Consider the following 72,089-nt stretch of genomic DNA (forward strand, 5'->3'; position numbering starts at 1 on the left):
ATTCACACATCCTCCAACCAAAAACATCAAAAGAAAAAAACAGTTCGACAACCTCCTAGCCATTCGAGCTGCAACACTCGACCCCCAACTATTGACCTCGACCACAAACTACAAAACCTTCAAAAAAGAAATAAAAACCCTTCTATTCAAAAAACATATAAAACCGAACTAACACAATCAGAACTGTCCCAAGCATCACCTGCAACTACTCCATATGTACTTCTGATGTCATGACAATTCAGACATAATTTATGTTATGTTATGGTATGTTTGGAATAATGGTTACATATATGAGGTTCAATAAAAGAAAAATTTCACTGCCTGTTTCTATTATGACCATTTATTCAGTTTCATGGTTATTACAAAAAATATTTTTTTACATGGGGGGGGGTGTCAAAAAATTATGGGCCCCGGGTGCCACATACCCTAGGTATGCCACTGTATACAGGTCCTGGACCTGATGGGCCGCTGTGTGAGCGGACTGCTGGGCATGATGAACCTCTGGTCTGACCCAGCAGAGGTACTGCTTATGTTCTTATACCAGGGCTAATCTAAGATGTTTAAAAACTTTGTATTTTATATTTTGCTTTGTTTTGTAATATGTTAAAAATCTCAATAAAATATTTGATTGAGAACAAATCCACATCCAAAAGAAAAACACATAAAACAGGCTATTGGGATGTAGGAGGGGCCAGCATTTGTAGTAGACTGGCCACACAGACATCTCAGCAGAGCAGTGGGACACCTCAGGGGGCACTGCAATGAAGTTCACATAATAGGTTTTGGGTACACATCTCACCATAACCTCCCTATATTGTGTGGTGAACACTCCAAAACCCACCCAAAACCTACTGGACCACCTGCAGGCATAAGGGTTATTGTTGTGGTGTACAGTTGGGTCCAGTAGGTTTTGGGTGGATTTTGGTGGGCTCACATGTTCCACCACAAGTGTAGTAAAGTGGACTATGGGCCTGGGACCCCTTCTCTGCAGTCCACTGCACTGACCAGCAGGCTATTCCAGAGACCTGCTTGCTGCTCTAATAGGACTGCCCAGAACATCTGAAGCTGTCATACAGGCAGGTATGTACTATTTCATTTACATCTTTGGGATAGGGAAGGGGTCAGTGACCACTGGAGGAGTGTGGTGGTGGTGGTGGGGGGAACCATCTGGTCAGTTTGGCCACCTTTTCGGCACATATCCGTTGTTAAAACATGTCTATCTTCAAACACCGCATTATGCCCTGGATGTTTTCTAAACCATCAGGTCAGAAGCCCGCCCTATTCCCACCCACATCATGCCTCTAACACCCCACCCCCCCTGATGAACTGCAGCTGAACAGCATATAAAATAAGTTTCAGAAATATCAAATTGGAAGGGTTTAGTGAGAAAAATATCCATCTGCCCCTTTATGCCACTTTTTGGACATTTTCTTTTTGAAAATGAACTCTATAGGCATTTATCACTATTAAGGATGTGCATTTGGTTAATTTTAGGTAGGGTTACCAGATTTCCTCTTTTAAAAAAAGAGGACACCAGGCCCCATCCTATTCCACCCCCAGTCCCGCCCCATTCCACCCTCAGGCCTGCCCTCACACAAACCTCATGTCTCCTTCCCTGAGCTTGGGGCTGTGTCTGGAGGGCCTCTGCACATGCAATGATGTCATGCACATGCGTACATGCGTGTGATGTCATCGCTTCGCCATCCACACATACATAGAGACCCTCCAGACGCAGCCCCGAGCTTTGGGCCATTCAAAACCCAGACAAACAGCCGAGTTTTGGAAATCTCTCCATGCACCCAGACAATCCTCTAAAAAGAGGGCATATCTGGGTTTTCCCAGACATCTGGTAACCCTATGTTTTGGGAATAGCAGAAAATAAATTTGCTAAAGGTTGGCTGACTCAACTTCATACCTGGTAAGATTGCATGCTCAGGCATGTTTGAAATCAGGGGTGTAGCAATCGTTGAGTGAGCCCAGCAAAATGCTCAGGGCTGCCCAACGTTAGGGGTGCCTAAAATTGGAGCTTCCTTATACCCACTACATGCTTGGATCCAGTGTCTCCCCCCCCTCCACCTCCCCCGTGTGGGTCCAGCATCTGCCTACCTCCATTCCACCCCCTCCCAGTCCTCCAAATGCTGGTGGGTTGCAGCAGAAGCAGGGCTGAAGGTGCTCTCTGTCTGGTGGGGCCTTTCATCTGCCATGTCCTGCCCAAAGGAATTTGCCTCAGCTTTAGGAAATATGCATCCTCCCCTCCTCCCTCAGACCCCACTACCTTGGAAACAATAGTGTTATAGAGGGTCCCCATATCAATTTTTCTATCCAGGGTCCATTCAAGCCTAGCTACACCACTGTTTAAAACCATATGTGGTCCATAAATATTAGAGCTCTACCTGCACTGCACTATTGATAGTTCTCTAGAACACTTCTACCTTCTCACAAAACAATGAAAGCATGACACAGTCTTCTGTTTTATTATTCATTTTTACAGGTTTTTTAAAAAGCAGCCCTGTGTTCTGTGGACACAAAGGCCAGCAGCAGGAAAAGGGCATAAATTGCTTTCTTCAACACTGTTCAGCATGTAAGAATGAGAATACTGTTCTTCCATCTCATACTAAGCTATATGATTGTTTTAAAGGGGGAAAACATTAAGCTACCCCATGGTACATTTCTTACCATACATTGAAAAAGATTCACCAACTCATGCAGTAAGCACTACTTTCCTGCCTAAAAGAACTGTCAAAGAGATGACAAGGAACCCTGGAAGCACTGGAGTGGACCACTAGAGCCAAAGCCTGACATTTGTCCCACATGATATTGGAACTAAGAAGACGACCAGAGATTGAAAAAATCAAGGGCAGAGATTAGTTTTTTTGCATGATCCCCAACCAAAAAGGTGTTCTATTGCCCTTGAATGGAAGACTCACAAAAAGAGAAAGGTCCTACTGCTGCATCCATCGTTTTCCTTCCAAAAGGAGGAAGGACAGTTCATATGCCCTGTGTACAGTAGCTAACCTCGAACATAACATATTTCATTAACTTGTTGATGTAATACACTGCGCTGCACAAACGACTCCTGATAAGATCACAAAAAGACACCTCTTATTGCTCTGTAGAGAGCTCTGTAGAGACCTATAAGGTTCTGCCTAGTTGGAAGTCAGACCTCTATAGTGGCACTGTGAGAGTTTATATCCCTGTAGCTTCTAGAACAAGGGAAAGGTTCTCCTGACCAGTGAGCTAATGGTAGTAGGAGACTTCTTTTGGAGGAAAACTGAGACTGATACAAAACCCCAGCTTCACGCCAATCTTTGCTTTTGGCTTCTCCAGGGGATGAAAAAGCAGAAGAAGGAAGCAGTGTTTGGCTGGCAAAGCCATTAAACTACAAAGGAGCTCTTAAAAGGCAGCTGACGCAGTACTCCTGAGGAAGGAGGAGTTTGGCTGGATAAGCCAGTGCATCTCTGCTAAAAAAGCAGTGGAGGAGAAATAAAGTAGGCATCTCTAGAACAGTAAAGAGCATCAGGGAGCCACTAATCCTGGAAAAGGAGAGAGAATATAGTGGATATGCCCTGGACTTGGTTAAGGAGGATCAGGCAGTAACAAGGCATCACATCTGTGATCAAGTCTGAATTCACACTATTCTACAAGGAATAGCAAGAAAAGGAGATAGAGGAAGGGAGAGTATAAAAGTGATATTTGAAACTGAGTGATATTTGAAACTTATCCACAACCCTTTAAGACTTTCACTAAATCCTTGAATCAGAACAAAAACTGATTTGAACTGATTTACTGAGAGGGGATGTAGTATGGAGAGAGTACATTTTGGTGCCAAAGGCCTCCCAATATTTCTTAGTCACAACCTGGAACCATAAATTAAACCTATAAAAACCAATGTACCCCCAGTTTGTCACACAGCAGAATGCAGATTGTAACTCAGAATAAGGTAGAGTTCTTATTATCCATAGACATGAAGACCAGATAAATGAATGTTCTGGACTGGGTGTCTTACTTCCTTTCATAGATCTCCTTTACTCACAGTCATGATTAATGCCATATTATTTTCTGTTTTCCAGTGGTAGACAGGCTCATGTTTAGATTGTCCTATAATTTCCGGATTCTGTCCTTCTCTGCATTCATGCTGTATTATAGCTGCAAACAGGAGTATCATGGGACCTGAAACAAATCTATTGAAATGGGTCTCCTCTAAAGGCTGAGAAGCAAGAGGGTTCCCCAGAAGGTAGAAGACTTGGTGAAAGAGATAACCTCTTAGGACTGTCTCCCACTTCCTGAGATTTCTGTTTTACTCTCTGCTGCAATTCTTGGCCCACATCAATTCTTGATGTAAGTGTTGCAGCTACAGTGACAGCACTGGGCCCTCCAACACTTGAGGCCAGGGTAACTTCCTTCTTACCTCCTTCCCAAGGATGGCCCTGACTGTGCAGATTCCTACAGGATGTAGCCAAACACAGCTGCTCCAGGAATTCAGAGTGAGTACTCAGACATGTCTGTACATAGAAACCAATTTGCAACAATCTATATGTGGATTACTTAGACCATGGCTGGAAAACATAAATCCTGCAGAAAGCTAATCACCTTCTTCTCACATTTGATAACCAGAACTAGCTACAAACACCCAGATGGGAATATTCAGACTCTGCACCTCCTTCCCTCTACTATTTTCAATACTAAATACTACTGCACACAGAGGCATCCCTATAGATACTACTGTGCCCAAAATCTCAGATATCTGTGTCTACCAATCATAAATTCAAGTGTGCATGCACATGCCAAATCCTGTAAAATCAAAAAAGATCCAGTATAACTAACATAAATGAGTCAAAATGTCTTACTCAAATTGTTATTATTAGACCTTTATCCAAATACTAAACTTCTTATTGAAGTTGCATGTTAGCTATCATTACTGGACCATCATATATAACACACATATCATATTAAGTGTTCTATGTGATAATTATAGCTAACAATAAGATTAGTATATGGGGAAGGTCCATAACAAGTCTTGGAATTTTCTAATCATTTTCGTATCACTCCAATTCTAAAACATTCTCAAGCATTTTTCCTCTTTTTACATAAAACATTTGACTCCATGAAACAAAATGTTTGTTTTCAGTGTGCAGGTGTGTTTCTAGCACTAGGTAACTCAGTCTTCAAATCCCAATTATTTTTTCTTGCAGTGCCTAGGAAATAGGAACCTTCTCCCCTCTCCCTTCCACAAAGTCACTTAAGTAGGTTAAAGTCGGTATTAAATCACATTCCCCACATAAGGGCATGAAAGAATTATTATATAATCATAATCAAATAGCTTCACAGGAATACTCAGTCACCACCTCAGATCATAATAATATTTTGCTGGCTAAACTCTTTGGTTTTCCACTCTTATTGGTCAGGAAGTAGGTGGGTATTAGTAAGATGTTTTCTTAAAATAACCCAATCTTTTCATAAAATTAGTTAATAAATAAAACCTTCATCGCTAATGGTTTTGGGCATGTCATCCATTACATACCAGTGAAGATTACAAATCAGAAGCTGAAGTGACCAACTCCTCTGGTTTCACTCTGATGTATCTGTCCAAATAATCTAACAAAACATTTAAATTCCGCACCACAGAAAAGGTCTTAAGTTTGAGGTAAACTGTCTGGTGGCAAAGGCTGGGAAACATGTGATACAGATGACAAGGAGAGTCACAGTCAATCTGGGAGTAGGTAGATCAGCTCCTCATCACTCAGCTGGTTTGTGGCAATGATGTGGTCTAATTGCTTCTGATAACGATCTTGATCCTGCATGAAATGGGGTATTCGTGATTTCTCCAAAACTGCACTCTGTTTCAACCGTTCAATATCTTCATATGAAACCTGCCAAGGAAACAAACATGGAACTGAGGGATCACCAATACAGACTTGGAAAAGAAGACCTATAATATTTACATACCTTTGCAAGAATTTAAGAGGTTTCATAACAACCACTATCTTTACTTAGCACGGCTATCACTAGGTTGCTGTACTGTATTTTCTAATCTAGACCAGTGTTTCTCAACATACAGTACACGTACCATTGGGGGTACATGGGCCGCCTGTTGGGGGTACACGGCCTGGCTGCCACCAGGGATCCCACCCTGCCTGTCTGCCCGTCCACTGCACCACCCCCTGCCCCCGAAGCCAACCCTGCCACCTTGCTGGAGCCGACACGCTCCATCAGCAGCATCCAACAGCAACTTCGCGTAGGGACAAGCCAGAGCATGTGCAGCGACACACACTGCACGCAGCTGACTCACAAGCCTTCCACCTTACATCAATTCTGACGTCGGGAAGAAGGCTTGTGAGCTAGTCACGTGCAATGTGTGAGTTGCTGCAAGTGCCCTGGCCCGTCCCTGCACGGAGTTGTTGCTGATGGAGCATGTCGGCTCCAGCGAGGTGGCAGGGTCAGCTTCGGGGGTGGGAGGTGGTGCAGTGAGCGGGTAGACAAGGAGGTAGGGAGGGATCCCAGTGGTGGCAGCTTCAGCGGGGGGTAGCCAGGGATCTCCAGCGGCGCTTGCAGCTTCTGTAGACAAGTTGGCTTCGGGAAGGGGCACAAACTCGACACGGAAGGAAGGGAAGGGGCATGAACATGGGGGCTTGGCTTGAAGAAATTGAGAACACTGATCTAGACAAGCTACATTTCCCTTTATGCAGATTGAATAAGAAACCCTGCTACCACATTGAAGCTGGGTCAGCGGGAACGGTTACTCATTTTCATAGAGGCTGGCTGGTACATCAGTGGAGGCTGGGTTAAAGTTGCAATTTCAAATACAGTGGTACCTCGGTTTACGAGTGCACCGGTTTGCGAGTGATTTGCAAGACGAGCAAAACATTCACAAAATCGGCGCCTCAGAAACCGAGCGTGCCTCGATTTGCAAGCGGCGTCCCCCGCGATCCGGCACCCTCCCCCCCACGATCCGGCACCCCCCCCCCGCGATCCAGCCCCCCCATGATCCAGCACCCCCCACCACGATTCGGCACCCCCCTGCCGCAATCTGAAGTCCCCCAGACCCACCCGAACCCGCTTCTTACTGTCATCTGGGCCTCGGCACCGGCATGTCCTGTGCGTTGGTGCCGGTGCCCGAAGATCGGCCTCCTCTTCTTGCTGAGCCTTGAGCATCTGCGCATGCTCAAGGCCCGCGAGTTCACGCTCTCTCCGAGATTCTCGGAGAGAGCGTGAACTCGCAGGCCTTGAGCATGCGCAGATGGAAGCAGCGGCCCAGCGTGGAAGCAGCGGCAAAGAGAGAAGGAGGAGTGAGAGGAAAGAAGCCAGGGGAGCTGGAGAGCCGGAGAGAGAAGCCAGGGGAGCCGGAGACCAACTAGCAGTGGCAAGGAGCAGGTAGCGGCGAGAGGAGGCTCCGCCCACCCCCACATCAGCACAGCGTCATCGCCCGGACTCCCCCTTAAAAGGGAGGGAGCCAACAGCACGCAGCTGTTCGGCGCGCGGTGAAGGCGAGCGGCAAAGGCGCTCGCCTTAGCGAGAGCGCCTTTGCGAAGGGCCTTTGCGAAGAGCCGGGTTGCTACATCCAAGGACCCCAAGAAAGGAAGACAGCAAGGTAAGGAAGTATACACATACACGCACACATACAAGCAAAAAAAAAAAAAAAGGCAAAGGGGCAGCAAACACAGAAGAAAAAGAAGGAGTAGGCCCATGGGGGACCACACACAAAGGGAAGCGTCAGGCAAGGAAGGCACTGAAGAACAGAAGTAGGGGCAGAAGACAAAGTACAGGTAGGCCAAGGAGGTAGCACCCACACACACATACACAAAGACAGCAACAAGCACAGCAGGACTAGGAAAGGCGGACTCAAGAGAGAACACAATACACGAGCAAAAGGAGAAGGCAGGTACAGAAGGCATACAAGAGGCAAACAATACACACGCACAAGCAAAGGGAAACAGAGGACGAAAAAGGTAAGGAAGAGCCAGGCACAGGAGTGAACATACTAGCAAAGAGCACAAGGGCTCCTAGAGGGCAGACAAGAATGGAAGCTGAAGGAACCCGGAAGATGAGCTTCCCAGTGTACTGCACGGACTGCCACCTCCCCTCTGGTTGGTAGTCAAATGTGTGTGGACGATGTCAGGAACTGAAGAGCCTGAAGAGCGAAGGTAGTCGTCTGAAGCTTAGGATCCAGGAGCTGGAGGGACTCTACATCTCATAAGACCCCTTCCAGACAGCCGAAGACCCCATGCGAGAGAGGTGCATCAAGGAATAAGTCAGGGAGCTCGAGAAGTTCATCGAAGATGCCTACAGGAGAGTGGAAGAACAGGAACATGAGAAGTGCAGAAATGAGGAAGACACACAGAGCGGAGGTCAGGAAACATCTGACACCAAGGTAGAGGATATCCAAGGAGGAACTTTGCTGAAGGAAGAGGCGAGACACTATCAGTGCCTGGAGCGAGAAGAAACGAAGAACACCAAGGACACAGACCTGCGACCGCAACGGAGGCTGAAAAAAGGAAAATCTGCAATCCTGGTGGGAGACTCAATCCTAAGTCAAGAAGACAGTCATATAGCAGGAGGGAGAGAGGATCGGCTAGTGACCTGTCTCCCAGGGGCAAGAACGAAGGACATCGTCGACAAGATTGAAAGAATCCTGGAGGGAGCAGAGACGGAAGAGACAGCAGTGATAGTCCACGTCGGGATGAACGATGTCACCAGGAGAGACTACAGCAAGAATGCACTGACTGAACAGTTCAAGATCTTAGGAAGGAAACTGAAGATAAGGACCCAGAGGATAGCCTTCTCAGAGATCCTGCTAGTGCCGAGGGCAGAAGCGAAGAGGCAGACGGAACTGCAATCAATAAACGCGTGGATGAGGAGATGGTGTGAGGAAGAGGGATTTCTCTTCGTGAGGAACTGGACAATGTTCTGGGGCAAGAACAAGCTCTTCAAGAAGGATGGTCTACACCTGAGCACGGCGGGAACTAGACAACTAGCAAATAACGTCAGAAGAGCGATAGAGCAAGCTTTAAACTAAGCAGAAGGGGAAAGCCGACAGTCAACCTACTATCGACAGTTCGGGAGACAGTATCCAGTGAGGGTACTGAGGGGGAAGAATGCTGGGAAGATGTATGTGGCAAGCAACAGGCTATGGAAAAACAAGGGAGACAGAAGAAGCGAGAGGAGGACAGGATGAACATACTGCAAGGGGAAGTCCAAATGAAAGTGGACAATGGGAAGGAACAAGAGGAGGACAATAGGAACACACCACAAGGGGAAGGCAATATGAACATACCACAAAGAGACAACATTCAGGAGTTGGCAGGTCAGGAAGGGGACAGAAAGAAGAATGAAACGCAAGGGAAAATAGCAAGGAAGGGAAAATGCCAGGACTTGAACTGCATGTACACTAATGCAAGGAGCCTAAAGAGCAAAATAGGGGAATTAGAAGTCATGGCCAATAATGAGAGCCTAGACATCATAGGGATCATGGAAACATGGTGGAAAACAAATGGGACATAGTACTGCCGGGGTACAAACTCTACCGAAAAGACAGGACTTACCAGAAAGGAGGAGGAATAGCACTATACATAAGGGACACCATTCACTCGACCAGTGTGGACACAGCAGCGACAAATGACCTACTGGAGTCAATGTGGGTTAAAATACCAGGAAGAAACGGATTCGAGATAAAGATGGGACTGTTCTACCGTCCACCTGGGCACACTGAAGCAGAGGATACAGAAATGGTAGCCGAGCTGAGGAGGGAATGCAAGAACGCTAACACCATAGTTATGGGAGATTTCAACTATCCCAGGATAGACTGGTGTCTTGGAAATTCCAAATGTACTAAGGAAACGGAGTTCCTGGAAGCTGTTCAGGGCTTGGAGCAACTTGTCAAGGCACCAACGAGAGGGTCAGCGATTCTGGACCTGATCCTAAACGGGCTGAAAGGACCCGCAAAGGGAGTGGAAGTAATGGGACCGTTAGGAAACAGTGACCACAACATGATTCAGTTCAAAGTGGAAGTAGGATTACCAAAGGGAAAGAGAACCAAGGCAACAATGTTTAACTTCAAGAAAGGGAACTATGATGCCATGAGACAAATGGTGAGGAAGAAGCTCAGAGACAGCTCCAAGAAAGCTCGGACTGTGGAGCAAGCCTGGTCCCTATTCAAGGACATGGTAAACGAGGCGCAAACCTGTATATACCTAGATTTAGGAAAGGATGCAAAAAGAATCGGACAAAAGACCCGGCATGGATAACCAATGAAGTAAAGAAAGTGATAGGAGACAAGAAAAAATCATTTCGGAAGTGGAAAAAAGACAAAACTGAGGAAAATTGGAAAGAGCACAGGAATCATCAAAAAGAATGTCACCGAGTGGTCAGAAAAGCCAAGAAAGAATATGAGGAGAGACTAGCTAAGGAAGCAAGAAATTTTAAACCATTTTTCCGATATGTGAAAGGGAAACAGCCAGCAAGGTTGGAGGTGGGACCTCTGGATGAGGGAGACAGGAAGGGAGTAGTGAAAGAGGAAAAAGAGGTGGCTGATAAACAAGTTCTCGTCAGTCTTTACAAAAGAAGACCCATCCAACGTGCCGGAACCGGAAAAAATCTTCAAGGGGGATAAAGAGGAAAAATTATCATGCATTGAGGTTAGCCTCGAAGACGTTCTCAGGCAGATAGATAGATTAAAAACTGACAAATCTCCGGGCCCAGACGGGATCCACCCGAGAATACTGAAAGAGCTCAGAAACAAAATAGCGGAGTTACTACGGCATATTTGCAACCTATCTTTGAGAAATGGGGTAATCCCAGAGGACTGGAGGATAGCGAATGTTACACCGATCTTCAAAAAAGGATCGAGAGGCGACCCGGGGAACTATAGACCGGTGAGCTTAACCTCAGTTCCAGGGAAGATGGCCGAATCACTGATCAGGGAAGGTATCAATGAGCATATAGAAATAAATAATCTGATGGGAACAAGCCAGCATGGTTTCTGTAAAGGACGATTATGCCAAACGAATCTACTGCATTTCTTTGAGGGGATAAGCAAACAATTGGACCAAGGTGACCCCATAGACATCATATATCTGGATTTCCAAAAAGCCTTCGACAAGGTTCCCCATCAGCGCCTACTGAAGAAACTGTGAAGCCATGGGTGGAAAGGGACGTGCACAGATGGATCAAAAATTGGCTGGCGGACAGGAAGCAGAGGGTAGGAGTAAAGGGACACTATTCTGACTGGAAAGGGGTCATGAGTGGTGTCCCGCAGGGGTCAGTGCTAGGACCGCTGCTGTTCAATATATTTATTAATGATCTGGAAACGGGGACAAAGTGCGAAATTATCAAGTTCGCGGACGACACAAAACTCTCCAGCAGGGTCAGAACTGTTGAGGAATGCAAAGAACTGCAGAGCGACCTGAACAAACTGAATGGGCAAAAAGATGGCAGATGAGCTTCAATGTGGAGAAATGTAAGGTCTTGCACATAGGGAAGGGGAACCCCATGTACAGCTATATGATGTGAGGGAGGGTACTGGGGGAAGGCAACCTAGAAAAAGACCTGGGGGTATTGGTGGATAAAACAATGAAGCCAGCGGCACAATGTGCAGTGGCCTCAAAGAAAGTGAACAGAATGTTGGGCATTATCAAAAAAGGTTTCAGAACGAAGGAAGTTATCCTGCCACTGTATCGAGCAATGGTGCGCCCACATCTGGAGTACTGTGTCCAATACTGGTCGCCGTACCTTAAGAAGGACATGGCGATACTCGAGAGGGTCCAGAGGAGAGCAACAAGGATGATAAAGGGCATGGAGAACCTTTCATATGCTGAAAGGTTGGACTAGCTGGGGCTCTTTACCCTGGAAAAGCGGAGACTGAGAGGGAACATGATAGAGACTTATAAAATCATGAAAGGCATAGAGAAGGTGGAGAGGGACAGATTCATTAGACTAGCGGGGACAACAAAAACAAGAGGTCATTCAGAAAAACTGAGAGGAGACAGATTCAAAACGAATGCAAGGAAGTTTTTCTTCACTCAGCGGGTGATGGACACCTGGAACGCGCTTCCAGGAGAGGTGATAGGACAGAGTACAATACTGGGGTTCAAAAAGGGACTGGATGACTTCCTGGATGCGAAGGGGATTGCAGGGTACAGATAGAGGGTTACTTACAAGACATTAGGGGAATAGGGTATGAACATTTTAGGTTAGAATCACTTACAGGCCATGGACCTGGGGGGGCCGCCGCGGGAGCAGACTGACGGGCACGATAGACCCCTGGTCTGACCCGGCAGGGGCAATGCTTATGTTCTTAAGAAGAGGAGGCCGATCTTCGGGCACCGGCACCAATGCACAGGACATGCCGTTGCTGGTGCCGAAGTCCAGATGACAGTAAGAAGCGGGTTCAGGTGGGTCTGGGGGACTTCAGATTGCGGTGGGGGAGGGGTGCCGAATTGCGGTGGGGGGTGCCGAATCACGGTGGGGGGTGCCGGATCGCGGGGGGGGTGCCGGATCGCAGGGGGGGCCTTCAGGGTGAGCAATGCCGGTTCTCATGGGGGGGGATAGAGCAGCGCCGCTGGCCTCGGGGGGTATGAACATATCAAAGCGAGTTTCCATTATTTCCTTTGGGGAAACTCGCTTTGATATATGAGTATTTTGGTTTACGAGCATGCTTCTTGAACTAATTATGCTCATAAACCAAGGTACCATTGTATTTGCTTTTTATACACCAATTGTTTGCCATGGAAAGCCATTACCTTTCCTAAAGCTGTCAGTAGCTTGAAATCAATGTTGTGCCGGTGCCGCAGAATCCTGAGAATTCCATCCAGGTACACCTGATCTTTACTAAAGCACCCTAAAAGGAAATGGAAGAAAAACTCTCAAACTCATTTGATATCTCTTCCATGCATCTACTATATAGCTCAAGCACATTCTTATCCTTACCCTCACCCAAACAGTCATGCTTATTCACCTTTCTCTGTTGTGTCTCTAAGACCCCTTTTTGCCCGTACACAATACTCCCATCGCACCACAGGGTCCAGGACAAACTGCTCCAGGTCCTTGAAGAGCTGGCAAAAAGTCATCTGACTAGCGCAGCAGACTGTGTAGTAGAGGAGTGCTGCCCGCCATAAATATGGATTCTTCCGGAAGAGAACACTATGCAGGCTTGCAAGACCTTCTTCTGTTGGATTGGCAGGTTTCAGCCCAAACTGTTTCCGCCCATCTGAGTTGTGCCATGGCTGCCGAGAGTTATTCACCCCACGAATGTAATGAGTTCCTGAAAAACACCACAACAGAAGGTAAAACAATAGTTGCAAGGCCTCTGCAATACTGATTGATATTGTAAGGTTTAGCCCCCAAAAAGTAAGGTTTTGGAGGGGTAATGTTGAAGCAAAGGTGGCCTTACAATCCGCCAGGTCCCAGGTTCGATACCCTAGTTGAAGATTCAGTAGGAAGTAAAATCAAATGACAAGCACAGCCAGAAGTGATAACATAAAGAATATAATGTAGAAATAAGCTTAATATTAGAGAAAGGCAATCTTTAGAAAGATACATAAGCTTCACTGGGTTACAAATGGACAGACAGAAATAGACATAAGCTTTACAAATACAGAGTGGATTCAGAGACTGCTTCTGTGCTCTTGTGAATGAGAGAGAAAAGACAGCTTCCTGAATAGGTGCTGTGAGGACAAAGAAAGAGAGAGGGGGGGAGGGGTGATGTTCCAGAGAGAGAGAGTGGGGTGTTGCAGAGAGGAGGCTTTTATAGGTTGGAATCTTATTCTAAAATAGAAACCATTGTATGTCACAGTATCTTTCTGTTTACAATTTGTAAACTGAAACAAATGGTTAGTTTAATTGATAAGGAAGATGTGATACTTGCAGACATGGTAGATGAGATTAGTCTCTGGCTTCTTTGTCCCATTCAAGTAGCATATCTTCTTGATAAACAATCCAGTCTGGCTGGATGCTTAATGTATGTGAATTCTGTGTAGGAGCATTTAAAGTCTATCTGCATCAACATTCCAGAGTCAGATTGATATAATGTCCCATAGGCCTCTGCTGACATTGGTTAGGCCAACCGAAAATGCTGAGGCTGACAGATATATGTTATCCTTTTGCCCTGTACTAATATATGTAGGATGATTGATTATAGTATAAATTTTTCTATACTGAAAATCACCTCAGAAAATTATAACTCTGTATTGTAACACCTTTACAGAAGCTCATGTATTGTAACACCACTATAGAAGCTCATGTAAACCACTCTGAATTTACTCCCCAGTCATTATTGAAAGCTTCTATACCGCTGCTAAACAACAATAAACAATTTGTTCCAAGTCCTTACTTCATTCCAATTTTCTTACATAGTATATTTTCAGTGCACGTGAGAGAGGTTGGTAGCACAAGAAAACAATCAAGAGTTCAATTTCCAAGTCTATGATCAGTGATTACTCTGTTGAGAAATACCAGCTACAGTGCCAATGATAAGTGACATGGACACCTATTTAAAGGAGACAGTACTGAAAAATCAAGTTCATTTCATCTGGCCCATCAGATGATATTCAACAAGTCTCAGCATGGAAATTAGAAAAGCAGAATGTACTCTAAAGCTGTTTCTCCTCCTCACCTATGACTGACACTAACCTATCTCATGCCGCAGCATCCCCTCCAGCCAGTACTGCCGTGCTCCAGAAAGGTTAATGGTGAGAGTAGGACGACTGTTTTCAATCATCATCACTGCCTGGGACAGAAGATCTTCTGTGAGATTCACCACTACCTGTCAAGAAAATCAGCAAGAATATAGACAGTTTCATCCCATCTCTCTTATGATTTTTCAAGGGAGTAAGAAAATGAAATATTCTCCATCTGAGGCTACCAAATCAGCATGCATATTTAAGAGTTCCCTAACCAAATTAAGCCACAAAAAGAGGCAAAGATGACCTGACTGTTGTTTTGTCTCAGCATCATAGTGGTGTACCCATGTTTCATCAACAGTAACTAATCGTCCAAAAAGTTGGCACCAACTCACTGAAAATGCTGCAAAATAAACTTGGAAGTGTCCAAGCAACTTCGTTTCTCGTCAGCATTCAAACATTTGGGCACTCACTTGGCTGACAGCTTCTGCGTACCCAGCTGCTCGTGGATTATACACCAAACATGTTCCCTGGATATCTGTAGTGTCTCAGCAATTGTTTTAGCCGATATCCACTAATCTGCCAAAATCAGGTCATGGAGGTGGTCAACAATTTTAGGAGCTGACACTGTTTCAGGCCTCTCAAATCTTGCTGCATCTTCAGTCTTGAAATCTCCCATGATGGAAGATTTCACACCACTTCACTGTGGAATATGATGGGCATTTGTCACTCAATATTTGAATCATACATTCATGGATTTCCTTAGGAATTTTCTTCTGCAGGAATAGGAACTTCATGACAGTTTGGAGTTCCACACTTGAAAATTCCATACTTTTTGTTGATCAGAAACAATGTCAAAATATAGCATTATGATTCTGCAAGTTGGCACTTTGCAAAATAAAATAAAATTTTTCAGCTACAATAGTAAAATAATGCTCAGAATTTAGCAAGTTGGTTAAACTGAAAACTTTTCAGCACCCCTTCATATTGATTCCTATGAGTCCCAACACTGTTCTATGCTGATGCTGCTTCCCTGGTCCCTTCAGTCCTTCTAGCACAGTGGTCTCAAACTCAAACCCTTTCAATGGCCACATTTTGGATTTGTAGGTACTTGGAGGGCCACAGAAAAATAGCTAATGTCTTATTATAGAAATGACAATTTTGCATGAGGTAAAAACTCTTTATAGTTTATAAATCTTTCCTTCTGGCTAAGTCTTAATTATAATATTGTAATTTATAGTTAAAGAGACATATGATGAAGAAACTGTTTTATTTTACTTTTGTAATTATGATAAACTGAGGGCCTCAAAATAGTACCTGGCAGGCCGCAAGTTTGAGACTACTGTTCTAGCAAATCCTCTTGCATTGCCTACAACTGCCACATGGTGAGGAGAGGGCAATAAATCTTTTCCACTGCTGTAATCTGTGCTCTCCTGGGCTCTATTTGGGCTTATGAAGCATTGGCTAAGGTGAGGCTGCCAGCCAACAAGAGCTGCTTGCCTTGTCAGCCAATGAAGTGCTGTTTTCATTCCAGGAAAGCAGAAACTCATTGGCCAGAAAGAACACTTTGCCTGCTTGTTAGGAGGAGAAAGAAAAAGTTGCCAGCTTTTCCCTCCCTTTTACAAACCCACGAAAGCGGTTTCTAGCGCAGGCCGGTGCATTGCTCCTGAAGCTCATAGGAACTCTATGAGTGTTGGGAGCAGTGCAGAGCATTCAGCACGCCATCCAGCACTAAAAAACGTTTTTGCGGTTTTGTAAAAAAAAGGGGAAAGGGTTTATCAGGTATGTGATTATGCCAGCTGCAAACCTTAGGCACCAGGCTCGATTTTTAGTTGTCTTGGTGACCTAGTATCTGGGGTTTGTTGATCCCTGAACTAATGCATTTTCAAAGCTCAAACTAAATATTAAACAACTGAAAAGTATTTTGAAACTATGTAAGGGGACCCATTTTTTTTCTGGACACCACATTATAAAAACAAGGTCTTAATGTAAGCTGCTACTAGTATTAACAGCACTTACAGACTTGTAATCATTTGCACAATGTTTTGGGTTTAAAAAAAAAATTTTTTTAAGTGTTATCCAATAAAAACAAAATAGCTAATGTCAAATTCAGAAAAGCGTACACCGCCCTGATGGCTTTTTGCTCTAGAGTAGTAAATCAACATTTTAACAAACCTCAAACCTGAAGTGAATATCTAAGAACAGTTCTGAAACAGCTTCTTGTGTGAGAAAATATATTTTTTAATGTTTTCTTTAAATGTTTCCTGACCTAGCAATTGTGTTTGGGGGTACTCTTTAGGAATGTACACAGCCAGCCCCAAAACTTTCACAGGAAGCAGGATAAATGCTGTCGGGCTCTCTGGAGTACCTCAGGGAAGACGGTAGCTCTCCTTAGCACAATGCATGTTTTACCACAAGTATTAGCACTAAATTTGAAAGACTGAGATCATACTGTACATAGCCTGGCTTATGAGTGAGATTCACTACTGTCATAGTATGCACAAAACTAACCCAATTAGAGACATTACTCCCAAAATAAGTCCCAGGAAGCGTTTATAAAGCTTATTCCATTTTCCAAAAAGTCTTTTGCACAGTGGGAAATGAAGAATCAAATCAGATGGTGTATGCCAGCTATGGAAGAGGGATTAAAACTGTGCAAGCACCTTTTAGTTCAGTGGTCTCCAACCTTTTGATTTGCAGAAAAGTGCCACAAAGGGGCATGAGAAAGCTCTGGAACACCAGAAGATACTACTACTACTAATCATTTCTATAGCACTACTAGACATATGCAGCACTGTAGGTATTATATGCAGATACTTCTCCGTCTTTAGTGGGCTCATGAGCTAAGTTTTTGCACCTGGGGTAATGGAGGGTTAAGTGACTTGTCCAGGGTTGCAAGAAGCTGTAGTGGGAATTGAACTCAGTTCCCCAGGATTTCAGTCCACTGCAATAACCATTAGGCTACTCCTCCATTCCAAGCTCACACATGTAATAATAAATACTAATTTTGATTCTACAAGGATATATTTTTAAAAATTCACTTTATTTCGGCTTATTAACAGTTGAAAATCCCATAAATGTGACTCCTGAGTGACATAAATTTACTGAGCGTGAGCATTTCATGGTTTATCAAGCTTCCTCAAAACACTGAACTACTCTACTAACTCTCCTCTCCTGTATAAAAATATTTGGAAGCAAATTATTTTTAAGATAGATTTTTGTGTTGCCCAATGTTACTCACTGGTGATCTACATCTGGAATTAAATTAAATTATTTCAATTAAAGGCCAGCAGAGATCATGCACATTAGTGAAGCTGGTATGAATAATTCTATCCTGCCTTTGGAAACACCTTCTGTGGCCTGCCTGTCAGACACACTGTCGATGGACAGTGCTTAAAAATTGAATTTGCTCATCTGAAGGATGCAGCAAAGTTGGAAGGCAGGTAGAGAATATGCCATGCGAAGCTTTGCTGCATAGCGTGTGCCTCATCTTGACATACCTGCGCATACGTGCTCATAAATGTGACCGTGTATGGCATGCAGGCACATGCAATTCTTTTCTCTACCCACCTCTCAATGGTACCACATCTTTCTGGTGAGCAAATTCAATTTTTCAGCTGTCGGTTATGGGGCTGCAAAAATGGACTATCGGGCTATGTGCAGGAGACCACTGTACTAGTTCCATGCCATTATTTACAGCTTGCCAAGGGAGTGAGTACACAAGCTCATCCAATTATGCACCAAAAAAAAAGAATATTCATCCCATAACAGACCAAGAAAGTGAATAAATATTTCTCCACAGTCTGCCAAAAGGAGAGTTTATAAATATTTATCTCCAAAACCTTCTGTGTCTGTATCAAAATACAGTAGTCAACTTAAAATGTGTCAAGCAATCTTAATACTCTTCCTACCTCTCCTGAACATTCCTCCTTCTGCGTGTACTTCCGGATGTAAGACCAGATTTGACACTTGCTCAGCAAGTTCCCTCCAGTGGTCACCTCAAAGCTCTCATAACTCCCATATTTCTCCAGGACTGCACGCATGATACGGATTGCCTGCAAAAGTGAAAGAGCTGAGGCCTCTTGAAATGTACAGATACCCTGTTTCCCCGAATATATGACACTGTCTTATATTTTTAAAAACTCCAAAATATGCACAAGGTCTTATTTTCAGGGGGATGTCTTATTTTTCCATGAAGAAGAATACAGTACACATTTATTGCTGAAAAAAAGACATTTATTACCTGTATATGGTACAGGTCATCACAAACCAGAAAAGCTGTATCACAAACCAGAAAAAACTGTATCACAAACCAGAAAAACATTTACTGTATAACAGTTTACAGTATGATACATTTACACATTTAATCACTGACAATCAAGTCATCATCTTCTGGAACATCATCATAATAACTCACACCCTGAGGTTCCAGATCAATTACTTGGGACTCCATTTCTTTCACAATCAGTGGACCAAATCTCTCATGTTTAGCAATAGCAGTGTCCTCAAATGAGTACTTCTTATCAAGGTAGCCTGCTCGTAATGCATGTTCAATGCAACTGTCAGTGATTTTATCCCATGAATTCTTCACCCAAGTCACAACCTCTTGCAGTTTAGGTTTCACAAAATTTCCACGCTGATTTCTCTCCATTCTATTTTCAATGTAGTCATTAATTTCCATGCGCAAATTGTCCTTGAATGGCTTGTTGATTGCAATATCAAGGGTCTGGAGATAGGCCGTCATTCCCGCAGGAATCATTATTTGATCTATTTTTCTTTCATGAAGAAATGACTTCATATCTTTAGCACGGTGAGTGCTAGCTGCATCCCAGACTAGCAGATCTCTTTGACCTCCTCGCATAACAAGTGGCAGCATTAAATCTACCCACTTTCTTATAACAGCTTGTGTGGCCCAGGCTTTTTCAGTTTCAAGGACAAAAATTCCTGAAACACGTTCAATCTTTTCCTTCTTGCCCTTAGAAATTATTAGAGGTAGGACTTTAGTGCCATTCAGACGAATTGCCAAAATACAGGTCACACGTGCACTTTCATAAGCAGTGGAGGGAATGTACACTGAGGAGGCACCCCGCTGTTCAATTGTTGTTTGAGATGATTGGCCCATAAACACTGCAGTTTCATCCATAGCAATCATGTTGGAAAGCTTGTATTTAGAGAAGTCAATCTCATCAATAAAGGACTTGAATGCAAGTGCTCGCTTAATCACTTGAGCATCTTCCAGCCTAAACAATGTCGTGGATCTTCTTAAAGACAATTCACTTCTCTGAAGGAAATTATCCAGCCAGTGTTGTGATGCTTTGAAATTTTCAGAGGCTATGTTAAACTGTAGCGCCATTGCAAGGGCGAATTCTTGAATATGAGCCCTATTCACAACCAAAGCCTTTGTTCTCCTGTCAACAACCCATTCACAGATCAGATCTTCCAGCTCAGAAAATATTGGTTTCCGACCTGATCCACACTTGCGTTTGTTAGAATTTCCCTTTTCCACTTGTTCAACTAGTTTACCATACTCTGCTCGCCACTTGCGGAGCAATCGTATATTCAACATTTTTTCTTTGCAGAAAGCAGCAAGATTTTGGCCCCAAGAATCTTCCACGATTCTCCTCTTGTACTCCACAGAGTAGCTTTTTCTTTTTGTGGCCATGCCTAAGGGTAAAAGAATAAAAAATGGCACTAGGGTATCCTGGGTGGGGGGAGGGTGATCTTTTAAAATGATACAGAGGGCATCAGAGGGGGGAATCAAAATGGCACAAGAGAATCAGGGGGATGGGTGGTTACCATCTTAACAGTATGGAGAGAAAAACGTTAGCTTGCCATGTAAAAGGTAAATAAAAATTGGCATGCAAATCCTTTAAACCAGATTTTTGATTTTACAGTTAACAATCTGGTTTAAAGGATTTGCATGCCAATTTTTATTTACCTTTTACATGGCAAGCTAACGTTTTTGGAAATGTGTCTGTAACACGGTAAATGTACACTTGTAAAGTTTGAACTTGAAATCAGCTTTCAAATCTGTTAGAAAACAGCATCCTCCACATACCGTACAGATCAGATACAGATTTGCAGTTTGCTTTTAAAACACTAGATGGCAGCATCACTATGTACGGTATCACTACAAGTACCGTATTTTCACGTAGATAACGCGCACCCGTGTAAAACGCACACACGGGTATAGCGCACGAAAAACACAAATTTATGTACAGAAATTTTTATATACCGCGCACACCCGTATACCGCGCATGCTGCCCGACTCTCCCGTCGCCGTCTGACTCTCCTTTCGCCCGCTCCGACTCTCCTCTCCCCCTTGAAGTCCTGTCCCCACCCTGAAAGCCTGATGCCCCCCCGACGTCCGATTCACCCCCCCCCCCCCGCAGGACCGCTCGCACCCCCACCCCGAAGGACCGCTCGCACGCACTCTCACCCGCACCCGCACCCCCACCCCCACCCTGAAGGACCGCTCGCACCCCCACAGCTTCCCGATCCCCCTCCCATCATGTACAAGCTTATACCGGTGTCCTGCTGCTACCTCTTGGCGGTCCCGACTCCCCGACACGATCGGGGCAAGAGGGAGCTCAAGCCCTCTTGCCCCAGCCAACCGCGGCACCCCCGACACGATCGGGGCAAGAGGGAGCTCAAGCCCTCTTGCCCCAACCAACCGCGGCACCCCCAACACGATCGGGGCAAGAGGGAGCTCAAGCCCTCTTGCCCCCGACTCCCCGACACGATCGGGACAAAAGGGAGCCCAAGCCCTCTTGCCTCGCCGACTCCCCAACTCCCCGACAATATCGGGCCAGGAGGGAGCCCAATTCCTCCTGGCCCTGGCGACCCCCCCCCCCGCTAGTTGTTCGGGCCAGGAGGGAGCCCAAGTCCTCCTGGCCCTGGCGCCCCCCCCCCCCGCTAGTTGTTCAGGCCAGGAGGGAGCCCAAACCCTCCTGGCCACGGCGACCCCCTACCCCCACCCCGCACTACATTACGGGCAGGAGGGATCCCAGGCCCTCCTGCCCTCGACGCAAACCCCCCTCCCCCCAACGACCGCCCCCTCCAAGAACCTCCGACCGCCCCCCCAGCTGACCTGCGACCCCCTGGCCGACCCCCACGACACCCCCACCCCCCTTCCCCGTACCTTTCTGTAGTTGGCCGGACAGACGGGAGCCAAACCCGCCTGTCCGGCAGGCAGCCAACGACAGAATGAGGCTGGATTGGCCCATCCATCCCAAAGCTCGCCTACTGGTGGGGCCTAAGGCGCCTGGGCCAATCAGAATAGGCCCGGGAGCCTTAGGTCCCTCCTGGGGGCAGGGCCTTGGGCACATGGTCGGGTTGGGCCCATGTGCCTCAGGCCCCGCCCCCAGGTGGGACCTAAGGCTCCCGGGTCTATTCTGATTGGCCCAGGCGCCTTAGGCCCCACCAGTAGGCGGAGCTTTGGGACGGATGGGCCAATCCGGCCTCATTCCGTCGTTGGCTGCCTGCCGGACAGGCGGGTTTGGTTCCCGTCTGTCCGGCCAACTACAGAAAGGTACGGGGAAGGGGGGTGTGGGTGTCGTGGGGGTCGGCCAGGGGGGTCGCGGGTCGGCTGGGGGGGCGGTCGGAGGTTCTTGGGGGGGGGCGGTCGTTGGAGGGAGGGGGGTTTGCGTCGAGGGCAGGAGGGCCTGGGATCCCTCCTGCCCATAATGTAGTGCGGGATGGGGGTAGGGGGTCGCCGTGGCCAGGAGGGTTTGGGCTCCCTCCTGGCCCAAACAACTAGCGGGGGGGGAGGGGTTGCCAGGGCCAGGAGGACTTGGGCTCCCTCCTGGCCCGATATTGTCGGGGAGTTGGGGAGTCGGCGGGGCAAGAGGGCTTGGGCTCCCTTTTGTCCCGATAGTGTCGGGGAGTCGGGGGGGCAAGAGGGCTTGGGCTCCCTCTTGCCCCGATCGTGTCGGGGGTGCTGCGGTTGGCTGGGGCAAGAGGGCTTGAGCTCCCTCTTGCCCCGATCGTGTCGGGACCGCCAAGAGGAAGCAGCAGGACACCGGTAGGAGCTTCTACATGATGGGGGTGGTCGGGAGGCTGTGGGGGTGCTTGCCAAATAGTGCCTTATTTTCGGGGGGGGGCCTTATATTTCCCAGGTGGGGAAAAAAAGGGGGGTGTCTTACTAAAGGAGGAGGTCCTATAATGGGGGAAACACGGTATGAAACAACTACAGATCTGATCATTTTGGAGATAGTTTTATAACAGGTATCCTAGGGTAAAAATGTAACCATTTTTAGCCTATTATATAAAAACACATAGACATGTTGGACTCTTTATGAAATACTAGGGGTAAGCTGGGAGAAATTGCAGTAGATTGAAGCCGTGGACATTTATACCAGCTTGGGAACTAGTGTAAAAGTGTTCATGTACAATCTGCATGAGTGTACATATTTTATAAAGAACACATGTACTTTGTTATGCCACCCATATTCTGCCTAAGCTCCACCTAGAAGTATGTACAGTGCGGTCAATGTGCATATTATTATGGGTATTAACCCCTCCCCACACAACTGTGATTAGTCAAAGCAAAGTAGTTCTGGTCCTAATACAAAGTTGATTCTCCAAGAAATTGGCCTAACGTACTGAAATTTAGAATTTTCCTCAATTTCTCAATGCTTTTAGTCATATTTCTTTGCTATAAAGAACATAAGAATAGCCTTACTGGGTCAGACCAATGGTCCATCTAGCCCAGTAGCCTATTTTCACGGTGGCCAATCCAAGTCACTAGTACCTGGCCAAAACCCAAGGAGTAGCAATATTCCATGCTACCAATATAGGGCAAGCAGTCTTTCTCAATAACAGACTATGGATTTTTCCTCCAGGAACTTGTCCAAACCTTTCTTAAAACCAGCTATGCTATCCGCTCTTACTACATCCTCTGGCAACACGTTCCAGAGCTTAACTATTTTCTGAGTGAAAAAAACCCTTCCTCCTATTGGTTTTAAAAGTATTTCCCTGTAACTTCATCGAGTGTCCCCTAATCATTGTAATTTTTGATGGAGTGAAAAAGCGATCCACTTGTACCTGTTCTACTTCATTCAGGATTTTGTAGACTTCAATCATATCTACGGCAAGGAGGTCAAGTTCCTGGAAGCACTAGGGACTGCTTCCTGGAACAAATGGTGGGAGAGCCGACGAGAGAAAACACTACCTTGGACTTGATCCTGCATGGCATTACAGGACCGACAAAAGAAGTAGAAGTCACGGTCCCGCTGGGGACGAGCGATCATAACATCATCAACTTTAAACTTGACATCGGGAAAGGGAAACGTACCAAAATCTTAACCACGACCTTAAACTTTAAAAAGGAAAGATACGATAGCATGAGAACCATGGTGGAACAATGGCTCAAGAAAAAGTTGGACAAAGTTAAAACGGTAGATCAGGCATGGTCCCTACTGAAAAATACTATCATAGCGGCACAAAATCTCTACATTCCGCAGATTTCCAAAGAAAGGAAAACTAAAGGCAAAAGAGAACCGGCATGGCTTACTAGAGAGGTGAAGGAAGCCATAAAAGAAAAGAAGGACTCCTTTAAAAAATGGAAACGCAAGAAAACAACCGAAGCTTGGAACAAACACAAAGATGATCAGAATAAATGTCACAAGGCGGTGAGGGATGCCAAAAAGGACTATGAGGAGAAAATAGTGCAAGAGGCCAAAAATTTCAAGCCCTTCTTTAGATATGTAAAAGGAAAAAAAAAACTGCAAAAGAGGCGGTGGGACCGCTGGATGACCAGGGAAGAAAAGGGTACATCAAGGAAGACAAACAAATTGCAGACAGACTAAATTCCTTCTTTGCGTCTGTCTTTATGAAGGAGAACACCACAACAATACCAGAAGCAGTGAAAGTGTTCAAAGGAGTAATAGAGTACAGCCTCACCACAGTAGAAGTGGACTTGGACCAGATATACTATCAGATCGACAATCTTAAAAGCGACAAATCCCCTGGACCTGATGGAATTCACCCGAGAGTCTTAAAAGAACTGAAGGTTGAAATCAGAGAGCTTTTGCAAAAACTTGTCAACCTGTCAATTAGAACTGGACAGATACCGGACGATTGGAAGATAGTGAACGTCACACCAATTTTCAAAAAAGGATCAAGAGGAGAACTGGGCAACTACAGACCTGTGAGTCTTACGTCTGTCCCTGGAAAGATGGTTGAAGCACTGATCAAAGATAGCATAGTCCGGCACTTGGATACACACAACCTGATGAGAGCCAGTCAACATGGCTTCAGGAAAGGGAAATCATGTTTGACAAATTTACTTCAATTTTTTGAGACCGTGAACAAACAAATTGATAGTGGAGAACCGATGGACATAATATACTTGGACTTCCAGAAAGCATTCGACAAGGTTCCACATGAAAGACTTCTCAGGAAACTACAAAGCCATGGAATAGAGGGAGATATACTAAGATGGATAGGCAAATGGCTGGAGAACAGAAAGCAGAGAGTGGGCATAAATGGGAAGTTCTCAGACTGGGAGAAAGTGACCAGCGGTGTGCCCCAGTGCTCGGTACTTGGGCCCATCTTATTTAATATTTTCATCAATGACCTAGAAGAAGGAACATCCAGTGAGATCATCAAGTTTGCAGACGACACAAAGCTATGCCGGGCAATCAGATCGCAGAAGGATAGCGAGGAACTCCAGAGTTACTTATGTCAGTTAGAGAAATGGGTGGAGAAATGGCAGATGAAGTTTAATGTGGAAAAGTGCAAAGTAATGCATTTAGGCAGAAAGAACAAGGAACACGAGTATAGAATGTCAGGTGCAACTCTGGGTAAGAGCGAACAAGAAAAGGACCCGGGTGTACTGATAGACAGGACCTTGAAACCGTTGGCACAATGCGCGGCAGCGGCAAAGAAAGCAAATAGAATATTAGGCATGATAAAGAAAGGCATCATGAGTAGATCGGAGAAAGTTATAATGCCGCTTTATAGGGCAATGGTCAGACCACACTTGGAATATTGTGTCCAACATTGGTCTCCCAACCTAAAGGATATAAAACTGTTGGAGAGGGTGCAAAGATGAGCAACGAAGCTAATAAAAGGTATGGAGAACTTGGAATACGAGGAATGACTTGAGAGACTGGGATTGTTCTTCCTTGAGAAAAGGAGACTGTGAGGGGATATGATCGAGACTTTCAAAATACTGAAAGGAATCGACAAAATAGAGCAGGAAAAAAAATTATTTACAATGTCCAATGTGACACAGACAAGAGGACATGGACTGAAGCTAAGGGGGGACAAGTCCAGGACAAATATCAGGAAGTTCTGCTTAACGCAACGAGTGGTGAATACCTGGAATGCTATCTCAGAGGAGGTTATTGCGGAATCCACTGTTCTAGGATTTAAAAGCAAACTAGATGCACATCTCCTTACGAGAGGCATAGAGGGATATGGGTGACTAAAATTACGCCAGGTGTACAATGGCTGGGCCTCCGCGTGTGCGGATCACTGGACTTGATGGACCGAAGGTCTGATCCAGAGATGGCAGTTCTTATGTTCTCCCCTCAGCTGTCTCTTTTCTAAGCTGAAGAGCCCTAACATTTTAGTCTTTCCTCATATGAGAGGAGTTCCATCCCTTTTACCATGTTGGTCGCTCTTCTTTGAACCTTTTCTAGCACCACTATATCTTTCTTGAGATAAGGAGACCAGAATTGAATGCAATATTCCAGATGAGGTCACACCATGGAGTGATACAGGGGCATTATAACATTCTTAGTCTTTCTAACCATCCTTTTTAAATAATTCCTAGCATCCTGTTTGCTTTTTTGGCTGCACATTGGGCGGAAGGTTTCATCGTATTGTTTACGATGTACAGTGACCAGTGCTGTACGCAGTACTGCAGGTGAGGGCGCACCATAGCCCACTAAGGCGGCATGATAACCTTCTCTGATCTGTTATGATCCCCTTATCATTTCTAGCATTCTGTTCGCCCTTTTCGCCGCCATAGCACATTGCGTGGATGGCTTCATCGACTTGTCGATCAGAACTCCCAAGTCTCTTTCCTGGGAGGTCTCTCCAAGTACCACCCTGGCCATCTTGTATTCATGCATGAGATTTTTGTTACCGACATGCATCAAGTTGAACCTCATCTGCCATGTCGATGCCCATTCCACGAGCCTGATTATGTCACGTTGCAGATCCTCGCAATCCCCCCGTGTCTTTACTACTCTGAACAACTTCATATCGTCCGCAAATTTAATCACCTCACTCATCGTACCTATGTCCAGATCGTTTATAAAGATGTTGAAGAGCATGGGTCCAAGCACCGAGCCCTGCAGCACCACACTGGTGACGCTCTTCCAGTCCGAGTATTGTCCATTTACCCCCACTCTCTGTTTCCTGTGTTCCAGCCAGTTTTTAATCCACATGAGTATTTCACCCTCGAAATTACAAACCAGTAAGCCTGACTTCAGTCCAGGCAAAATAATGGAAACAATTATAAAAAATAAATTGTGAGACACATAGACAAACATGGTTTAATGGGACAGATTCAGCATGGGTTCAGCCAAGAGAGGTCTTGCCTCACCAATTTGCATGACTTCTTTATAAGCGGAATGGAAATGTTAAAATAAATAAATAAATACAGGTGCTTTAGTCAGATTGTGAGCCTACTGGACAGTAAGGGATGTTTTTAAGCATCTAATATTAGATATTTCATTGTTTGTGAACCACTGTGAACTTCGAATGAGGTATTGGCGGTTTACAAATAAAAATTGTATTCTATTGTATAAAGGTGAGCCAGTTGATGTAGTGTATCTACATTTTCAGAAAGCTTTTGACAAAGTTCCTCATGAGAGACTCCTGAGTAAATTGTGGATTACAAACTAATTATTAGACAGAAAACAGAGGGTGGGTTTAAATGGCCACTTTTCTCAATGGAGTAGGGTAAATAGTGGAGTGCCACAGGGATCTATATTGAGACCAATGCTATTTAACATACTTATAAATGATTTGAAAACTGGAATGATGAGCGAGATGATTAAATTTACAGATGTCAAAAAAACTATTCAAAATGGTTAAAACATAGGCAGACTGTGAAAAATTGCAAGAAGATCTTAGGAAATTGGAAAACTGGGCATCCAAATGGCAGATGAACTTTAATGTGGAGAAATGCAAAGTTAAGCCCACTGGGAAGAATAATCCAAATCATAGTTACTGGATGCTAGGGTCTACCTTAGAAGTCAGAATCTAAGAAAAAGATCTAGATGTCATTATTGACAATACGCTGAAATCTTCTGTCCAGTTTGTGGCAGCAGTCAAAAAAGCAAACTGGATGCTAGGAGTTATTAGGAAAGGGATGGTAAATAAGACCAAGAATATTATAATGTCTCTATATCGCTCCATGGTGTGACTTCAGCTTGAACACTCTGTTCAATTCTTATCGATGTATCTCAAAAAAGATATAGCAGAATTAGAAAAAATTCAAAGAGCAGCAACCAAAATGATAAACGGGGTGGAAGTCCTCTCATATAAGGAAATACTAAAGAAGTTAGGGGCTCTTCAGCTTCAGCTTTATTGGATATTTGATATATTAAGTATCCAATAAATCATAAACATATGATTGAGATCTACAAAATCCTGAGTGGTGTAGAATGGAGGAAAGTGAATTGATTTTTTACTCTTTCAAAAATTATGAAGACTAGGGTACACATTACATGGAAATACCTTTAAAACAAATTGGAGGAAATATATTTTCATTGAATGAACAGTTAAGCTCTGGAACTCATTGCCAGAGTATGTTGTAACAGTGGTTAATGTAGCTGGGTTTAAAAAAGGTTTGGATAAGTTCCTGGAGGAAAAGTCCATAGTCTCTTATTGAGGCAAACATGGGGAAGCCACTGCTTGCTCTGGGATTGGTAGCATAGGATGTGTGACTGAAACTAGCTATTCTGTTAGCATGGCATTTCCATGTAGGGATCTTTAGCAATCAGGCTTGTTTAGCTTTCCCATTAGATGTACTGATGTTCTAAATTAGAGAGCTGCACAGGGACAGAAATCCCACCCATCCACGCCCGTCCCCACCAGGATCCTCTCCGTCCCCACCAGGATCAAACACTGGTTGGCAGGCAGGAAACAGAGGGTTGGAGTAAAAGGCCAATATTCAGACTGGCAATGGGTCACGAGCGGAGTTCCACAGGGGTCGGTGCTGGGACCTCTACTGTTCAATATATTTATTAACGATCTGGAGGCAGGGACAAAAATGTGAGGTTATCAAATTTGCTGATGAGACCAAACTCTGCAGCAGGGTTAGAAACATGGAAGACTGCGAAGACCTACAAAGGGACCTAACGAGACTGGAAGACTGGGCAAAAAAGTGGCAAATGAGTTTTAACGTAGAGAAATGCAAGGTCATGCATGTAGGGAAAAAGAACCCGATGTTCAGCTACAAAATGGGGGGAACACTGCTAGGGATGAGTAACCTTGAAAGGGACCTGGGGGTGATGGTCGACACATCACTGAAACCATCGGCGCAATGTGCGACAGCCTCAAAGAAAGCAAACAGAATGCTGGGCATCATCAAAAAGGGTATTACAACCAGGACGAAGGAGGTCATCATGCCGCTGTATCGCGCAATGGTGCGTCCGCACCTGGAGTACTGTGTTCAATACTGGTCGCCGTACCTCAAGAAGGACATGGCGATACTCGAGGGAGTGCAGAGGAGGGCGACTAAACTGATAAAAGGTATGGAACATTTTTCATACGCTGACAGGTTAAAAATGATGGGGCTGTTCTCCCTGGAAAAGAGGAGACTTAGAGGGGACATGATAGAAATCTTCAAAATCCTTAAGGGCATAGAGAAAGTGAATAAGGACAGATTCTTCAAACTGTGGGGAGCCACAAGCACTAGGGGTCACTCGGCGAAATTGAAAGGGGACAGGTTTGGAGCTAGGAAGTTCTTTTTTACCCAGAGGGTGGTGGACACATGGAACGCACTTCCGGAGAATGTGATAGACCAGAACTCTGTACAGGGGTTCAAGGAGGGTTTGGATAGGTTCCTAGAGGATAAGGGGATAGAGGGGTACAGATATAACTTGAGGTAGGTTACAGAAGTGGTCAGAAACCACTTCACAGGTCGCAGACCTGATGGGCCGCCGCGGGAGCGGACCGCTGGGCGAGATGGACCTCGGTCTGACCCAGTGGAGGTAACTTCTTATGTTCTTATGATCCTCTCTGTCCCCGCAAGGAATTACCTCCATCCCCGTCCGTCCCCATAAAAAGCAGCAATTACTTCTGACAGGATCATCAATTCCACAGTTTCTTTTGTGTTTGTGCTGCTGTTTTCCTTGTGGAATCTCTTTGGTGGAACCCTTTTTTTGTTTTCTGTTCAGGTAATTAACTTATAAACCCCCTCTTTTACTAAGGCTGACGTGTCCATTATATTATATGGACGAACCCTGCTTCCAAAGCCTTCCATCCCCGTGGGAGTCCCGTTGGCTAGAGGGGGGTCCTCGTGGGAGTCCTGTGGGCCAGACGGGGATCCCCGTGGGTCCCGCAGGATTCCCACGATCCCCATTTCTGTGCAGACCTCTATTCTAAATCCCACTGCAATATTTGTAATATTGTGTCTTCAGGACAGCTCTTTATTGAGTTTTAAAGCTCGACTACTAAGATATAGTAGATTTGTCTATAGTTCCTGTGTGACTCTGAGATTTTATATTACTTCACAGCATGTCTATTAGTGTTACTGATATACTAGAATCAAGCATTTTTTTTAAATGTTGAGTTCTATGGAGAAACGTCCCAGTTCTGCATTAGACCCATTGCATTTCTGTAGATGGAGATTTTATCTTTTAAAAAAATGTGATAACCACAATGCAGTTTTTACCACCAAAATACATGTAGTTATAAAATTTTACAGGTATTTGGTGTTATAAACTGCGCTTTGATTCTTGCTCTTCACTATTTGCTCCTTGGTGGGTGACATACATATATCTTATAAGTTTTCTGGCTCTATTTGTGCTGGGGAACACAGACACAGTTTGTGTTGATTCTGCTGATTTGTTCTGGGACAGGGTTATTTAATTTTGTTAATGAAGTTAGCTGCTTGGGACAATGGAGGTTCGACTCCCCACAGCTATGCTCTGGTTGAGAGAGATAAAGGAAGCTTTAGATAAGACACTGTTGCTAAGACAGCACCTTTAGATTTAGACAATGAAGCACATATGCTGTTTATCCACCCTACCCCCCTTTCTTGTGTTGATTATTTCTTTGAAGTTTATGTATCCTGTCACCAAATATGGTTTGTACTCACGTCATCTGCTAATACCACTGACCCATGTATAAAACTGGATGTAAGACTAATAATAAACAGGCAATTTCTTTAGGACAAGTCTGTGTATCCTTCCTGCCTAAGGAAACTGCCTCCAGATACTGAACAAGCAACAGGGCAGTTTCGGGACCAAGAAACGGACCCCGTTCGATTCAATTTGGGTGTGTCGTCTGGGATGGACTGGACATCACCAGCAGCTTGTGAGTATTTCTGAATTTTGAATTCTGTTCTTTAATGCTCACTGGATGTTGGCATCCTATTCCAAACCTTTATTTATTAAGTAAGACTTTTGGGAAGTCTATTTGTATTGCGGAGTTTTTGGGAAGCTCCCGCCGTGAAAATAAGCGGCTGCCGTTCTTTCGGAAAGAACAATATTATTTATAGAAACGCCTGCCTACTCTATCGCCTGTGTCTTTGCATGCGCTTTTCTCTTCTATCGCTTTAGAGATAAGATTTTATAGAGTATAAGATTATATTGTATATTACTGTACTGTATCTCGCTTATAAGGTAAAGTAAGCGAAAAATTTCTGCATTGTTATATTGTTTTTGTTATGGGTCATAAAGGCACTTAGGATTCTTCCTCTCCTAGACAGATGAGACTTGTAAGGCTTATGTTGCCCGTATGTGTGACACTCTCCCTCCAGCTCACATCTCTCTGTGTCACCAGTCCTTCCCCGTATACATTTGCACTGCTTATAAGTTTAACACTAAGGTAGGACATGCTGTTATGTGGAATGAATTGCAAGCAGAGTTTGATAGCAGAGTTTTTAGTCTAAGAGCTTTCCTTTGCAGCTTGTACACAAGAACTGTTTCTTGTCTCCTTCTCGAACGTACAATAGTTTGACTCTGACTCATATTTTGCGTTCCTGGACTTCCGGTTTGGGCTTAGACAGCATGGCTGCGTGAGCGTTAAGCTCCCACTTCCTGTTCAGACAATCATCTTACTTCGCTGATACCGACTACAATTCTGGTTCATTTAAACACAGCTACTTATCTTCTAGGGCACGCTGTTTATCATGGCTACAAAAAAAATAATAAAACAGAGGCTTTACCCTCCAACAAATGCCTCAAGTCTGCTCCTCCTTCCCCTGATAAAAATGGCTCGGCTGCAGACCTCGTGGAAGAGTGTGACCCGATACTAGCAGAACTACAAAACATCAAATCGCTAATGAAATCGCATATTGACATTTCAAAAGATATGCGTATAGAACTTGAAACGATTCACTCGCAATTAGCCGCCTCACAACAGCATTTTGACCTTGCTAATAGAGTGTCGGCGGTGGAAAAAGACATCCCAGTGATTCGTTCTAACTCTGCGGCCATCTTGAAACTTTCAACGGAGCTCGAAGATATGGCTAATCGTAGCCGAAGATCCAACTTGCGTATCCTCGGAGTACCGGAGGGGGCCGAAGGAAACGATACCCTCTCGTTTATAACAACTTGGCTCCCCAAATTTCTAGACCTAGATTTCACTCTGACATTGGAATTCAAACGGGCTCATCGTTCGCCCTCCACTCCTCAACAGGGCGCCAGACACCCGCGGCCTATTATAGTCAAAGTACTCCGATTCCAACAAGCACTACTGATTTTGACTACCGCCAAAGGAAAGGCTTCGATGCTCTACCAGGGCAGGAAGATAATAATTGTTCCGGACCTAGCTCCTGCAACTGCCGCCAAGCGCAAAGCATTCCTGGCTTTGCGCCAAGACCTCAAAGATCTAGGAGCACAGTATGGACTTTTTTATCCGGCCCGTCTCCGTGTGACATATCGTAACAAGACAGACAACTATTCTGATCCTGAAGTATTGCGGTCCTGGATTCATCAGACCAAAATGGGGTGAACTGAGTTTTCCGATCATCTCAACCCTCATCTACCTTGTCTTCGCAGATGCATCCTCTCCACTATCAGACTGCACCAGAACAATAACCGGCTAGATCTCCATTCAGACCTTTCTTCTTGATCTCCACTTTTTTACAGCCTCATCATCAGCGTATTTTTTGGACGTTATATTTTCAGTCGCTACACTGTTGGTTTGGCTCTCCATATTGTTTTTCAACCCCTTCTTTCTCCTCCCAATACCTCCTCCCTCCTTTTTCATTTTTCCCTTCGATCCCCTCTTGTTATCTCTCTTGTCTTTTTTTCTTTAGCAAGTTTTCTTCTCCTATCAATTTGTATAATCCTTATTTAATATATGAACTGTCTTCTAATATGTTTTTCTTACTTTTTCTATTTTTTCCTGAACTTCTTCCATAGCGTAATTACACTCATCCTGCCTGTCACTGTTTCCTTTCCGTTCTTTTCTATGTGCCGTCCCTGTACTGATCTCCTTATTACATACATTCGTTTTCCATAAATCCCTCTCTCCCGCTGCCTCACTCTCTAGCTCATCTCATGAAATACAACAATCCATCTGTGGACCTGATCGTTTCTGCTCCTCTCTTCTTTCCCTAAGGTACCATTTTACCCTTGCAATGAACTGTTTGTACTCTTATGAATTAATACTTAGACCCTCCTCTTGATTAACTGCAGTTAACTTGTTTGATGAAATTCATCCTACTATCACACTCCTACTGTACTTGTAATTATAATAAATCATAAACATTTTTAGGATCTCAAACTCTGCTATCCCTACGGATTAAATGCACCTACTTGATGAATGAATTTAATCCTATTACCACACTCCCTTCATCTATCAAATGTAATGAATTTTCAATAATATTATGAATTTTGCTTTAGATCTAATTACTGATTAATTATACCCTGTTTGATTGATGAAATTAATTTTGATACCAAGCTCACACTATATTTTTAACCTAATGAATGCTCCATGTTATTTTGAATCTAGGTTTAGACACTCTTTCTGATTAACGGTACCCTGATTGCTTGATGAATTTTATTGAGATGTATATTGAAATGTTATGTTCCCTCTGTTCCTCTCCCTTTATGAAGTGTTAGTAATATCATGAATTCTGGGTTAGATATTCCTATTAATTAACTGTATCCCACTTGACTGATGAAGTTTGCTTATTATCCCGCCCCCACTATCCCCACATCATGATGTACTGTTTTTTTTTTTAACACTCTGCATATACTTTGTATTGTTTTACTATTCTCTCTACTGACTTTACATTTTATTATGAACTATTATTCTTCTTCGAGTGATGCACTCTCCCTTTTTGACTCACCTAACTCCTGATTTCTCCTGCTTTTGTTAATATGCCAACACTCCTTGATCTGCTCACCAATTATTTGCAGTGCAATAGCCGTATATGATCTTAATATGTTGATGATGTGTTTCTTCTCATACCTTTTTATGACCTACTGGTGCTGTACTTATATGGTGGGGTTGGATACTAAAGCTGATGATGGGTCTGTGTTTATTCTCAGGGATTGCTGCTACAGGCTGTTTTGTTTCCTATTATGCCTGTTACCCTCCCTTTGATTCCTCTTACTGTTAGAATCCCTCTATTGACCTGTTCTGGTATTCTGTTCCTTTTAATATTTCCACGACTACTGTTAAAATTACCTTTTAGGGTTGAAAGGTATATCATTTTCCTACTTACCATTGTTGGTATTTACTTTCCTTTTCTGTACAATCATATGACTAGGATATAGCTACTCTGATACAAGTTTTTTGCTATGTTATTGTATTACTTACCATTGTTGGTATCAGCATTATACCTCCCGGCTGTGTAGTGGGTTGCTTGTTGCCTTGCCACTGCTTCTTAGGCAAACTGGCACTCTCTGCTCTCTTCCTCTCCTCCTGGAGGTGGTTCTTGACCTTTACTCACTTATGGAATTTCCTTCTCTCTTGCTTCTTTCCCTTATTCTTTCTTAGGGCGGGCATCCCCTTCGGGGATATATATCTCATACAATTTCTACTACACTACTTTGACATCCATTAAGATCGCTTCCTGGAATGTCAACGGTATAAACCAATCTTTAAAATGCAGGAAAATTATGGACTATCGTAAACTAAAAAATTATGATATTCTTCTTTTACAGGAAACTCATCTTAATTCTAAAGACTGTTCCCTACTCAAGATTCCTGGTTTCCTCACACACATATTTTCTCCAGCATTTCATAAGGGGAGTTTCCATCTTACTTAAATCATCTCTCCAGGCCAGTATCCTTCATCAATCTTCAGATCTTGAGGGTCGGTGGATAATTGCCACAATACTCATAGGAGATTTCAGACTCTCTCTTCTCAATCTCTATGCACCAAACATTGATACTCCCTCTTTCATGTTAACACTGCGTGATACTCTTTTAAATTTTTCTGATTGTCCTTTGATAGTTGGCGGAGACTTTAACCTTCCACTGGATGTCCTTTTGGACAGACAATCTCCGTCTCCCTTTCGCATCCCTAAAATGTGGACTGAACTTCATCACGTCATTACGGACCTAGGCCTTTGTGATCCTTGGAGACTTTTACATCCCGATGAGCGCTCATTTACATTTCACTCTGCTCCTCATCGGTCTTATTCCAGAATCGACTACTTTCTCGTCTCCAAGTCCCTCCTTCCTCAAGTTCGAGCCTCCACTATACATCCTATCATACTATCCGACCATGCTCCTATCGGATTACATATTGAATTACAGCATGTTCTTCCTAAACATATATGGCGCTTCAATACCTCGCTTCTTTCAGAATCCACCTTTCAGGACAAAATTCATAGTTTTATTTCTGAATTCTTTACTAACAATACTCCTTCTACTCCTTCTTTCAATACTGTTTGGGAGGCTTTCAAAGTAAGTCTCAGGGGTGAAGTGATCAGCTTCCTAGCGTGGAAACGGAAATCGGATTCATCTAAACTCGACGCATTGGAACGAGATATTTCCATATTGGAAAAACAACAAATTCATGACAAGCTTGCTCAGGTCTCCCCGGAACTTATTCAGAAACGAGTTGAATATAACTCACTTTCTCGTCTTAAGGCTCAAAATGACTTTCTCATTTCTAAATCTGGTCTGTATACCTCGGCCAACAAAGCTGGTCGCTTTTTAGCTTGATATTTGGCCAATCGTAAGCAACGCTCGAGAGTTGCTGCCTTGAAGAGGGAAGATGGCACTTCTGTCACTGATGACGCTTCTATTTCTCAGATTTTCACTTCCTTCTACGAGAAGCTCTACTCTTCTTCTGCGAATTCTTCCACAAAGCATACTACTACCTTTTTTCAAAACATAATACACCCTTCTCTATCTCAATCCCAGGCCTCTTGCCTTGGAGCACCTATTCTGGAATCAGAGATCTTGAAAGCTATTAACTCGCTCGCCTCTCATAAATCTCCAGGGCCAGACGGCTATCCAATTGAATTTTACAAAACTTTCTCTAGTGATCTCGTTCCTCTGTTGAAACAACTTTATGACTATCTATTTTCTTTCCCGGCTGATCAGGGGAATTTTACAGAGGCTCACATCATTGTTCTCCCCAAGACTGGGAGGGATGATACTAATGTAGCTAACTACAGACCCAATCTCCTTGCTAAATACTGACTAAAATTCTGGCGAAAATCCTGGCTCTCCGATTGGATAAAATTTTGGGTTTCCTTGTTCACCCAGACCAAGTAGGCTTCATGCGAAACCGTTTTATTGGAGACAATGCACGCACTTTTAACGCTATTCTTGATTTGGCTCACTTCTCTGCCGATCCCCTGATTGCGATATCCTTAGATGCTGAGAAAGCTTTCGACATGGTTGAATGGGATCACTTATTCGCCTCTTTATCATGGTTCGGTTGTGGTCCGGATTTTATTGATTGGGTTCGGATCCTTTATGCTAAACCTTTTTCTAGACTGAGGATCAACGACTCTCTTTCCTCTCCTGTCCGTCTTCATAGAGGTATACGCCAGGGTTGCCCTCTTTCTCCTCTTCTCTTCAACTTAGCTCTTGAACCCCTTTTATTAGCCATCCGTCAACATCCTCATCTCCTAGGCGTACAGGTAGGATCCTTACAGGTTAAAACTCTAACTTATGCTGATGACTTACTTGTATTCCTCTCCAAACCTGCCTCCTCTATCCCTATCTTGCTTCAACTGGTTTCTGACTTCTCCTCAGGATCGGGCTACCGTATTAACTGGGACAAATCCGAAATCATGCCTCTTAACGATGTCATCTCTTTATCTGACTGTGGTCCAGTCTCCTTTCGTTGGGCAGAATCCTCCCTGAAATACCTCGGAACTCTTTTTCATCAGGACTCTGATACCATGATGTCCATCAACTTATCAGCCATAGCTACCAAAGTGGATGCTCTCTTAAAAAGGTGGTCTCCTCTTTCAGTGTCCTGGTGGGGGCAACTGGAAGCTATTAAAATGACCATATCCCCGATTATTAACTACTATCTCTCCATGCTGCCTAAATTAGCCCCCAAAGCTTTTTACAAATCCATGGAGAGCAAACTATCGGAATATCTCTGGAATAGAAAACCTCCTCGCATATCATTGAAAATTCTTAAATCATCCAAGGAAGATGGGGGGGTGGGATTTCCTGATTTCTTTCTATATCATGTTGCAGCATTACTTCGCTACAGCTCTATATGGTTACAAGATATGGACTCGAATAATGACTGCGCTGCTTGGGTTCACATTGAACAACATCTTACAAATCCTATTCCCATTTCTTGCTTACCATATATCTCTCCTTCCGCTCTCCAGTGTAAATCCATTACCATCTCTGCAACTCTTCAGGCTATACAACATTTTGATGACTTCTCTAATTCTGACAGAAGACATACTTTGTCTGCTCCCTTGTGGTACAACTCCTTATTCAATATAGACAATCGTTTCGTTCACTGGCACTTATGGATTGATAAAGGTATATGGTCCTTGGGTCAAGTAATGAACAAGGAAACCCTCTTGTCCTTCTCTCAGATTATGGATAAATTCAACCTACCCCCTTCAGAATGCTTTCGCTGGCTTCAACTTTCTCACTGCTTGAAGAAATGTTCTCCATCTATTTTCACCTTCTCTCAGGCTTCCCATTTTATCACCCTATCTCAGCAGGGCTTTCTCCTAGGACATTCGACCTCCCTCTTCTATAAAGAACTTAGATCGCATCTTTTCCCCAGATCCAATAGGACCACCGACACTTGGGCGACCTTTATCACTTGGCAAGGCTCCAACAAAGATTGGGAACGATATTTCTGTAAAATCATTCGACCCACCGCCTCAGCTAGCTTGACACAATCTCTCTACTTCTTAGCATACCATGTTTTCTGGACACCTCACAAGATGTTTCGAGCTGGCCTTAGGGATACTAACCTTTGTTGGCATTGCTCTACAGAATTGGGCGATCTTCATCATATGATCTACGCCTGTCCCATTCTCGCTTCATTCTGGACGAAGGTTTGGGGACTTATTCGGCGCATACTACCTATCACATCTGAATTCACCTTTGACATTCTCCTCTTTAGGGCTTTGGCAGTGACAGACCCGCTTACCTATAGTCAACAATCTCTCCTTAACATATTAATTGCCCTTACGATCCAAATGATCCTCCATAACTGGAAATCTGCAGATATCCTTAATATTGTGTTTTGGTGGAACTCTGTTCTCATGATTCACTCATACGAGATCAAAGCGGCAGAATTCTCTAATAGATCCCCAACTGTATCTCGCATTTGGGAACCTATTCAACACTTTTCCCTATAACCGTTGACACTCCGGATGGCTCTATTAAGATCTTCTGTACTCTATAATTGTTAAACATGGTTTTTGATGCCCGCCCTACTTACCTTCTTCTTGATTCTCTCCCTCTCTTCCACTTTCTTGATTTATCTACTTCATATCACCGCATCTCTTTCTTCCTTCTCTGTCTTCCTCCTCCCCAGGATTATGATACATATAGCATTGGGATATCTCGGTGCCTTAATATTGTTAGAATGATATATGATGCTTTTATATGTTATGGTACTAATGGCTGTTATTGTATCACTTCTTCATGGACTGTTATTTGCTCTCAATGCATTCCTTACTGAATAACTTTGTGTTTTGTTTTGACTTTGAAAATCAATAAACATATTTGAACTCATATTTTGCGTTCCTCCTTCGGCTGCTCCCTCTGTGTTCTGTGCTGGCTTATAAAAAATAAAAATAAAAAATTCAGTTTTACAGGCTTCCTTTCTTGTGCAAGGCTAATGGTTTTTTTTAGAAGATTAGCGAGTTGTAAATTCTCACTGTGCTGTTGCAGTCTGAATTAAACAAAGCACAAAAGCACTGTCAGAATTTACTTACACTATCAGGGTCCGCGCATGAACGCTGAACCTTCCATGGGAATTAATGGGGTTTTGACTAAATCCTATCGTACCACACCCCTGTCTGTAGCCCATCCAGATACAGGCTTCATTCTTTTTCAGCACTTCTTTCTTATTATTCCCCATTGCCCTGTCAGCCTTCTTGGTCATGATCTTTTCTTCCCTCTTCTCATCCAGCTCACTACAGATGATACAGGATGTTTGCATGTCCTTTCCTCCGTCATTCCCATTCGCCCTCCATCCACCCTTTACCTTTCCACTTGCCCTGACATGCTTTTGCCCCTTCCTCCAGACTCCTCGGTTTGGGCTTCCGCTGACAATGATGTATGCTTCTCTGAAATCACTCACGCCTGTTTTCATTAAGCAGTACCCAATCTCCCGGGAAAAGGAGAGAGTCATGATTCCACTGATTGCTTCTTTTCTTTCCTCTGATATTATTAAAACCACCATCTCTTCCTACAATACGCCCATCAATCCTGTTGTCAAAGCTGATGGCACCCCCCGTTTCGTCCAAGACCTTAGGGCTGTTAATGCTTTGGTGATTCCTATTGCACCCATTGTCCCTGATGTTCCTTCCCTCCTCTCCTCCATTCCACCTGCAGCCACTGTTTTTTCTGTCATTGACCTGAAGAATGCTTTTTTTCTGTCCCTGTTGATGAGGCTACTCAGCCCCTTTTTGCATTTACATTTAAGCAACAGCAATACACTTGGTGTAGAATGCCCCAGGGCTATGTTGACTCCCCTGTGGTGTTCTCCATTGTCCTTCGGGCTACTCTGCAGCCATGGACTGCTCCTCATGGTTCTGTCCTCATCCAGTATGTGGATGACCTCCTCTTATGTTACATAACTCAGGAGACCTGTCAGGCTGATAGTTTAGACCTTTTACAATGGTTGTCTGTGTGTGGTCCACAAGGTGTCACGAAAGAAACTACAATGGTGTAAATCTGAGGTGGAATACCTGGGTTTTGTCCTATCTCATGGTCAGAGGAAAATTAGCACCTCTCGCATTGCTGCTGTTCTGGGTCTGCCCCGCCCAGCTACCAAGAAGGACATGCTTACTTTTCTTGGTATGATTGGTTACTGCCGCCAATGGATCCCTGATTGTTCCTTCTATGACCAGATTCTGAGACAGACCCTGGGTTCTGAAATGACTGATCTTATCAGATGGACTAAAGAAATGTTGGATGCTTTTGGACATTTGAAATGTGCTTTGGTTTCTAGCCCAGGCCTGGGTCTTCATGATTATGACCAAATGTTTCATCTCTTTGCTCGAGATAATTGTGAAAGCATGACGGGTATCCTGGCACAGGATCTTGGCGGTAAATTACGCCCTGTTGCCTTTTTTTCTAAAGTTACCCCTGTTCAAGTTCAAGGCATGCCTGCCTGCTTGAGAGCCCTGGCTGTATGTGCTATGGTGGTAGAGATGGCTACTCCTCTGACCCTTGGTCACCCCACTACCCTTCACACTTCTCACGATGTCCAAGCCCTCCTTCGCAACATTCATACCTAGCATATGTCTGCTCAGCGCCTTAGTGGTTATGAGGTTATCCTTCTTTCTAATCCTAATCTCACCATCAGATATTCTGCCCCGACTTACGGCCCCGCCTTCCTTTTAAATGGGCTTCTGGGTCTCAAGGGTGAACAGGATTCCCTTACTCCTGATCATTCCTGTGTCTCTCTGATACACCAAGACACTTCCCCCTGCTCTGACTTGTCCTCTACCCCTCTCCCTGATACTTCCTCTATTTTTGTTGATGATTCCTGCTCATGCCCTAATGACAACACCTTCCACACAGGATATGCTGTGGTTGAACTCCCTGACATTATCCATGAGGTCTCTTCCCTTCCCTTCCCTATCCCTCGGCCCAGGCTACTGAACTCATTGCCCTTACTCGCGCCTGTCACCTTTTCTCTGGTGAACGCGTTAACATTAACACTGACTCCAAATATGCCTTTGGTGTTGTACACGACCACGGTGTTATCTGGCAACGTCGTGGCTTTGTGGTAGCCGTTGGTAAGCCCATTTCCCATTCTTCCCTTGTTTCAGACCTTTTCTCTGCCTTGCTCCTGCCTGCTGCAGTTGCTATCCTTCATTGTCTGCACACACTGGTCTCCAGACTGAAGCTGCCAGAGGTAATGCTCTGGCCGACAGCGCTAATGCTCTGGCCGACCGCGCTGCTAAACAAGCTGCTTTGAACCACCCTCCCTCCTTTGTTCTTCTTCCTCTTCTTTCCCCTCCTGCTTTTCCCCCTTCCTCTCTTTTTTCTCAGCTTCAATCCTTTGTTACCCCCTCTGAACTTGATGCCTGGCATCTGGCAGGTGCCCAAAGCCGCCCTTCGGGTGGACTTTGGTGCAAAGAGGGGAAACCCTGTATACCAGCCGCTAGATCTCCCTTATTCATTGCCCAATATCATGGCATTGGTCACCACAGTGCTCGCTTGACATTTCAACTTCTTGCCAGTGATTTTTTCATTCTTGACCTTCGCTCCCTGATACAGATATATATAGCTTGATGTCTAACCTGTCTCCGTGCTAATCCTAACATACCCCATAAAGCACCACACCAGCACCTTACTTACCCAACTTCTCCTTTTACACACTTACAGATTGACTTTACTCATATTCCTCATGCCACCAGGACCCGCCAGGATTACGCCCTTGTTATTGTTGACATGTTCTCCCGATGGCCTGAAGTTTTTCCCACTACAAATGAAACTGCTCAGACTGTGATGAACATTTTACTTCGCGAAATCATCCCTAGGTGGGGATGTCCCACACACATCAACTCAGATAATGGTCCTGCTTTCACTGCCAGAGTATGCAAAGATTTAGCTACCGTACTCCGTATTGAGTGGAAATTTCATCTCCCATATCACCCACAGAGTTCCGGTATTGTCGAACGCATGAACAGGACTATTAAAGACAAAATCAGGAAAGCCACAGCTGGCACGTTTGTAAATTGGAAAAAATTCCTTCCTATTGTTTTAGCTGAAATTAGGATGCAGCCTCACTGCACCACTGGCTACTCTCCCTTTGAAATTCTCATGGGATGACCTTTCCCCGCCCCGTGGGTAGACAAACCCTCAATAGTTGAGAGTAGTGATCTCCCTTGATACAGGAAGAATACGTCCGAAAGCTCATTGAAACATTAGGGCATGTTGAAAGAAACGTGTCTTACACCTCTCCTTTCTCTCCACAGATTCCTACCCATTCCTTTCAGCCTGGTGATGAAGTCATCGTCCAGAAGCTTTCCAAGGATAGGAAGCAGGTGGATTTCCCCTTTAGCCCTCCCACCACTGTGATCGCTGTGACCAGGACCGCTGTACTCACTGAGGAGTCTCCTATTTGGATCCACGCAAGTCGTTTGAAGAGGGTTAACCTAAAACCCCAGAAGCAAGTCAACCCTGCGCAATTTCACCTCCTCTAGTGAAACAGCATGATGATCTCATCACAGCATTTTACCAACCTTATCATTCCCCTACTGGCAGCGTTGCTGCTAGTTTATTTTCCTGTATGGATCCTTTCCAACTGTGTCTACAGGGATGATGTGTCCTGGGTCCACGACACTTTCTGCCCATACCCATCTGTAAATGACACTCCTACTGTAAACCACACCCCAGGCACCTCTTTGCGAACACGACGTCAAGTTGGACTTCCTCCCAAGGGCTGCCCTTCAATTGGAATCCAGAAAGATAGACAGTATACTACCCTTTGGTATAATTCCAGCAGTGTGCATGTGGCCACCTTCACTTCTGAGTATTGTGACATTGTGGACTGTTCATCAATTGATGTCGCATGGCTATGCCATTGGTCCTCTGAGATTCCTAAACATATACATATGTGTTACTGACTCACGCTGGGGGGATAAGTGTGCATCCTGGGGAGCGGTAGGGTGGAACACTGGCACTGACTGGGCTTATAAACCAGAAAGTGCTCAGAAAAGAGTGGACCAAAATGGTAAATCTCTGCTTAGCCGTATGACCCTTCATAAGGTCGGAAACTGTTATAGGAAAAGTATTCCTGAACAAATTATTAAGCTTTCTCTTACCATTGAAAACCCTAGACCTACTGATGAAAGTATGTACGTTATGGGCATGTGGTTTAAGGGTGAGTCTAGCTATCTGCCCCGCCAGTTTTACTTACGGAATCTATCTACCTCCACTCATCCTCTCCCGCAATTTTGTGGGGCCCCCAAAAATACTAATCCACTAGCCCCCAAATTAAATAAATTTACTGACATGATGGCTATTGCCAACCCCACCTTTGAAGATACTATGGCTGTTGAGGTAGGTTTTTCAGAACGTAACCTTTGGTTAGAATGGATGAAATTCACTGCTGATCAATATAATTAGAGTAATTGTTACATATGTGCTCAAGTTAGACCCCATTTAGGAACTGTACCTCTGGACCTCCCTCATGGTATCCAACCATGCTTTTTTGGGTTATTTACCAATACCTCCTCTAATTTTACCGATCCCCTTTGTGCGCTGTGGCGTTCCAAATACCCTTGCTGCCTGGACAGAAAAAGTTTGACATAGCCGTTCCCATCTATAAGGGTAATTACACATGTCATGTTTCTAATCTGACACAGGGTAGTTTTTTAGGCAATTTTCCCCCTGGTTATTGTTCTGTCTTGGATTATAGGTATGCCTCACTGTTGCAGCATCAGATTTTCACCCTAGGTGATATTTACTGGCTCTGTGGAGACCTTCGGCTCCGTGTTAAACTGCCCAGCCAGTGGATAGGCCAGTGCGCTTTAGCTAAAGTTATCATGCCCCTGCATATCCTCTCTAAAGGACATCCTTCCTATTCACACGGTTCCCCCTCTCCTTTGCCTCGACATAAACGTGATCTCCTTGGTAGTTTTGATCCACATGTATACATAGATGCTTTAGGGGTCCCAAGAGGGGTCCCAGATGAATTCAAGGCCTGAGACTAGGTTAAGGCTGGGTTTGAGTCCCTTATTCCCCTTATTACTATCAATAAGAATGTTGATTGGATTAATTACATTTATTATAATCAGCAACGCTTTGTGAATTACTCTACGGACGCCTTGCAAGGTATTGCTGATCAGTTAGGCCCCACTTCTCAGATGGCTTTCCAAAATCGTATGGCCCTGGATATGATCCTTGCTGAGAAGGGGGGTGTCTGTAAAATCCTCCCCAATACTTTATCCTGTTGCACCTTTATTCCTGACAATACAGGTCCCACAGGTAAAGTTACTATGGCCATTAAAAAATTTGAAGAACTCTCTGCTGAACTTAAACATAATTCTGGTTTATCTAATCCTTGGGATCAGTATTTTAGTTGGATGCAGGGATGGATAAAAGACCTTCTTCTTGTTATAATCTTTATTATTATCTGCATTCTTGTTACTTATGTAATTTTTAGACTTTTTCTGTGTGGCTTGACTCATGTTACAGCTCCTAAACCCCCTCCTCAAGAGACATATCTAGAATATCTCTCCCTCCACGCTCATGCTGTGCATTTATGATGTCATTTTCATGACGTAAGAGGGGATTGAAGGGACATACATATATCTTATAAGTTTTCTGGCTCTATTTGTGCTGGGGAACACAGACACAGTTTGTGTTGATTCTGCTGATTTGTTCTGAGACAGGGTTATTCAATTTTGTTAATGAAGTTAGCTGCTTGGGACAATGGAGGTTCGACCCTTCCACAGCTATGCTCTGGTTGAGAGAGATAAAGGAAGCTTTAGATAAGACACTGTTGCTAAGACAGCACCTTTAGATTTAGACAATGAAGCACATATGCTGTTTACCCACCCTACACCCCTTTCTTGTGTTAATTACTTCTTTGAAGTTTATGTATCCTGTCACCAGATATAATACCACTGACCCATGTATAAAACTGGATGTAAGACTAATAATAAACAGGCAATTTCTTTAGGACAAGTCAATCCTTCCTGCCTAAGGGAACTGCCTCCAGATATCTGAACAAGCGACAGGGTGTGTGCAGGGCGGTTTCGGGACCAAGAAATGGACCCCGTTCGTATCACTTCCCCTGCAGGCTCTGCACATGTGTCAAAGTCACTTTTCCAACAACAGATGGGGTGGGATTATGGCAGACCTCTGTGAAACTAATTTACATGCAAAGTCATTTTAACATCAATCACCATTTTCAAGTTGGACAATTAATCAGCCCCACCGCAACCCAGACGACTTTAACAACTTGGACATTTTTTCAAATATTCTTTCACATATCAGCACATACATGTGTATGCTTTCCATTTCAGAAATCTACGAGCTCAATATTCAGAAAACTCTAGCTCTTAAATTTGAGCTCCTAAGCTGGCTTCCTAAATTTGTGCCCTATTGTCAGCCAGAGCATAACTTTTCAGCTGATATTCATCTTTTAATTTAGGAGATTTTGCTCATAATTTTGGCCTGCCATTCGTTCCTAGATTTATTAGCCTAATTTATAAGGCTAAAACTGAAAATCAATGTTAAAAAAACTCCTAATGTCTTTTCCCTGCCCTAATCCACCCGTTACCAACTTTTTATGCTCCTAAATTTAAGAGTTCAGTGAAATTTCAAGAGCCCTAGTGAATTTTCAAAGAGGCCAATTTATGAGCATAACTCCAAAAATTAGGAGAATAAGTCCTTTGAATATCAGGCCCTACATGTATGTTTCTCCAAGCTGTCACGTAGCTTGATATTTCCCAGTGTCAGTCTCAAGATGGTGTGATGGGAGGACAAAAAACACTGGAAGATTATAGGGGCACCCTCCTCTAAACCCTCCAATACAAGCATCTTTAATTAACCTAGACATCCCCAGGAGCAGCTGTAAATCCAAATGCTGATCTCGGAGGACATAAACATGCATCCTTCTTCTGAAATGGAAAATACACATGTGCATTTTAGTCCCGCCCTTGTCCCATCCACAATACACACATATCATACCCTCTTGCTATTGGCTTGTATTTGCAATTTCATTTGAACATGTACATTCTGGCTTTCTACAGTTGGGTTTTAAATGTGTATGCAATATACGAGTTTAAATACCAGTTTATGCATGTCCAAATCATGAACAGGGTTTCTATAATAACTATCTAGATGAAATAGCATACACTAATATATTTCAGCATGTGCTAAAAATGAAACAAAAGCAAAAAAATCCAAAAGTTTTCTGCCTGTGCGTTGCTAGAATTTTTACCTGATTGTTGAATTGATTTGATGCTTCGCTGTATCTTGTCAGCACTGCTGTGGGAAATGGCTCCTCATATTGAAACTGAGGGTTGTAGGTGAAATTGGACTTGAAAAACTTTTCTTTCTCTTCATCTACATTCAAAGGCCTCAGTGCCACCAGCAAGCAAGGACTTTTGCTGCCACCACGCTGTCCGATTCCACTGCTAGGCCTGGCTAAATGAGGTAGGGATGCTGCACTGCGGATCTGCCCTCTGGCACAACCACTACCACTGCTATTAACTGTACAAGTGCTCTCACTACGGCGCATCCAGGTACAGTGCCCACTGTACAAAGGGCATGCTGAGGACCTCCTGACCTCTGACCTTGGTTCTGCGTTTTTCGTGCCTTTGAGTTTTGTTGTTGCTTTTGCCTTTGATGGTGAAACAGTAGGACAAGGAGAGGAAGAAGGAGGGACACAGGAATACAGACAAACTCCATTTTGCTCACAGTGCTTCCTCTGTTCTGCCTTCCAATCAGATACATCACTGGAAGTGCTCAGAGTCCGTTCATACGACTGGGTCCCTGAGCTAATCACCATTCTTCCATGTAGGAAGAACCCAGGCCAAGAGGAGGTGTCCTATAGCAAACTCAAATCTTCTCCCATTCTTTCAATCACCTATTAGGAAGGAATTGAACAAAAACTACTGTTAGGCTTCCTATATCATTCTACAAAGATGCTCTGACAAACTTTTTTTTTCAAGGGCTTTAAATGTGGCCTACTAAAGCCCTAAGTGCTGGAAAAAATTAACAACTCTTTCAAAACATCATCTATAGATGTTTAATGAAAGCTAAAATATTTCATAATAACCATCCATTTCTCTGCATCCAGATATGCAAGGACAGAACCACCTCCAACTCTGAAATATTAGCTGTCCTCAAAATAATTCATAAATCCCCCCTCCTTTTTTTTTAAACTCTGACACACTTCATGTGCATGTGGCAGATCTGAAAATGTTTTAAGAATTCATTTTCCTATACCACAGAAACTAATATAGTAGGTGTGTCTTTATTTTATACTGCATTAAGTATAGGGAGATGGGTGAAAAGAACTATTTCCCCTGACAGTTTTAGTTACATTTTTTAAGTCTTTAACCAGAAGTATTGTCATCCCAGAGAATTGACAAAATTCTTATTCAAAAGGCAGTAGCCTCCATCGACATAGCTCCTATCATCCATCAGACATTCCCTAACAATGTAAGATTAAATGGCACATGCACTCAACTGTACTATCAAATTGCCTTTAAAAAGCTGCAAACGATTAATATGTCAGCAATTTCTACAGGGTTTAGTCCCTTGCTTTCCTGCCCAGACTCGCAGCCGCCTGCTCACAAGGGTACAATGATGACAGCATCATCTCGGCTGGTCCTGGAGCATCCGACCCGCAGCTCAAGTGTTCTTCTCTCCAGGGCCTGCGTCCTAGCCTTTCAGTCCAACTGGGAAAGCAAGGCAGCAGGCTCGCCACAGCCAGCCTTGTCAATTGTGCGGATGTCTCCGGACTGTGCAGATTTTTTGTTTTTCTATCTGCACGGGGGAGTGTCCGGAGGTCAGGAAAAGGACTCGAATATGCGGAAAACGTCCGGATCCTTCACTATCCACGCGAATGCGTCGACGCCCCCTCCTCCGCTCCCCGCCCCGGTGCTAAGCCCCGCCCCGGTCCCACCCAACCCGAGCTGCAGCTGTTAGCAGAGGGCGTCACAGCGGACTCCGCCGGCAGCTTTGCCCCTGTGAGTGCCCGACTCAGCTGCTCGGGTCACGTTTCTACCGCGGAGAGGCGAATGCGGGACGACGGGTCCCAGGAGCTTCGCTAACAGGACAGAAACTAGAATCCTAGGAGCATCAGTTGGACCGGGTAAAATGGTGCCGTTCATCCAACCACAATGGTTATCACACCACCAAGCGAATAGAAATCTGAAGCTGATTTACCACCAGCGTCCACGCTACGGAAGAAACTGCGATCCCCGCCTCCAAAGCTCACCCTCAGAGCAAATGAAGAGGCTGTAGATTCCCATTCCACTACCCTGTGCTATTTCTGTAATACTGCCTGTCTCGGTACGTCAAGCTCTGTTTCTGGGGGAAGGGGTAAAACGCGGACCTGACGGACCTCGCGGATCTAAACCCGTACGGCCTTAAAAATCTGAGGTCCGTGTCGGTCCGTGTCCCTGCCGCTTGCACTTTCTGTCGCTGACAGATCTTGATTGAGATTTGAGCGCTGACGGATCCTTCTCAGCATAGGGAGGGAAAAGTGTTAGGATCCGTCAGCGCTAAAAATCTCTTCCAGGTCTGTCAGAGCCAGAGACTAGTGCTGGAGCGGCAGAGCAGAAGCCAAGAGAGCGGGGAAAAGAAGTCTCCAAACTCCAGCACTAGTCTCTGGCTCTGACAGACCTGGAAGAGATTTTTAGCGCTGACGGATCCTAACACTTTTCCCTCCCTATGCTGAGAAGGATCCGTCAGCGCTAAAATCTCAATCAAGATCTGTCAGCGACAGAAAGTGCAAGCGGCAGGGACACGGACCGACACGGACCTCAGATTTTTAAGGCTGTACGGGTTTAGATCCGCGAGGTCCGTCAGGTCCGTGAGGTCCGCGTTTTACCCCTTCCCTGTTTCTGGCAGTATTCAAATCCAGACTCAAAGCCAACTTCTTTGAAGCTGCTTTCAATCCCAAACTTCAACCCACTGGCTAAGCACCAATAGCTGTCTTAAAATTCCCTCTGTAATTCCCCCATCACCAAGATTTGTCTTATCGTTCCCTCTTTATTTCTCCCATCTGAGCACCGCCTATAGATCAGGGATGGGCAACAAGGGCCGGAATCTAGTTGGGTTTTCAGGATTTCTCTATTGAATATTCATGAGATCTATTTGAATGCACTGCCTCCCATTGTATGCAAATGGATGTCATGCATATTCATTGGGGAAATCCTAAAAACCTGACTGGATTCCGTCCCTCATTGCCCACCCCTGGTATAGATGCACCTTCTTGTCCAGTTTGTCTGTCTTGACTAGATTGTAAGCTCTGAGCAGGGATGCCTATGTTTTGATGTACAGCGCTGTGTAAGTCTAGTAGCCTATAGAAATAATAAGTAGTAGTTGTACTAACTCTTAAATACCTGAGGGTGTAATGTGAATGTTTCCACGCTCAGAGGTCCCCAGAACTGTTGCAATTATTCAGTTTATATCCTATCATTGATGCTAAGTTTTACAAGATTGCTCTGTTCAAGGCTGCTCCCATGGGTGCAATATCCCTTTCCCCAAACTTAACTTTTTATTTATTTTTAAAGTTAAGCCCCAGAAGATTAAGTATCTAGAATAGATCATGATGAAAATGACTAGGAAGATTCAAAGAAAGATAACTTAAACGTGGTTACTGAATTTGAGATGGTTTATAGCTTATTGGTACTGAAGGGAATAGACTTGGTAGGAAAGGACAGGTTGTTATTCACTCACTTCAAGGTAGGGAGAACGAGAGGGCACTTTCTAAAATTGAAAGGGGATAGATTCTGTACAAACATAAGGAAGTTCTTCTTCACCCAGAGAGTGGTAGAAAACTGGAACGCTCTTCCAGAGGCTGTTATAGGGGAAAACAGCCTCCAGGGATTCAAGACAAAGTTAGACAAGTTCCTGCTGAACCGGAACATACACAGGTAGGGCTAGTCTCAGGGCGCTGGTCTTTGACCAGAGGACCGCCACGTGAGCGGACTGCTGGGCACAATGGACCACTGGTCTGACCTAGTAGCGGCAATTCTTATGTTCTATAGGGCCTTTTCTGCCACGCATGTTAAAGCGGTGTACAGTAGTGCTGCCCAATTCAGGAAAAAAAATTTCAATTTAATTCAATTCAGCCTATTGAATTGATTTTCTGATTCAATTTGATTTTCCTGCCCAATTGAGTGTTTTTTCAAACATCCTGGTGGGTTTATTTTATAGCCTCTTCACCCCCTTTGCCCTCTACTACCCACACTGATGCTGTGGTGTAAACAAAATAAACAAACAATACTTTTCCTCTCTGTTAAATCCTAGCTCACGTTTGCGGTCTAACACCAGCTCAGGAAGGATACACATTTCAAATCTGACATACTGTAATCACAAAACAGAAAATAAAATTATTTTCTCTACCTTTTGTTGTCTGGTCATTTTTCAAATCATGTTGGTCCCAGGCTCTGGTTGTCTTTTGATAACTCGCTTGCCAGGGTCTCCTTCTTTCTTCTTTCTCCGTGCTAACCATCCATCTCTGTCCTCCCCTTCTGTTTCCGTTCCCTCCCCCAAAAGTCTGGTGTCTTTCCTTTTTTTCATCTCCATCCCCCTGCAGCTACACCATCCCCAGATCCACCATCTCTCCTATTCTCAACTACACTTTCATCCAGCATCTCTCCTTCCTTCCCCACCATCCCATGGTCCATCAGCTCTCTCTTTCTCTTCCCAACTATCCTCCAATCCAGTATCTCTAGCCCCACCCCTCCTCCACACCATCCCTTGTGTCCAACTTCTCTCCCTTTCTGTTCCTTCCCTCCCTAAATCCCAATGTCCCTCTCCTCCTCTGTTTTTAGACCCATTATTTCTTCCCCCTCCCTCCCCTTCAGTCCAGTATATGCAGGTCTCTGAAACCCCCTTCCCTCCCTCCGTGTACTTCTATATCAGGCCCCCCCCCTAGGCCTACATGTTTCCTCAGCTTCCCCTGTCCACCATCCATCCTCCCTCTGAATCCCTTATCTATCATATCCAGCATCTCTCTTCTGTGTCCCTGTCCCTTTTCTCCTCTCCAGTAGTGCCCCCTTTGTGTCCCTGTTCCTATGCTCCCTCCACGCCCAGTATCTTTTCTCCGTTTCATGTCTCTCCCCATATCTAGCTTCTTCCTCTTTCTTCCTTACCTCCTGTATCCCCTTCCCCGGGTACAGGCTTTCTCCTACTATCTCTCCTGCCATCCTGTACCCTGTGCATCTACTTTGGAGCAGTATCTGTCCCTCTTGTACCCTTCCCCTTGTGGTCTTGCATTAGTCCAGCACTTCTCCTCTACTTTCCTCCCCCTCTTTTTGGTTTGGTCTCTCTCTTCCCTTCACCCCAGGTCTGGCATCTCCCCTCCCCTACTCTCTATTGCCCCTTCCTCTTCCTTCCTCTGCACAGGCCTGGCAGGCATCTCTCAATCTTCAACATACGAGTATAGCAACTGTGTTATACTGCCCCCCCCCCCCACTGTGAAGGCCTGCTCCCCCCCGCAAGCCTGCATGTTCCCCCAGCTTTCCTACTTTTACCTTAAGCTAATACGGCAGCCTGCAGGATCGCTGGTGCTATAGCGATCCCTGCAGATGCTATCGTCAGCAGCCCATTCTCTCTGCTACGATGGGCCGCTGAGGACAATGGCAGCTGCAGGGATCGCTGTAGCACCGGTGATCCTGCAGGCTGCTGTATTAGCTTAAGGTAAGAGCGTGGAAGCAGGGGAAACATGCAGGCCTTTCCGACTAACCCTCCCCCCTCAAGCAGGACCAGCAGCGGTCAGCCAGCAAGAGGCAGTGCTGCCGCTCCTGCTTTAGGAAGGCACAGGGGGGGGGGGAGTGGGCTGGTCATCGAATTGGGAGGACGATTTAAAAAAAAAAAAAAAAAAAAAATCAATTTGAATCGATTCATCTGATTCGAATCAAAAATCGGGCAGCACTAGTATACAGGCTAAACAAGATAAGGAGGGCTGCAGGCAGATACCCAAGATTTACACATAACCAAAACAGGACAAGAAATCACAAAAACATAATTTCATAATGATAAGAACCAAATAAGTTAGAAATATCATTAAAACATCCAATCTGATAAAATATATAGATACTAATGTTTAAGCCCATTACATTAACAGGTGCTAGAGTAGATGTCTGCTGGGTTTTTTTTTTTCTTTGTCTCTCTCTTCTTGGACGCTGTCTGTCTTTCTTTCTGTCTGTGTCTCTCCCTGACCCCCTGTCTGTCTGTCTTTCTATCTGTGTCTGTCTCCCTGGCCTCCTGCTTGCCTGTATTTTTCTGTTGCGCCACACCTGCCTGTCTCTTCATGGCCCCCTTCTGTTCCCCCCCTCCAAGAGCAAAGCATGATTGCTGTCTGCCCCCCCCAGCACACCCCTCCCCCCAAAGCAGCCCCCTTTCCCTCTCCCCCTCCACTTCTTACCAGCATGGGACACATGATTGCTGTCTGCCCCCCAGCACACCCCTCCTCCCAAAACAGCCCCTTTCCCTCTCCCCCTTCCCCCTGTTGTGCCATGCCTGCCTGCTCTGTGGCCCCCTTCTGTCCCCCCCCCGCCCAGAGCAAAGCATGATTGCTGTCTGCCCCCAGCACATCCCTCCCCCCAAAGCAGCCCCCTTTCCCTCTCCCCCTGCCCCCTGTTGTGCCATGCCTGCCTGCTCCGTGGCCCCCTTCTGTTCCCCCATCCCAGAGCAAAGCATTGTGCTGCGTTCTGCCAGAGTTTAGCTGGTTTGGGCATCAGGTGCGGTGGGGGGGGGGTTCTCCGCTGTTTGTGCTAGGTTGCTGAGTGGCTGTGGGGACATGGTGTGCGTGTTTGGGTGCGGGGTGGACCTTTTATTTAGTTGGTCGGGTGTTTGTGTGTGGAGGAAGGACTTTGCTTGTGGGTGTGGGTGTGGGTGCAGGTTGTTGGTGGCGTTGGATTGTGGAATGGCTCCTAAACAGCCTGCTAGTGCTTGGGGTGGAAGGGGCAGTGGAGTTCGAGGTCGGCACTCTGGGGCTGCTCAGGTGTCTCGGCCTTCTGTAGCAGCTGCTGCTCATTTGGCTGCTTTGCCTGGTAAGCGGGAGGGCTGGACGTGGTTCCTGTCAGCCAGGTGCTTCTGGCCCTGCTGTTCCTTCAGCCCATGCTGTGGCCAGCGGCCTGCGAGGTTCGCTACAGCCAGCTGGCGAACCTCAGCAGACTGCTTTGAAGAGGAGCGGCAGTGGTTGGTGAGTGAGGGCGGGAGGGGGGAGTCGCCAGCGTGTTCCCTGCCTCCGTGTTCAAAAATGGAATTCGGCACGGACCCAGAGACCACGGTGGCAGGGATCACACTGTCCTAAGTGCGCAGGCACGCTTAGGGTTTTATTATAGAGGATAGTATAGATAGATAGAGCAAATCTATCTATCTAACAGGTCAACCAGCCAATTCTCCAAATGCTTGTTTAAAAAATGTCTTCACTGCTGTTTTAAACTTCTTGAAAGATATCTAGCCTCAATAGCTAGGGGAAGGCTATTCTATGGCAGATGTCACAAAATAAAATGCACTATTGCATGCAAGCAAGTGCCAGTATAAAGAGCACCAAATAGAGGTCCTTTAGAGCAGTGTTTTTCAACCTTTTTACACCTATGGACTGACAGAAATAAAAGAATTAATCTGTGGACCGGCATCGGTCCTTGGACCAGCGGTTGAAGAACACTGGGCTAAGTTGTGGGCCAGACCCCGCCCATCTCTACCCAATCTCCACCCCAGACACTGCCCCCATAATAGTACTAATTGCACCTTGCATATCCCGTGCCTTATCTGGAAGCCTTCCCTCTGATGTTGCAATGTGGCTTTGTGCACTGAATCAGTTAGGAAGAGGGAGCTGGCTCAAAGATAACTCCGCATCGATCGCACCGTGGACCGGTGGTTGAAGAATACTGTTTTGGGCCTGATGCACGTGCTGGCCCTGTGGACCGGCAGGAAATTTCTGTGGACGGGCACTGGTCCATGGACCGGTGGTTGAAGAACACTGCTTTAGAGAACAAAGCAAACATGGCAGACAATAATATCATGAGAATAGAAATACTGCAGGACACCTACATGTGAGAATACTTTGGAATTGTATCCTTGACCTAAGAGGAAGCCAGTAATACTGTAACAATAAAGGAGTCACATGATCAAACTTTCACACACAAAAGATGTATGGCTTTATTTTGCAGAGTTTGGAGTCTTTTTACATTATTTTGAGGGCCATTTTCAATATGACATCCAAATCTGAGTTTGGACATTTTGCAAAAGACGCACAAAAATCCAGTACCAATCAGACCCATTTTTAAAATTGCAAGACTTTGATCTTGTTTTTTTGAAAATGGCCATTTTTCAGAAGTGTATCTATCTTTTTGAACTATTTTTGAAAAAAAACCCCAAAAATACCCAACCCCCACACATGTCCAGAAGAAAAATACACAAAGCAAGCCATTGTGATGTAGGAAGGGTCAGCATTTGTAGTACCCTGGCCACACAGACTTCCCAGCAAAGCAGTGGGAAACCTCAGGAGGCATTACAGTGAACTTCACATAAAAAGTCTTGAGTACATATCTCACCACAACTCTCTTATATTGTGTAGTGAGCCCTCCAAAATCCACCCAAAATGTACTGAACCATTATATAGGTGTTACCTGCAGGCATAAGGGCTATTGTTGTGGTGTACAGCTGGGTCCAGTAGGTTTTGAGTGGGGTTTGGAGGGCTTATGCAATCTGCCATAAGTGTAGTAGTTAGAGTGAGATATAGGCCTGGGTTCCCTTCTCTGCAGTTCACTGTGCACTGACTACCAGGCTACTCTAGGAACCTGTTTGCTGCTCTAGTAAGACTGCCTACAGCAGACATATCAAACTCTGGCTCACGGGCCAAATTTGGATTAAATTTGGCCCGCGATCTGGCCAGAGATTTGGCCGAGATTTGGCCCGCCATTCCTTCCTGCAGCAGAGAGAATAGAACATAAGAACATACGAATTGCCATCTCCGGATCAGACCCTGGATCCATCAAGTCCGGTGATCCGCATACGAGGAGGCCCCGCCAAGTGTACCCTGGCATAGTTAAGGGAGATGTGCATCTAATTTACATTACATTACATTACATTACATTAGGGATTTCTATTCCGCCATTACCTTGCGGTTCAAGGCGGATTACAAAAGGTTAATTTAAAAAAGACAGTATTACAATGATTAGCTAGAGAGGTAAGTTGTAGATCTTAAGAGCATTTAGAGGTCGTGTTGTTATTGCTGTTTCAGGAATTTCTTGAAAAGTGTGGTTTTTATTTCTTTTCTGAACGTCCTATAGTCTGGGGTGGTCATCAGAAGGTTGGAGATCTGGTTGTCCAGTCTTGCGGCTTGAGTGGCTAGGAGGCCGTCGTGTAGTTTTGTTCTTTTTACTTCCTTGATTGGGGGGGGGTATGAATGGGGAGTGCGTTTTTCTGTGTCTGGTACTGGGTGCTTGGATGAGGCGATTGTTCAGGTATGATGGGCTGTCTCCGTGTAGGGTTTTAAATAATATGCAGTAGAATTTGAATTGGATTCTTTCTTGGATTGGGAGCCAGTGCGAGTTGATGAAGGCTTCAGTGATGTGGTCATGTTTTTTCAATGAGTAGATGAGTCTCAAAGCTGTATTTTGGATTGTTTGGAGTTGTTTTATCGTAGTTGCAGGACATGGAAGGAAGAGTATGTTACAGTAGTCCAATATACCTAGTATTAGGGATTGTACTATAAGTTGGAATTGTGTTCTTTCAAAGAATTTTCGGACTTGTCTCAGGTTTCTCATGATTGCGAATGATTTTTGAATTGTTTTATTTATTTGCGGTTGCATAGTGCAGCATCTGTCTATGGTCATGCCTAGTAGTTTTATGGTGGTTTGGATGGGATATTTGGTTGCGTTTATGTCTAGGTTGGTTGTGGTTTGGATCTTGTCATTTTCTAGGAGGATGAATTTGGTTTTGTCTTGGTTGAGTTTAAGTTTGTGATTTTTCATCCAGGTTGTGACTGCTTCAAGTGTTTGGTGAAGTTTGTCTGTCATGGTAGGTTTCGAATGATCGTATGGGATGAGGATGGTGATGTCATCCGCATAACTATAGGAGGTTATGCCTAAATTGTCCAGATGCGTTCCTAGAGAAGCAGTGTAGAGATTGAAGAGGGTAGGGGATAGTGGAGATCCTTGTGGTACGCCGCAGGGGTTTGACCAGGATTCTGACTTTTCTTTGTTTGATTTTACACTGTAGGTTCTGAGTTTTAGGAATCCTTCAAACCAGGAGTATACTTTATCTGAGATGCCTATTGCATCTAGGATCTGTAGAAGGATGTTGTGGTCTACTAGGTCGAATGCCGCCGATAGGTCCAGTTGTATGAGTAACATTTTTTTCCCTGTACTAAGTTGTTGTCTGACGGTATCCATAAGGGAGCCTAGTAGTGTCTCTGTGCTGAAGTTTGTTCTGAAGCCTGATTGCATGGGGTGGAGTAGGTTGTGGTCCTCTATGTAATTGGTGAGGAGTTTGGCTACTAGGCCTTCTATAATTTTGACATATAGCGGAATTGAGGCTATAGGTCTAAAGTTGGATGGGAGGTTTTGTGGTGCTTTTGGGTCTTTTTGGATTGGGGTGATGACAATTTCGCTGAGGTCAGCAGGGAATGTGCCTTCTGTGAGCGTGAATTGGATCCATTGTAGAGTTATGGTGCGGAATTTTACACTAGAGGTGGTAAGGAGATATGAGGGGCAGTGGTTGAGGTCACAGGAGGCATGGCTGTATTTTTTGTAGAATTTGTTGAATTCTGACCATTGTATGTTAGGGAATTGAGTCCAAATTCTGTCTGCTGCGATTGCCTCTTTTCCTGTAGGGTGGATTGTGATTGGATTTTGATGGGATGGGTTAAGGATGAGTGTGGCTCTGGTGTTGGTGATTTTGTTCTTGAAGTGTTCTGCTAAGAGGGTGGGTGATGGTGGAGGTGTGTTCGTGGTGGTAGTGTATGGTTTGGTGTCTGTTAATTCTTTCAGGATTTGGAATATTTTTTTTGGAATCTTGGGTTTCCGTGCCTATGAGATTAGTATAGTAGCTTTTCCTCTTATCTTTTAGTAGATTTTTGTATTGTTTGTTGATTTTTTTTCCAGTCGGTTTTTGTTTGATCTTGGTTCTTTTTTCTCCATTTTCTTTCTAATCTTCTACACTGTCTTTTGAGTTGGAGTAATTCATTATCAAACCATTGGTCTGATTTCCTGCTGGTTCTGGTTTTGGTTTGTAGGGGTGCCAGATCATCAAGGATGTTGGTGGATACATTTTTCCAGTGGGAGATGAAGTTTTTTGGGTCGCAGTCTTGGATAGTTTCGTCTACATTTGACCAGAAAATGGTTGGGTCGATATGTTTGCGTGAGGTATATGTGGTTTTTTTTGATTGAGGTGTGTGTTTGGTCTTGGTCCAATTGATGTTGAAGTTATAAATGTAGTGGTCTGACCATAGGGATGGGGACCATGTTCCGTTAGGAGTTTGGATTGCTGGATTGGATGGTTGGTGAGACATGAATGCAGCAATGTCCAGTTGATGACCTTTTTCATGAGTGGTTTGTGGGTTTAGGATCTGGAAGGATAAGGCATTGAGGAAGGATAGACAGTTATTTGCTGGTGTGGAGGTTGTGTCTTCTAGGTGTAGGTTTAGGTCTCCTAGGATGAGGTTATATTCAGCTGTTAGTGAGTTTTGGTAGATGAAGTTTTCAAATTCAGGTCTCACTGTGGTCCAGTTTCCTGGTGTTATGTAGCAGAGCAAGCAGTTTAGAGAGTTTTTTAGTGTTGGGTTTGTGAGTTGACACGCTAGGAAATCCATTTGTGGAGTGGATGTTTTCTCAAGTATGTTTAGAGTTAGGGAGTTCTTGATTATTATTGCTAGTCCTCCTCCTCTTTTTTTCTCTCTGCAGGTTACTGTTATTTTGTATCCTGGCGGGCATACTTCTTTTATTCTAGGGTCTGTGTCTGAGGTTAACCAGGTTTCAGTGAGGAATAGGCAGTCAAGTTTTTCTGTTTTTATCCAATTTTTTATGTTTTCTGTTTTGGGTCCTAGAGATCTGATGTTAACATAGGCACATGTAAGGGAGGTCGTGTCGGTCTGGGGAATGTAAGTTGTTTCCGGGTATATGAGTGTTGTGGGAGTTGGTTGAGATTTTGTTTTCGGAGGTGTTGATCTTCTTCTCCAGGTGATCGTGATGGGGTGTTGAGTGCTGGTGTGGTGGTTCGGGTTTCTTGGTGTGAGTATTCTTCTGTTGGGAATTTGGAAGTTGGTTGTACTGGCGGTTGAGGTTGTGGTGGGTAAGTTGTTTGCTGTTGTTTTCCAGCTAGAGATGAGGAGGATTATCAGAAGGGTGGCTAGTTTGTGTGTATGCAGGGAGAGCTTCATGTTTGATGTCTGCTTCGGAGTGTTCGGAGTGTTAGGTAGAGGGAATGGTTCTCTCTTAGAGTCCTGGTTGGAGGAGGGGGAGGAGCGGGGATCTTTCGCTCCTTACCTTATAATGGAAGTCGGCAGGAGGTCCGGTGGAGTGGACTCTGGGGCGTTGGTGTTCCCGGTTCCAAGGTCCGCTGGTGCTCCTCTCAGGTGCTCCTCTCAGGTGCTCCTCTCAGGTGCTCCACGAAGGCGCTCACTAAGGCGCATGCGCCTTTGTCGTGCGCCTTCGTCGGCATGCCGAACGGCGGTGCGCCGTTGGCGCTGTGTCTGTTTTAATCAAATTGTCCTCCTGCGGGATCGGGGGGGCGGAGCAGGGCTCCCACGCCGGCCCGGTCTTGCTGGAAAATGGCGAGTGCTGGCGCTGTGTCTGTTTTAATCAAATTGTCCTCCTGCGGGATCATTCTATGCCACTCTTTTTTTTTTTTTTTAATCTTTATTCATTTTCAAACTTACAATAAGTGTGACAATATGATCAAATTAACAATAAATATATCACTTAATTATCATCAATGGTACAAATGATATGTACTTATCCTCACCCTTCCCACCCTTTCCTATCATATAATCAAATATTTTGTACAATTTATAATAATAATAATAGAAACCTGGTGGACAGAGGAAAACCAATGGGATGTAGCGCTGCCGGGGTACAAGCTCTATAGGAGGGACAGGACCCACAAGAAGGGGGGAGGCATAGCACTATATATAAAGGACTCTATCCACTCGATCGGGATGGATATGGCAACGAAGACAGAGGGGCTGGAATCGCTATGGGTCAAATTACCGAGAAACAAGGGTGCGGCCATAAAACTGGGGCTGTACTATCGACCACCTGGCATGCCAGAGGGAGTCGGACATGACTTGGAAGCGGAATTGAGACAGGAGTGCAGGACTGGAAGTGTAACAGTGATGGGGGACTTCAACTACCCGGGGATAGATTGGAGTACGGGTCACTCCAACTGCACTAGGGAGACAGGATTTGTAGAAGCGGTGAAAGACTGCTTCATGGAGCAACTAGTCAAAGAACCGACGCGAGGGGGTGCTACTCTTGACCTCATCCTAAACGGATTAGGGGGGCCAGCGAGAGGGGTAGAAGTGGGAGGACCACTAGGCAACAGTGATCACAACATGATTAGATTCACACTAGAAAGAGGGACACCCGTGGTTAGGAGGACTGCAACAACTGCGCTGAACTTCAAGAAAGGGAACTATGCTGCTATGAGGGAAATGGTGGGGAGGAAGCTCAGAAACATCTTTAGGATGGAGACTGTGGGAAGCGCCTGGACCCTATTCAGGGACACCCTGCAGAAAGCGCAGAGAATGTACGTCCCCAATTTCAGGAAAGGCTGCAAGAACAAACGATCAAAGGACCCGGTTTGGATGTCAACAGAAGTAAAAAGGGCGATAGAGGACAAAAAAGCATCTTTCCGGAGGTGGAAAAAGGACCCAACAGAGGAAAATCACCAGACGCATAGGAAATGCCAAAAGGAATGCCACCGAGAGGTAAAAAAAGCAAAGGGGAAATACGAAGAGGGGCTAGCCAGGAAGACAAAAAACTTCAAGGCATTCTTCAGTTACGTTAAGGGAAAGCGACCAGCGAGAGAGGAGGTGGGGCCGTTGGACGATGGGGACAGGAAGGGAGTGATTAAGGAGGATAAAGAGGTAGCTGAGAGGTTGAACACGTTCTTCTCGTCGGTTTTCACGAGCGAAGACACAACTAATATACCGGACTCAGAGGAGCTCATGAGTGGGGAACAGGCTGAAAAATTAGAGCACATAGAGGTAAGTAAGGAGGATGTCCTCAAACAGATAGACAGATTAAAATGTGGCAAATCACCGGGCCCGGACGGGATCCACCCAAGGGTTCTGAAGGAACTAAGACAGGAAATAGCGGGCACAATCCAACATGTTTGCAACCTATCCTTGAAAACTGGTGAGGTACCAGAGGACTGGAAAGTGGCAAATGTCACACCTATCTTCAAGAAGGGATCGAGGGGTGACCCCGGGAACTACAGGCCGGTGAGCCTGACTTCAATTATAGGGAAGATGGTGGAAGCTATGATCAAGGACGGCATTTGCGAGCACATCGAGAGGAATGGCCTACTGAGAACAAGCCAGCACGGATTCTGCAAGGGAAGATCATGCCTAACGAACCTTCTGTACTTCTTTGAGGGAATAAGCAGTCGGGTGGACAATGGGGAGCCCATAGACATCATTTACCTCGATTTTCAAAAGGCTTTCGACAAGGTGCCACATGAAAGGCTACTTAAGAAGCTGTGGAGCCACGGGGTGGGAGGGGATGTGCACAGATGGATCAAGCACTGGTTGTCAGGTAGACTGCAGAGGGTTGGAGTAAAGGGTCAATATTCTGACTGGCGGGGAGTCACGAGCGGTGTGCCACAGGGATCGGTGCTGGGGCCGTTACTCTTTAATATCTTCATCAATGACCTGGAAAGGGAGGTAAAGTGTGAGGTTATAAAATTTGCAGACGATACCAAACTGTGCGGCAGAGTTAGGACCAGGGAGGAGTGTGAGGACCTGCAAAGGGACCTGGACAAGCTGGAAGACTGGGCAAACAAATGGCAAATGCGCTTCAACGTGGACAAATGCAAGGTCATGCATATAGGGAAAAAGAACCCGCTGTTCAGCTACAAATTGGGGGGGGTATTGTTGGGAGACAGCAGACTCGAGAGAGACTTGGGTGTGCTGGTGGATGCATCACTGAAGCCATCTGCACAGTGCGCGGCAGCCTCGAAAAAAGCCAACAGGATGCTGGGCATCATAAAGAAGGGCATAACAACCAGAACACAGGAAGTCATCATGCCACTGTATCGAGCGATGGTGCGCCCACATCTGGAATACTGCGTTCAGTATTGGTCGCCGCACCTCAAGAAGGACATGGCGGTACTTGAAAGAGTCCAAAGGAGAGCAACGAGAATGGTAAGAGGGCTGGAACACTGCCCATACGCCGAGAGGCTGGATAGGCTGGGGCTCTTCTCTCTGGAGAAAAGGAGGCTCAGGGGAGATATGATAGAAACCTTCAAGATCATGAGGGGCATAGAGAGGGTGGATAGGGACAGATTCTTCAGACTGAAGGGGACAGCTAATACGAGGGGGCATTCTGAGAAACTGAAGGGAGATAGGTTAAAAACAAACGCAAGGAAGTTTTTTTTCACCCAGAGGGTCGTGGACACTTGGAATGCATTACCGGAGGAAGTGATCAGGCAGAGTACGGTCCAGGGATTCAAACAGGGATTGGACGGATTCCTGAGGGATAAAGGGATCATGGGATACTGAAGGAGGAGCTGGGATGTAACACAAGTATAGAAAGTTAACCAGGTAATGAGTAAAAACCAACCAGGTCGTGCATGTGAAAGACCGGAGGGCTAGGGCTTCGATAGGAAGGCAGGACTTAAATGGGAAGCCAAGGTGGCAAGGGAGCCCCTTCTGATGATTCTGACAGGTCGTGACCTGTTTGGGGCCGCCGCAGGAGCGGACTGCTGGGCAGGATGGACCTGTGGTCTGACCCGGCGGAGGCACTGCTTATGTTCTTATCCCCCCACCTCCCTCATAATTGAACCTGTAAAATTAAGGGAAAAAAATGTCATCTAATCCAGTATTTTTCAACCTTTTTACACCCGTGGACTGGCAGAAATAAAAGAATTGTTTTGTGGACCGGCAAACTACTAGGACTAAAATTTAAAAACCCCGTTTCCACCCCATCTCCGTGAGCTCGGTCCCCACAAATCATCTGATCCCATCCACACAAGCCTCAGTTATGATTTTATATTGAATGTATTTTATTAAAGTATAAAAAACCCCAATATTCTGTACAATTGTCATTTTATAAATAGAAATAATATAGAGCAAGGATCAACAAAACCCCTGTCTCCCCTCCCCTTCACATATATTCCCTCTACTATCAACAAAACTGAACAAGCCAAATTATTACAGAATGCTACAAAGAAATATCATGCTAACAGAATACTGCAGTCACACATGACAGGAATAGTTTTAGGGGAGTGCAACTAGGGCAACTACCCCCTGGTCATAGAGTGCCCTAAGCCAGCTGGAAACTAAAGAAGCACTGCCTGAGCTTTGCAGTCCCCAGTTATGTCTAACACTAGCTCTAGCAGGATATATACTTCAAATCTGATATATTCTAATCACAAAATAGAAATAAAATTATTTTTTTCTACCTTTTGTTGTCTCTGGTTTCTGCTTTCATCTTCTTTTTACTCTCTTCCTTCCAGTGTCTGCCTTCTCTGTCTCTTCAATACAGCATCTGCCCCTTCCATCCACTGCCTGTCCTCTCCCCCTTCCATATGGTATCTGTCTTCTTTCTATGCCCCTCTCCCCTTTCCATCCAGCCTGCGCCCCCTCTCTCCTTTTTACATGATTCATTCCAGCTTCACTGCTCTCTTCATTTTTATCTCTCCTACACCAGATCTACCATCGTTGTCCCTCTCTGCTTATTTTTCTGCTGATCTCTTCCCATCATCAATCTCTCTACTTTCTCATGCCCGTCTCTCCCCTTCCCCTCCTCTAATCTCCCTTCCTTTTTTCCTTCTCAGGTTCCCTACTCCTCCTGTCCAGCAGTAACTCTCTTCCCTTCTTCCCCTCCCAGCATCTCTCCTCCTTCCCTCCAGGTCCAGTAGCAGCTGTCCCTTTTTTTCCCTTGCCCAGCAGCTTCCCAGACTCCTTTCCCTCCTCCCCTTCCAGCAGCATCTCTCCTTCTCCCTCTCCAGTAGTAGCTGTCCCTTTTTCTCCCTTGCCCAGCAGCTTCCCAGACTCCTTTCCCTCCTCCCCTCCCAGCAGCGTCTCTCCTTCTCCCTCTCCAGTAGCAGCTGTCCCATTTTTTCCCTTGCCCAGCAGCTTCCCAGACTCCTTTCCCTCCTCCCCTCCTAGCAGCATCTCTCCTTCTCCTTCCCACCAGGTCCAGTAGCAGCTGTCCCTTTTTTTCCCTTGCCCAGCAGCTTCCCAGACTCCTTTCCCTCCTCCCCTCCCAACAGCATCTCTCCTTCTCCTTCCCTCCAGGTTCAGTAGCAGCTGTCCCTTTTTTTCCCTTGCCCAGCAGCTTCCCAGACTCCTTTCCCTCCTCTCCACCCAGTAGCATCTCTCCTTATCCTTCCCTCCAGGTCCAGTAGCAGCTGTCCCTTTTTTTTTTTTTTTTACCATGCCAGCAGCTTCCCAACCTCTAACAGTGTCTTTCTCCCCACCCAGCAGCTCTCCTTACTTCCCAACAGAGTGATTCAGGAAGGCAGCCTCGGGTCCTTTGTTGGGTTGCGCTGCCTCTGAGGAAAGAGGAAGTTGCATCATCAGAGGCAGCCGCGACTCAGCAAAAGCCCCAAGGCTGCCTTCCTGAATCGCTGCCCTGGTAAGTAAAGGAGAGCTGCAGAGAGGGGAGAAAGCTACTGTCGGAGGCTCCCCAACATCTCCTGCGTGCTTGTACGTGGTGACGTGTTGTCGGGGCAGCGGCTGACTTAGGAGAGGAGAGGTGAATCTGCATGCATGCTCGTTCAGGATGGCGGCCGGCTTGGATGGGAGCTGGGAGGCGCTGACGGACGGCAGAGGCATCGGCTGAAGCGGGAGGGCTGCCGCACAGGGACCCCGAGGGAAGGAAGGCACCACTTTGGAATCGCTGCAGCACCCGCAGGCAGGTATTCACCCTTGGGCCACCATTGCTGAGTGCTCGTTTATCGGGGCAGTGCTCGGTTTACGAGACAAAAGTTTGCTGAGTGTTTTGCTCGTCTTGCAAAACAATCGCAAACTGGTGCACTCGTAAACCGAGGTATCACTGTATAAGTAATTTGTTGAATGGCAACCCCAGTCATTATAAGCAACAATTTGTTATTATTTAAAGAAATCTGACTTTTTGCTCTCACTGCCATACCAAACAACACGGTATCATATGACAATGCCACTGGATTATCTAATAAACAATTAATTTGGTCCCAAATTGATTTCCAAAAAGCTATAACATATGGACAATAGAATAACAAATGATCTAAAGTCCCTGCTTCAAGATGATAGTGCCAACATTTATTAGACTTAGAGCTATCCAATTTTTGTAACCGAACAGGGGTCCATAATGCTCTATGCAACAGAAAAAACCATGTTTGTCTCACAGATGCTGACATTGTACATCTCATTCTCCAAGTCCAAATTGGTGTCCATTGAGACGCAGAAATTTGATGCTTGATCTCAATACTCCAAATGTCTTTCAGACCAGTGTTTGGTTTCTTTTTAAGAAGTCCAGATAATAATTTATACCACTGGGCAGCCTGGTGACCCAGGAAGTCCGCCTGAAAGCATAAGAACTCCATTCTATATTGCTTATTAAGGTTTTTCCACTCAGGGAACCCAGTCTGAATGGCCTGCTTCAGTTGCAACCATCTAAAACTTTCTGATTTATTGAGGCCATATTTATGTTGCAACTGTGAAAACTCAAGCAGTTTACCATTAGAAATAACATCATCCAATAAACGTATTCCTGCTCTCATCCAATGCTTCCAGGCGACCTTTTCTCTGCCAATTTGAATCTTGGAGTTTAGCCAAATAGATTGATTTGTAGATTTGCAAATTGGAATAGTTGTTAAATTACTTACATAACGCAATGTTTTCCATGTATCAGCTAGTATTTTATTATCTTTACTGTACCTAGGCATTTTGATACTGAGCACATGGCATTGGAGACATGAGTTGCCATTCTAACCACAACCAATCTGGGAATTTTTCCATGAGCTCTGGGAGGACCCAATACATACCCTGGCGCAAAATATAGGATTGATGATACCTATAAAAATTGGGAAAATTTACCCCTCCCTCTGAAATTGGTCTTTGTAAAGATACCAAAACAACTCTAGGAGTTTTACCGAGCCAAATAAATTTTAAAAGAATGCTATTTAATTTTTTATAAAAGGACCCTTGAAAATAAATGGGCAACATACCCATCTGATAACAAACCACAGGCAAAATCATCATCTTAATAGTTTGGACTCTCCCCCACTATGAAAGATGTAAAGGATTCCATTGCTCACACATTTCTAATACCTTCTGTAATAAAGATTTTTCATTTATTTTCATTGTTTCTTCCATCGTATTTTTAATCCAAATGCCTAAATACTTTATACCATCCTCCTTCCAAAGAAAAGGAAATGAATCAAACAAACCTTTTGTACAGTGAACATTGAGTGGAAGAATTTCTGATTTATTCCAATTTATCTTGTATCCTGAAAATTTTCCAAATTTCTCAATCATTTCAAGTAAGCAAGAAACGGTTGTTTCAGGATTTCTCAAATAGAGCAATATATCATCTGCATAAGCAGAAACCTTATATTCCCGATCTCTATAAGGAACACCCTGAATCTCCTTCACTTGCTGAATAGCCAATAACAAGGGTTCTAATACAATATCAAAAAGCAGAGGAGATAAAGGACAGCCTTGTCTAATCCCCCTCTGTAACTTAAAACTTCTGAAAAATTATTATTAATATACAGTTTAGCAACAGGGGAGCTATACAATGTTTGAACCATTTGTATAAATCCTGAACCAATACCAAACCATTCCAATGCTTGATACATGAAGGTCCATTCAACTCGATCAAAGGCCTTCTCTGCATCCAGAGATACAGAGACGGATCATTTAAGGCTTTTGACAAATTCAACATATGAAATGTCAGCCTAGTGTTGTTAGAAGAATGTCTTTGAGCAATGAATCCTATTTGGTGCATTCCAATAATAAAAGGGAGAGCTTTAGTTAAACGTATAGCCAAAGTTTTAGACAAAAGTTTTCCATCTACATTAATTAAAGAAATAGGCCAGAGTGGGATCCTTATTTGGCTTTGGCAAGACTATAGTTAATGATTCCGCCATGGTACCTGTAATACAACCTTTGATTAGTTGATTCTGATATAAATTTAACAAATTTGGTAATAGGGTAATTTGAAATGATTTGTAGAACTCTACTGTAAAACCATCCCCACCTGGAGCGGATCCAACTCTAAGGGACTTCAATGCTGCTTGTAATTCTTTTATTGATATAGGCTTTTCTAAGTTTTCTTTTATATGCTCAGGAATTTTCGGCCCCTTTATTAATTTTAAAAATTCCAATCCATCCTTTTCTCTATCTAAATAAGGCTCAGAAGAATATAGATCTCTATAAAAATATAAAAATTGTTTTAAAATAGGACCAATTTGTGAAAAATCATTTCCTTTGCCATCTTTTATCAACACTACTTTTTTTTCATTTTTTTGCTTTTACATAATTTGCCAATATTCTTCCCGCCTTATTTGAATTTGCATAATACATTGCCTGTTGAGAAAATAAATCTTTCCTTATCATTTTGGAAGAAATCTCATTATATTTCTCTTTAGCTTTCAAGAGATCTTGTACTATAGAGTATTCCCATTTGTCAATCAATTTTGATTCTAATATCTTTATATCTTGTTCCAAACTATAGAATTTTTTTTGAATTTTTTTTTTAATGTAAGCCAAAAAAGAAATAATTTGACCTCTCATGGTTGCCTTAAAAGCATCCCACAGCGTTTCCATAGAAATATCTTCCACATTATTCATTTGAAAATAATAATTTATTTTCAACTGTATTTCCTCAATAAAACTTGGTTCCACCAGCAATGCATTATCAAATCTCCATACAGGTCTGCTATCATCTTGATCAATTATTTTAATTTTAATCCACACACCCCCATGATCAGACAAAATGAGTGGATCAATGGAGGCTTGTGTTACTTGCTGAACTAATGCATTTGAAACAAATATATAATCTATTCTTGAAAATGATTTGCAGTTGCACTCTATAGATGTTAGATGCTAAGATTATAGAATAGGGTTGTAAATTAGTTGCTGTATGTGCATAACTGCAAGTTAATGCCAATTAATGGCAGAGTACTCATTTAGCACCAATTAACTAAATGTTATTCTTTCACTGGGCTTGTGGCCCAGGCCCACACTATTGCAGCAGACCCAGGATATGGCTGGTGGGGATCCCCAAGCCCCGCCAGCTGTAAACTCCTAGCATCCCTCCCACCACGTACCTCTAAAATGCCACTTCTTCGCTGTCAGCAAGCAGCGATTGATGCACACTGCTCAGCACTGACTCACAGCCTTTCTTCTGATGTAGTCTACCTATGTGGAAACAGAAGTTGCATCAGAGGGAAGTCTGTGAGCTGGTGCTAAGCAACATTCATCAGTTGCTGCTTGCTGCTGGTGAAGAAGTGGTATTTAAAAGGTATGCAGAGAAATGGGTGAGTTGAGAGCCTGGATCACCTGCAAAGTCAGGGGAAAGGAGTCAAGAACCTGAATCACCTGCAGGTATGGGGGAGGGGAAGGAGTTGAGAGCCCAGATTGCTTACAAGAGGGGGGGGGGAAGGCTAGGCAGAGAGGGTATGCAGGATTCCTGTGCCCACCCAAAACTGAATGTCTGCCTACACCACTGAACTGAACACTCAATTGCACACCTAACTGCAAATTCACTATAAATGTTTAGGAACATAAGAATTGCCACTGCTGGGCCCCTCTCAATTGCTGCCAAGGTGGATTTTGCTCTGGTAAAAATAAGCTACTGGTAGAAAGATCAGTGTATTCTTCCCATTCCCCATTGTTCTCCAGGTGGCTGCAGCAGGGGCTCTTACCTCACTCAACCTCTGCTGGCTGTCCTCCGCAATGAGATCCAAAGGGATCCTATTTGGGGGAATTTTGAAGTTGCTTTATATTATGATGGAGGGGGAGGGAGCTAATGCTCTTGTTTGCCAGGGCTTAGCAAAGAGTAGATCCTGCCCTGAACCATAATGTTGTAGCAGGTTTTTGTAGATTTGCAGCTTACTCGCAAGCCAACCATAAAAAGATGAAACATGCAACTTTTTACTGCCTCTCCAAACCCCGCACACCCTCATCAAAATAATAACTTTTATTTGTATACCGCAATACCACAAGCAGTTCAGAGCGTTTTACAGAGGAAGAGACTGTACATATACAGTGATGTTACAGAGAATGTTGTCAAATACATTGGTAACAATTTCAATTACATTAGTGAGCTGAAGGAGGTTGGGTATAACCGGAAAGATGTCAGAGATACAGCAGGTAAGGCAGTGATATAGCAGAGTAGGAAGGAGTCAGAGAAATTTATCAAAGAGATAGGTTTTGACTGATTTCCTAAATTTTCTCCAAGCCAGGGAAAATTCGGAGGAAAATAAACCAGGGCTTGCATGGAGGCGGAGCAGGCAAATTTCATATTAGCATTTCGTCTGACCTTTAGCTGATCTGGTTTGAGGCAGTCTGATACTTACTTCGAGATGTCTGTATCGTTAAAATCGTCCTGAAAATGACATTACGGTTAGACCATTGAATTTTGTAATTGATTTTGTTTTGTCTGAAAATAAAACAAAGTAGCCTGATTCTGCCTTCGCAGCCAGTGCGAAAAGGACTGGTTGAAAGAGCTGAAGATAGAAGTGCTGTGACATCCAACACATGTCATAATAGCACTTGATAATGGGTTGGGGTGTTTTTTTTCCCCGAGCATAAACTCTCAAAGACAGTTCATTTGTCACACACATTGAAGGAAATCTTCAGTGGAAAAAGAAGTTCAGTAAAATACTAGGTGCCACTTGATTCTTGCAAGAGCTGACATCCTGAAAACACTAAAGGTATTGTCTACTGCACCTGAAAGATTTTTTTTAAAAGTACGTCATTACAGTAGAGGAATCTTCTCAATAATTTTAAAAACGAAGAAACAATACACATGGGAAATTTTCACCACTTCTGAAAACATGATAATGCTTACCATGTTCCAAAAATAGAGCAGTTAGGACTTTTCCCTAAAGCAGAGTCTAGATACGCCACGGGGAATTGCACGAGTATGTATGTGTGTGCGTAATTAATTACCGCATGTAGACTTTTAGAGGGTGTTTTACCAGAGATTAGCTCATGTTAGCTACAACTCAGGGACCATAGGAATAAAATAGGTCCTATGGCAGATAACCTTTTAGTAAAACACTCCTCCTGTGTGCAGACAGGCCCCAGCAGAAAACAACGCAAACTGCTGCGCTGATCATTACTTGCCCCAGTAGATTAAGCATGCTTTTTCTGCCCCAGCCACCCAGTCTTTACTTCCGGGTTACTGGAGTTGCCAGTGTCCCTGTTCCTGTATACCAGCGCTGAATTCACCGTTACCTCCGGGTTCGTGCCCTTATCGCCCCTGCTGCAGTCTTGAGAATGAGTGAGGGCCCCGATGGAATTTTTTATTATTTTTTTTTAATGTAAACCAGCGTCCCAGCTCTCATGGTTTTGCTTCTTTGGGTTCTACCTCCTGGAAAATCTTCGGCCCTAAAACAGGCTCGTGGGTTTTGCAACACCAAAGCCGACGGCAGGCGTCAGAATTCCTACTAGGGCAGCATTTACAACATGGGATGCTAATATAATTTTCAGGGCTATAGGTGAGACATTCTAGATAAACGGGTAATATCTAACGTGACCATTTATTTTTTTTCTTCAAAACGGGACGGGGCAGGGGATTTACACACACAAGACACAAAAGAGCATCCATAACAGTGGTCTCAAACTTGCGGCCTACCAGCTACTATTTTGAGGCCCTCAGTATGTTTATCATAATCACAAAAGTAAAATAAAACAGTTTCTTGATCATATGTCTCTTTAGCTATAAATTACAATATTATTATTAATACTTAGCCAAAGGAAAGATTTGTAAACTATAAAGAGTTTTACCTCAAGCAAAATTGTCATTTCTTTAATAAGACATTAACTATTGTGTGGGACCGAGCCGGGCATCATTGAGCCCAGAGCAAAGGCAGATCCCTCCCCAACCCGGAATCAAACTGATGCAGGGGCTAGAGGGCATCCTGCCTCCTAGAGAAGGAAGGTCGGATCCCAGTATGAGAGGGGCGCCTACACTTGACTCTTTGGAAGAAAGAGCAGGTGAACAAAGTCAGCTAATTCCCTGCACCAGAGGAAAAGAGGTGAGAGACGCTTCGGGAGGGAGAGCTGTTATTTTTGAGGAGTTGGAAAAGCCTGAAAGGATTGATATGGAAGCGCTCTGGCAGGCCATATCAGTCATAGATTCCAATCTGAAATTAACTTTTTCTACTTTGAAAGTGGACTATGGCAGTGTTTTTCAACCTTTTTTGGGCAAAGGCACACTTGTTTCATGAAAAAAATCACGAGGCACACCACCATTAGAAAATGTTAAAAAATTTAACTCTCTGCCTATATTGACTATATATAAAGTAATTCTCTTGAATAGGAATCAAATAAACACAAAGAAAGTATTTTATAATTACTTTATTATGAAATAAAAATTATAAAAATTATAAAATACTTTATTCAGTGCGAAACCTGGGCCTGTTTGGCTGAACACAAAGCTGATATTCTGGCTGGAATGGAAGAAAGACACACACGTAGCTCTTCGTCAACAGCTCTCAGTCTCTCTCTGTATTTGGTTTTTATAGCATACAAAAATAGACAAATATACCCTCCATCCTTTTTATTAAACCACAATAGCAGTTTTTAGCGCAGGGAGCTGCGCTGAATGCCCAGCACTGCTCTTGACGCTCATAGGCTCCCTGCGCTAAAAACCACTATTGCGGTTTAGTAAAAGGTGACCATATTGTAAAATATAGACAGCAGATATAAATTCAGAACTGTGCATAGTAAGTGAAGGGAAGTTTTCATCTCTGGGAATTTACCCAGTTAACTATTAAGTTATTTGGGCAAATTCCTTTGAAAACTGTGGTAATACTGCCTCCACTTTGCTAAATTTAAAATAAAATCATTTTTCCTACCTTGTCTGGTGATTTCTGGTTGCACTTTCTTCTTCTGACTGTGCATCCAATCTTTCTTCCCTTCTATCAGCCTGTATGCTTTCTCTCCTCCACACCTCATTCCCTCCCCCAACTTTTTCTTCCTCTCTCCCTGACCTTTCTTTCTTTTTTTCTGTTTCTCTTCTTTCCTTCTGTTTCCCTGCCTGCCCCCTTTCTTTCTTTCTCCCTGCCGTTCCCCAAGCCACTGCCACTGCCGCTGCCATCAGGGAACAGGACCCACCAATGGATATCAGGCCCCAAAGCCGACGCATGCTCTCCCTGACGTCAATTCTGCAATCGGAGAGGAAGTTCCGCCCAGCCAGGCTGGTGATTTCTGGTTGCACTTTCTTCTTCTGACTGTGCATCCAATCTTTCTTCCCTTCTATCAGCCTGTATGCTTTCTCTCCTCCACACCTCATTCCCTCCCCCAACTTTTTCTTCCTCTCTCCCTGACCTTTCTTTCTTTTTTTCTGTTTCTCTTCTTTCCTTCTGTTTCCCTGCCTGCCCCCTTTCTTTCTTTCTCCCAGCCTCCTGTCCAGCAGTAACTCTCTTCCCTTCCTCCCCTCCCAGCAGCATCTCTCCGTCTCCCTCTCCAGTAGCAGCTGTCCCTTTTTTTCCTTGCCCAGCAGCTTCCCAGATTCCTTTCCCTCCTCCCCTCCCAGAAGCATCTCTCCGTCTCCTTCTCCCTCTCCAGTAGCAGCTGTCCCTTTTTTTATCTTGCCCAGCAGCTTCCCA

General features: G+C 44.5%; 1 protein-coding gene across 4 annotated transcripts; it reads right to left on the reverse strand.

Moving 5' to 3' along the window:
* Positions 1-2,458: 2,458 nt before the first annotated feature.
* On the reverse strand, positions 2,459-48,455 carry KIAA0895L (KIAA0895 like). 4 transcript variants are annotated; one of them, XM_033943185.1, is made up of 7 exons: positions 48,352-48,455; positions 46,345-46,992; positions 18,524-18,667; positions 14,623-14,755; positions 12,950-13,255; positions 12,735-12,832; positions 2,459-5,870 (listed from the first exon to the last, which is right to left on the reverse strand). In XM_033943185.1, the coding sequence occupies exons 2-7, from the start codon at positions 46,912-46,914 to the stop codon at positions 5,706-5,708; spliced, it is 1,416 nt and encodes a 471-aa protein (XP_033799076.1). In that variant the 5' UTR covers positions 46,915-46,992; positions 48,352-48,455; the 3' UTR covers positions 2,459-5,705. The 4 variants fall into 4 exon arrangements, with proteins under 4 accessions (XP_033799076.1, XP_033799075.1, XP_033799073.1 ...); XM_033943184.1 differs by having other exon boundaries at positions 48,300-48,428; XM_033943182.1 differs by lacking the exon at positions 48,352-48,455 and adding an exon at positions 47,706-47,985.
* Between the last annotated feature and the right edge of the window lie 23,634 nt (positions 48,456-72,089).

Source organism: Geotrypetes seraphini, chromosome 4 (assembly GCF_902459505.1).
Source record: "Geotrypetes seraphini chromosome 4, aGeoSer1.1, whole genome shotgun sequence".
Lineage (NCBI taxonomy): Eukaryota > Metazoa > Chordata > Amphibia > Gymnophiona > Dermophiidae > Geotrypetes > Geotrypetes seraphini.

Coding starts and splice junctions, on each gene's coding strand:
- KIAA0895L (XM_033943185.1), bottom strand. CDS start 46,914: ATGGTGATTAGCTCAGGGACCCAGTCGTATGAACGGACTCTGAGCACT. Junction 14,756..18,523: donor AGGAGGAATGTTCAGGAGAG/GTAGGAAGAGTA, acceptor TTTTCTTGACAG/GTAGTGGTGAATCTCACAGA. Junction 5,871..12,734: donor TACTGACAGCTTTAGGAAAG/GTAATGGCTTTC, acceptor TTTCCTTGGCAG/GTTTCATATGAAGATATTGA.